The 64,762-nt window shown below is 36.2% G+C and overlaps 1 protein-coding gene across 1 annotated transcript; it reads right to left on the bottom strand.

The window, feature by feature from the left end:
* Positions 1-6,260: 6,260 nt before the first annotated feature.
* On the bottom strand, positions 6,261-9,535 carry LOC122280844 (transcription factor MYB63). Its single transcript, XM_043091907.1, has 3 exons — positions 9,196-9,535; positions 7,974-8,103; positions 6,261-7,486 (listed from the first exon to the last, which is right to left on the bottom strand). The coding sequence occupies exons 1-3, from the start codon at positions 9,332-9,334 to the stop codon at positions 6,559-6,561; spliced, it is 1,197 nt and encodes a 398-aa protein (XP_042947841.1). The 5' UTR covers positions 9,335-9,535; the 3' UTR covers positions 6,261-6,558.
* Positions 9,536-64,762: the final 55,227 nt, after the last annotated feature.

A 64,762-nucleotide genomic window follows, 5' to 3' on the forward strand; every position in this document is an offset into this window, starting at 1 on the left:
ACAAGATTCTTATGGAATTTGCCTGTATGGAATTCCACAAAGCCTAGTCTCAGATAATGGGTGGTAATTTGACTTAGAACATTACCGAGAATGGTGTGCTGAGCTAAATATAAAAGTTAATTATTCTTCTCTAGGACATCTGCAGGCAAATAGACAAGTAGAGGCCACAAACAAAGTATTACTAGAAATTTCAAGAAGAAGACCCACGGATAAGAAAGGGAAATGGTTAAAAGAACCGCTAGGAGTACTGTGGGCCTACAAGACCATGGTAAAGATCCCCACAGAGGAGACCCCATTCACTTTAGCATACAAGTGTGAAGCTGTGCCCCAAGTAAAGGTCGGGCTACCAAGCTATCGGACTCACCATTTCTCGATGGCCTAGAATAACGAAGCCATGGAAGAGTATCTTGACCTTTTGGAGGAAGAGAGAGAGGCAGTAGAAGCCAGAATGATGCATGACAAGAAAATGATAGAGTAGTACTTCAATAAGAGGGTTAGACCTAGGGCATTTAAGCTAGGAACCTAGTTTTGAAAGAAAGCGTAGTCACCACCAAAAAGAGGGCAAGCTGGGACCCCGTTGGGAAGGACCATACGTGATGGTTGCCAACCACAGGCCAGGATCCTATCATTTGAAGGATAGCCAGGGCAAAGAGTTACAACATCCCTATAATGCAAAGCACTTGAAGAAGTTATTGATTTTCCTTTTATGATGAATAAAGTGCCCATTCCAGGTAAATCTTACGCTACCCTTAAACACCCATGACGAGTCTAAGGGCTTGCGGTGCTAAGGAAAAATGGCGTGGAGGTCACCAGACCATGCTGCCCTTAAACATCAGTAATGAATCTAAAGGCTCGCAGTGCCAAGGAAAAAGGGCGCGGAAGTCATTAGAACATGCCACCCTTAAACACCAATGGCAAGTCCAAGGACTAGTAGTGCCAAGAAAAAAAGGGTGTAAAGGTCACCAGACCATGCCACCCTTAAACACCAATGATGAGTCTAAGGACTCATGGTGCCAAGAATATTGCCTCTCATTGGGATCTCTTTTTTGTGCTCCGTATATTCACATTTAATGCGGTATGGTGTCCTTACAGGTCATCCAGACATGATTGCGTTAGAACAACGCTTCTCCAATGCTGATCCTTTTCCCACTTTACCCTGGGCCCTCTTTCTCCTTCATTGCTTGGTGGGCTAGTTACATCCTGGCCATTGGGCTTCGTAGACTTGGTCCAGGCCCTGTCTAGTGTGGACTGAAAATATCCCTTCCACCTATTGTTAGTAGTTGCTATGATCAAGTTTGATGGAGATAAGCTGGGTGCATGGTATTAGGAATAAGGAAGGAGGTGGTTTGAGAGGAAGTTGTTTCAACCGTAGAAGAATTTGGCATTAACCAGAGGGCGCTGATAGCATGTAGAAAAACAGCTCTAGATTGAAAGGTTTCTATATTCACATTTATCTATACAGACACGACTTAAACAGTGATATACATCAATATATATATGTTGGTGAAATTACACAATAATGTAATAAAAATTACAATAAAGTTAAAATAGAAACGAAGCCAGTTTGGATTGGGGCACAGAAATCTCACTTTCTTTATGGAGATTCAAGCCCCCTGCGGTGTACAAAGTCTCAAATTTACTGGTGCAGCAAAATTTTTCTTGACTTGACTCCTCCAAGATACAACAGCCCAACTGATCGTCGTATAGCCCGAACCAACTTTGTAGAAGTGGTTGAGCTCAAAGCTCCACTCAAAGAACACCTTTCTATTATCTAGAAAATCTCTCTAAAAAAATATATATACGCACGTATATTTCTTTTCTCTTTATGTATCCATCAAACTCTTTTTCTTTTTTTATATCCCCAAAAAAAATCGTTAGACCCTTTTTTAAAAGCACCATACGTGCTAACCCCTCTAGAAGATATTATATCAAATCAAGAAATAAAAGCCAAATAAATAGCTCCTCAATAAAGCTGAAAATAATTATGAAAGAAATGTACAAAGCCATAAACTCAGTTTTACCTGCAGTTATCCCTAAGGGTACTAAAAAATCCAGCTATGAGGTATTAACACCAACTTTTGGATAAGAAGATAACGACAACAAAGAAATTTACTTTCATAGATAACGGTTTGTTTTTATTCAAAAAAAAAAAAAAAACTGGGCTATTGAATGAAAGGATAAACAATCAGTAATGTTTTTTTTTCTTTTAACAACTGATCGGTTAAAGAAAATAACTGCAGCCAACGTTAATTAAACTGTAAACGTTACCCACTCACATCATAGGAATGAGAAATAAAATAAATAGTGCATTTTTTTATGACCATCATATGATTCATTTTTCCCATTGAACCCGGTTCTCAGGATTTCTGGTCCCCAGATTGGGTATCCTCATACATGGCTCTTGAATTATGGGTTTTAATCTCATTCCCCTCGATGTATTCCAGATCATTTTTCCTTGTCAAAGATTTTTATAGTGGATCCACTTTAATAACACCATCAATAAAAAAAAATCTCACAATACTGTGTTTTTACTCTAAGGATCTGGATTTACCGTTATAATAACGGTTTTGTACTCTACCAACTGTAGTAGTACTATCGCAACAAATTGATATGGTTGAATCTAATTTTTCCCATAAAAGAATAAATCTCTCAGCTAATTTGCTTCTTTTTTGAAGTCAAAATAGTTAAACTCCATAGTTGACATGGAGAAAAAAATACGGCAGCCAAAGCATGCAATAAATCTCTTAAATTTTAAAACAACTTAAACAATAACAATATAGCCAAAACAGTTCAACCATAAACACCATATACGTTTTAAACAAATCCAATAAAGATAATAGATGTACCCACACAAATATTAAACCGTTTGGATAAGTTGAATCTAAATGCACAAAAATGTATAACACCAAAATATTAATAACAATCGGCTTTATTCAAAAAAGCTTAAAATAAACTGAAGAACGACGTACAAGCCAAAATCCTTTAAAAAAATTCTAAAAACTTGACAGGCCCCCACTAATTTTTGGATTTAAAAACAAATTTTCTTTTCATATAAAAATAATACATATAAAGAGAAACGTTCTATACTTTATTCTCAATACTCAATTTAAACATTCCATCACAAGCATAGCCTTCGCCCACAAAAACTCCATTTTTTGTAATCACATATTGATCAGATTCCATAGTTTGTTTGAAACCTGCTTTGTTGAGTAAAAAACTCGACATCAAATTCTTCCTCATGGACGGTGTATAGAGTACATCTTTGAGCATCAATATACATCCCGAGGTGAATTTCAGCTCGACCTCACCACTCCCAATGACCTTGGTTTTACTTGAATCACCAAGCATAATAGTCTTCTTTTCTTCAAAGGGAGTAAAATTTTTGAACCAATCTTTATCATAGCAGACATGCCTATTGGCACTAGAATCTGCCCACCACCCTTCAACAAATTCAACCACGTTAATGTCTGTAATTATTGCTACAAACGGCTCCTCAGTTACGTTAACTTGAGGATTATTTTCTCGTTTCCAAAACTTGCAAATTCGAGCAAAATGCCCACTTTTGCCACAGACAAAACAAGCTTGATTTTGTGAATGGAGTCCTTGGTTCTTATCATATTGGCTTTGAAAGCCCTTTTTGTGAGGTCTACCAAATTTTTTGAAATCTTTTCTTTGCGGTTTCAAATAACTATTTCTCATATTTTGACTCTTGGGCAAGCTATCATTTTCAGAAATTAAATTTACCTTTGTCATGAAATCCTCATTACCATTTTGAAATACCAATGCATCTTGGCCTCTAGCTTCCTCTTCTACGCGAATACGCATGATATTTAATGTCTCCAAGGAAGTCTCCTTTTGTTTATGGCGCATCGACTTTTGAAACTCTCTCCACAAAGGTGGTAGCTTGTCGATGATGCCACAAAAAATTAGATTGTCTCCAATCTTGATGCCTTCAGATCCAAGCTCAGGAGCAAGCTCAGATCTAACTCCTGAGCTTGCTCTGCGACGGACTTTCCATCAACTATTTGATATCGAAAGAAGCGACTTGCCGCATATTTCTTCGCTCCGGCTCCTTCCGTATCATATTTACTCTGTAAAGCTTTCCAAATTTTCTTTGCAGAAATGTAAGTAGTATTGTAGTAATCATAAAATTGATCAGCAAGACAATTTAATAGATAGCATCGACAGTTATACTCATCTTTGGTATATTTTTCAATCTTTTCTTCGTGAGCTTTCACTTGTACATCAGTCATGTTCTCGGTGGTGATCTTTCTAGGATTCTTTGTAGTGAGAACATAAGAGACATTCAGAAGGCTTAGATAGAAGAGTACTTTGCACTTCCATCTCTTGAAATTGGCTCATTTGAAGCGGAAGGGCTTGTTAAGATCTCCAATACTTTCTGTGGATTTTTTAGTTGTAGGCTCCATGTTTGAATCTCTTTAAAATTTTTGGTAAAACTACACAATAATGTAATAAAAATTACAATAAAGTTAAAATAGAAATAAAATTTAACAACCGATCTGCTAAAGAAAATAACTGCAGCCAACGTTAATTATAAACTGTAAACGTTACCCACTTGAATGTCAAAGTAAATGGTTACCAGACAGTAATGACTCTTAAGAAAACGTTATTATAAATAAATATTATTTAAAAAAAAATACCAACAATATATATAATATGTAAATAACAATTATACTATAAATCTCCGCATTTATTTACAATGAGCATGACTCTTTGCAAAGCATGATATATATGCTCTTTAGATGATCATCTGTAGCATAGTATCGGTTGTTCCATGATTGTTGCTCATGACTCAAGCCCTAATCTGCTTCTCCGAAGTCTGTGTAGATGTGAGTTGGGGTATCTTGAGCATGTATCTATTAATGTACGTAGTACCTAATTATTGGCAACCAGTTTGAACCCCCCGCCAATATGTAGTGCGAGATGTTATCCAGTATGTACGTAGGCCGCCAGTGTGATCTCATGATCTTAGAATTGAGTCCCCAATAAGTAGTACAGGGAGCTGATTTTTTGCCAAGTCCACGTCATGACTTTGTTTATTCTCACCTGATGACTGCATTCAATAAGAATTTTACGGTCAATGACTTGGTTTAATTTTACTTGATGGCTTCTGTCTCACTTTCATACATAAAGATTGAAATGGCGCCAGCTACCTGAAAAAGAATATTGCCCCTTAATTAAGAAAACCATCTACATGTGAGTTTGGTAAGATTTCCTTCAAATGATTAACTTGGCAGTTGGCACAGTTCATATGTATATTTTGTTGACCATACTAACGTCACGTCAAGTTTAAGTTAGGGTTATTGATTGGCTTGAATTTTTCGGGGGCATCAGTAAGTCAAACTGGAGGTTGTACTTTCCAGTTATATTGTCTTCATTCTTTTAAGGTGCAAGAATATCAAAGGATTGAAAATGTCTCGCCAAATGGTTGAAGTTGAGTATGTCACCTAACCCTCTTTGAAAAGAGTTTGGTAGTCATCAATTGGGATTATGTACAACATCATTCTTGCCGCATGTGAAAAAGAACAACATTTTTTTTAATGAGCTAAAATGGTAGGCCAAAGGGGACAATAAAAGGTAGAGGTGGTAATATGTGATACGACTCATTAATCCAATACGAACACAACACAAAATTAACGGGTTTAGATTTAATGTTAATGAGTTTGGATCAAAATGGGTTGTTATATTAAAATACTATTCATTAACGGGTCATTAATGAGTCAACATGCTTAAACTGTTAGTGACCTGTTAAATTTTTTACTCAAAATTAAAATTATATCCTTTTTAACCTAAAAACAAAAATACCTACGGTCATGACTGCCTCCAACACTTCATTTGAATTGTAATTTTGGACTTATGTAGTTAGTTTTATATTTTTTAGAGATATTATGATTTTAACTTTTATATGAAATTATGTTAATCAAGTCTAATGAATTATTTGGACCAATTTAACCCATTTACAAAAACGGGTAAACGGGTCATGTCGTATCGATATATTTTTATTTAATTCATAATGAATCAAAATGGATAGTGTTGTGTCAACTCGGCCTGCTATTTTAATGGGTCATGTTAAGGTTTGGAAATCTGACTTGTTAAGCTTAATCAGTTGTATTTGGACCCATATCGTATAATACACATAACCTGATACGACATATATGAACACGACCCATTAACATGATTTGTCACCCCTAATTAGGTGTGGCTATCACTTTATCTATTTGGAATCACACAGGAAAGGCTAAGACAATAAGAAGCTGCAGGCATTCATTCAAGTCGAATTAAATGATAATTAACATCATGTTTCTGGTTCGGTCCACAATTGATTGGAAAAAAAAAAAAAAAAAAACAAGAACAATTTTTGGAAGTATACGTTCATCATACATCATGACCAAGCAAAGTCATAAAGTTAGGAATACTATTATTTATATACATACATATATACATATATATATATATATATACATATATATATATATATGTATGTATGTAAGTAAGTCAATTTTGATGTTCTCTTAGAAACACGGAATTTGATTCCAATTAGATAGCAGAACTCTGTGGCAAAGTGGGCCAAGTTTGAAAATAAGCCATGTCTGGATTGATTTCTGCCTTCGAATATATCTGACACTGAAAATTCTGATCTGGGGCTTGTGCTTCGACTTCTGCTTCTGCTGCATACTGATCTATTAAAATGCTCTTGTTGTCTTCCTCGGTAGCATCTACTAATCCGAGTTCATTTTCTAAGTAACGAAACCACTTCTTGTTCTCAACTTCTTTGCCGTGATATTCATCACCAACATTCGAGCTTTCGCAAGCCTTCACCTCACGACATGATTGGATTTCATTCGACAAGGTTGATTCTATATTCTCTAACATGTTCCAAAAGTCTACATCGGCCTCAAATGGGATTTCTGGGCGCAGGTTGTCCTCGACAATATGATCTGGTTTGTTCACCTCCTGTAATATGTTATTAACATCATAAGGCCCTCCATAATCGATCAGATGATCAGGGTTATCGATTTGCACTTCTTCCCTTGACGCATCAAATAATAGTGGACTTGAGTTTGAGATATTTGAATCATGAGAAGAAACGGAAGTATAACTAGTTTGTTCTCTCGGGTAATTGGCTGGGCTAAGTTGATTTGAAATAACTTCTTTTTGTGAGTCTTGAACTTTCTCATGAATATGTGTCAAGCTGTGTGCTTCATGATCTTTCTCGTTCATAATTGGGTCTTGATCATTCGATTGATACTCATGAAGTACTTCCATTCCCATACTTTGTTTCCCAGAGGACGTAAGTGAGCTAGACGTTGAAGATGAGGATGAGGAGGTTATGGAGGATTGTTCATGATCTCCATCGTGAGAGTTAGCATCTTTGCAAGCCATTTTTTTCTTCAAATGAGTATTCCACACATTCTTAATCTCATTATCCGTTCTTCCAGGCAAATATGATGCGATTTTGGACCACCTACGAAATAATTTGATATTATAAGCATCTCGAGAGTAATATATGCCAAAATACAAAAACATGGCATCCACATTAATAAGGTAGTTAACAATAATTCTATATTAAGGTTTCTACGCCATACATTATCTATATGATATAATTTGATTTAGAATATAAATTTTAAAATTAAATTCTTTTGCAAATGAAGTCGCCTACCAGGTTGATAGCATCATTACAAGATAAACGGATTTTTGTGATTAAAATTTTGTAACTAAAAGAATTATTTTTAACAAAAACGAATATGTTTTAATAAAAAATAATCATTTTGATTATAAAATTTTAATCGCAAAAATCTGTTTTTCTTATATTGCATAGAGGTGGTGGTGGTACGAGTATCATTTTATATTTACAAACATCAATTTAGAGTACCCATGCACACGCAAGATCTTTCTACAAGAAATGAAAGAAAAATAACATAATTAAATAGAGAAATGTCAAAAGTTCTTACTTGTTCCCCCAAGCCTTGTGTAACTTTATGACGGTATTCTCTTCCTCTTTGGTAAAGTTCCCTCGCTTTACGTCAGGCCGGAGGTAATTAATCCATCTCAAACGACAACTTTTTCCACATCGCAACAACCCTATATATATATTATATATAAGATGCATGAAAAATTAAGGTATTAACTTTCTTACTTTGGCAGCCAAGTAGAAGAGTGAAATTTGAACAAGTATGTTCGGGTAGCTGTTGTTGTCAATTCCTAACTGGGCCTTTTTTTAGGTGGAATTTCCTAACTTGTCATGTTTTGGACTTTTTCATTTGTAATTAATGGTTACTATATATATATATATATAAATATTCTAAAATGGAAAGCAAGCTAGGCTTTCATGGTAACATTATTTGTATTTGAATATCTAATCCTGGTCACTAAAATAAGGTTAAATTTCCATCGAGAGCTGCTGCACATATTTCAAAAGTCACACTTTTGGTAGAAACAGATCGACCCAAAAAAACTAGGAAGGAAGACGTTTCAAAGTTGTCTTGCTAGCTAGAGCAGTAACTAGCAAATACGTACTAATTACTAGGTCAACGCGCATGCAATATCCTACAGTGGAGCCCAGATTTGGTGAACTCGGTCGTATGCGGTTGATATTCAAAGCCATCAACACATGCAAACAAAACCAGTACTGTCATTGAAAATCAAACCGTGTTCACTTTTGCGCACTCGGATGATCATCAAAATAAGAGTCATTTTAAAAAGTACTTACGTACGCAGTAACTATATATTTTCCAGGATTATTCTGCATTATTGATCTCGATCTCTGTAAGTGCAGCTTGTTAATTATCAGTAACTAAGAAACGAACAAGGAGCTAGCTGTAGGAATATATCGGCAATGGAAATTTATCATGCATATAGAATTCAAAACACCACTGTTGCAAAGGGATATATATATATATATATGTTTTGAACTATATATTAATCCAACTTCACTTATGGGAAAATATGACATAAATATATATCCATGGAGTTGATCAGTATTTTTATCCAGAAAATTCAAGAGCATGAATGTGGTACTAATTTCCAGTGTCAAAGAAAAACGGATTAATCCTGCAAGTATTCTCAAGCAAAAACCATTGTCTCGAGCGTGTTAAATATGAGCACGTGTACTCACAGAGAGACAGAGAGAGAGAGAGAGAGAGAGAGAGAGAGAGATGAATATTGTATATATACCAGCTTGTTTGGGAAGTGCTCTCCAGTTATCATGGCCATGCTTCTGAATGAAAGTAATGAGCCTCAAGTCCTCTGCTGGACTCCAAGGACCCCTCTTCACTTTACTCTTATCACAACAAGGTGCTCTTCCTTTCCCCATGATACATGTACCACTTTCTCAAAGACAAGCCCGACTGTTAGAATAATATTGGCTCTCTGATACCAAAACCTCACTGAACTGCATCAAAGTCTCTCTGTATATATGTACTGATCAGGCGCAGACACACATACGGAGAGAGAGAGAGAGAGAGAGAGAGAGAGAGAGAGAGAGAGAGAGAGAGAGAGAGAGCTTAATTTCAGAAATGGGGCCACAAGGGTCATGCCATGAAATAGGATACGGATGGATGCAATAAATAGGAGGAAATCCTCCAAGATTATTCAAAATCTATAATTATTTATTTATCCTTTAATGGTATATATAACAGTCTCCCCCAGAGTTCAGTCAGCTCGAGCTCTCCTGTAGTTATCGATTAATCTAGAATGTGAATTTATATTGTAATCAGCCTCTCTGGTCCCCTACGCGTAGTCCTATGATAATCAACATGATACCGAAACGATCTCAGCCACCCAATTAATTAATTAGACTAATTAATTATTTGCAAAACTGCTTTAATTGCTTATTTAATTTCAAAGTTTCCTAGCTTCTTCCATTAATATCATTAATTAACGTGACATTTCAATTCTTTTCAAGTTTCACACACACACATATATTTTACGTCGAGGTTATCACCAAAACATTCTTATAATTTTTTATAACCATGATTCTGAAACTTAATATCGGTCCACATTTTGTTACTAATTTTCTATTTACCACCGTTAGGATGATCAGTTCCAAATACATATAAAATTCAATGCTCGATCGCTCTATCCGATCGACGTAGTACGTAGTTCATATAGCATGTTTATATATTAATTTCTGAACTAATATTAATGAGGTTTGAGAATCCAAAACGTGAATTCCAGTACCGCCCGCGGATGAATTATCCTTGGAAATAGAGAGGATTAATATATATGATCGATCCTAATTATATTCAAGCTAGCTAAGCAATTAATATTAATTAATGCGCGGATCGATGTGAATTCTCTCATTCTTTCATGTCCATGATTCTGCAATAACGTCACTGATCTAGTAATAATTACATGCAACCATCTCATGTATTAATTCACCCTGCACCAATTCCACTTTTTTATGGTAATTATAGATATATTAATTAGCAAGCAGGACAATTGCTACTCTTCTAGATGGAGGATCCCGACGAAAATCCCGACTGGTGTTTATTTTTTATTTTATTATTATTTTTAACTTAATGCTTAAGGAGATATTTTTTTTTTTTTGGTAATATTCTGATTTTTTTTAAAAATATTTAAAAGCATAAAAAATACATGAAAAAAGCCAAAAAAATTTGCTATGTCGGGATTCCAGTCAGGATTCTCCACATGTGACTGTAGAGTCACTCTTATGCAAGTACCGTATACTTTTTTTAAAAAAAATGTGAAGTTTATTAGTAAAATTAATTTTTTTATATGACTTTTATAATATTTACTCTTTTTTTTTTTAAAACAAATACCCGATCCGTATTTTATAAATATCATTTTTCTTTCTTATTTTTTACTCATTTTATTAATTCATCAACAACAAATTATTTTAGTGTAAGTATTTGGCCCCTCCAAACTTATAAATTGATGTACGTAGTTTAATGTAATATATCAGATTTATTTTATAATAAAAAAATTACAATATAGCGTATCATATTAAATCAAGTTAATTTGTAAACTGATTTTCTGTCTGGACCAATTATTCTAGAGCTTTGTTATTCATCAACCACACACAATATTTTTTTATTTTATTATTCTTAAACATGTTGAATTTTTCTACTCGTTATCTATATACCATATATTTGGTAAGAAAAAAACATATGGTGTATAAAGATAATGGATAGAATTTTTCATTATTCTATCGTTTATTTATTTATTTCCAATCTTATAATGTCATGAGATTATTTGATTAGAGGTGTAAAAATAAATCGAAAAACCACCCTGACCCGGATTGGACCAGTTCATATATTTTATATATATTTTATGAATTTTTAATATTATATATAATAGATTTTATATTATATATAATTTTTTATATATAATATATATGATTATGTATGAAATAATATATTATAATTTATAACATAACATTTTAATCTTAAACATAAATATTTATTTGATCATATATTTTAAATATAAAAATATGTATTAAATATATTTTATTACTTAATAAATTTTCAATATATTTCTTTTAATAAATATATTAGTAATACTAATATATTTAATATATTAAGACAGGAAAACCGAACCGAACCGGTAAAACTAAACGTACCAGTTTAGGGAGATAACCAGTATGTAATCAGTTTTTTAAATGTAAAACCAATATATACCAGTTTGATCCTAAATTTTATATAAAACCGGATCGGACCGGACTAGTTACACCACTAGATTCGATGAATCCAAGGAGGCCAAGTCCTTGGGCTGGCCCCATTTAGGATTTTGAAGAATTATTTTAATACATTTCTATATTTTAGATTGTTTTATAAATTGAAAAAAATAATGGCTAAAGAAGGAAAAATTATAACCTTGACAAGTTTTATGTGAATACAAATACTACATTTTATGTACTGTACCCTCTTCCACTCTTATATATTGATCTACTGTGTTAATATGACGTTATTCATTAACTCTTGAATTTGTTAATTAAAAATAAGAGTTAATCTAAGATCAGTTGATTGATACTGCAACATAATTCGAGCTCTTTAATTATGAGATTAATAGGTTTTTTCTTTATTATTGAATATATAATATATAAATATTGTCCAACTAATACACACACACATGATATATATATATATATATATATATAATTGATTTTCTTTTCAAATTTTTACATATGAACTAATTAAAATCTAAATTCTACAATAATCTTTATATATATATTTGCATGCTTTTGTAAGTAATGAACTTGAACATTAATCATAGACAACATGCATATTTATAATATAATCCGGCCCTGTTAAATAAAAAAAAAAAATTGTCTAAACAGTCCTAGATATTCTGCCTTTATCCAATGAAAATACACTAAACAGTACACACACAGAGATCAGGAAGCTGGCTGCGAAAGCAAGAAATGCATGATGATTTGCAGTTCCTTTTCTATTTTTTTTTTTCAAAGTTACGTACGTTGCTCTAATCAGTGACAATGAAGATCATGAAAAACAAAAGGTACAAAAACAGATATTTCAACCCCACTAGAGGATGTTCTTATAAAGTACAAACCACCAAAAGCGACATAAGGTTGAAAAAGTATGAAGGATTGAATATGAACGCACTAGTTAGGAACTAGTTTCATTACTTTTCTTTCATGCTTGTTTTTTCAACGATTTTTTGTGCGGAAATGGTACTTCGAACCTAATCCGATCATATCATAATGCCATGCATGAGATGTGTTTGAATAAAACACCAACTAGAATATATCTATTAGGGTGTGATTAAAACATTCCACCCTATGCTATCTAGGCTACTACCTAACCAATATTAATGGGCGGTCAAAATTACTATATATGCATTGCATGCGTACGGGGCCTTGATACTGTATTGGGCGGCATCACATGAGTTATTATAAAAACATATATTATAAAAATAAATTTATAAATTGATATGATTTCATATGATATGTTTGATCTATTTTATAAGAAAAATAAATTCACAATTTAATATATCACATCAAAATATATATATATCAATTTTTAGTTTTATTTTTATAAAATCTTTTTATAACTGAAATATTTTTCCCCATTTAGAAGTAAGGTTACTTGGAAATTAAATTCTGTATTGGCTGAGAAAAAAAGAAAATGCAGGCACATATTTGGGGGTCATTTGAATTGACAAACACTCTCAATCCATGTTATCTCATCTCATCATTATAATTTTTTTTAAATTTTTATATAAAATATAATAAATAATTTAATATTTTTAAATTTTAAAATAATAATATTTAAAAAATATTCTAATAGTATTTTATTTAACTTTCATTTAAAATTATTTCATCTCATCTCATCATCAAAACAATTCCTTAGACGTCCATAACTCCTACTTAATTAATGGCTCTAAGATCAATGTGATCATTTAATTAATTATGAAGTACTAATTCGTAATAAAACTAACAGGTATGGTGTCCCTAAAAAAACAAAAAAAACACTTGAAATTTGACTGTACTCATGACTTGTCGATCATGTTAAGGTTAATTACTTTAATAGAGGACAAATTAAATATCCCTCAAAATTATAGGCCAATAATATTGAAACAGGCGCCTATATGTACGACAACCACAGGAGATCTTGTTCCTTAATTGATTAATTACTGATACACCAAACGAACGTTATTTTATAATGACAAGTGGAATAATATATTTTAAGGTGACCAGAAACATGCATGGTAGCATGCCATGCATGTCTGTGACTGTCAACACAAGTCGTTATTGTTGGTATATAAAGCACAAGTCTTTTGATTTAGGTCACCGGCCCCGGCCCTCCCATATTAGTGCCTTTTGAATTAAATGACATGTACACATATATATATAATTGACACTTTTAAAAAAATAAATTATAATCGTTTAATTAATTTAAATATATATATATATATATATATATATATATATATATATATATATATAGAAAGAGAAAATGCTAGAGAGTGGTAGCTCTAGTTGGATTTTTTTTAAAGATTTTTTTTTTTTTTTGCTTTTTTTAACTTAATGATTAAGTAAGTATTTTTTAATAATTTTGTGATTTAAAAAGAAGATTTAAATATGTTAAAAAAAATATGTAAAAAAAAACACAAAATTAACTAACTAGCGCGCAATAGCAAAAATTAGCAACGGTGGCTGTAGAGCCACCTATATATATATATATTTATGCCAAACCCTGGCCTCATGCAATAATCTTGTCTGTGTCTCATAAGTCTAACCCATTTTGAAAATGACCAAAATAAACATAAAAACATTAATTAGATTCCCACCTCCAAGTCTTCTGTTAGGAAAACTAACATTACAAGGCTTTTACCATTTGGGCACCTAACCTCTTGACAATCGATCCTTGTCCTGATTTCACTAACCATATCATTGACTTTTTATGACCACCAAACTGGACAAGTCCAAGGACACGGACTTATATATATAAATATTAATTATAAAACATTATATTTATAGCATCTGCATGACGAGAAGCTTATGTGTGTGGAGCGTGTGGTGTCACGTGGATGGCATTTAGCCAGGAAATTAAGCCTATCTATGTGTGTGTCTGTCACTGTACACGTGTACGTACACGTGTGTCTGCTTTGACTTTCTTAATGTCTACTTTTTAGGAGTTTCAGTTTTACAAGTCGGTACCTACTACGCTATTATCACCAGCTTTGAGCTCGACTTCTTTAAGAATAATTTTAAATAATAATTAAAAATAAAATAAAATATTAATTTTTAATAGTTTTATTATTTTAAAATTTTAAAAAATTAAATTATTTGTTATATTTTATGTAAAAATTATAATAATAAAATAAAATAAAATATAATGAATTGAGAGGATTTTTCAATTCAAACTGTGCTAATCAATTCCATGCCTCCTTTTCTTTGTGTGATGGTTGGTTCTTGACATATTTTTCAACATCTTGGAGGATTCTCTCTTAGGATCATTTGTTTTAAAAAGGTTTTTCTTTTGCTTTTAATTCTGATAGATAATCTACAGTACCTTTGTAAGCATCGAAACTCGAAAGCCTTTCAGAACCGAAAACATGCATGCCTAAAAATATCTCAATATATATATATATATATATATATTAAATAAAAAATAAATACTGTATATATATGTAAGTGGATGACATATATAAATTCATATACAGAACCAAAATTGTATATTTTTAGTGACCTAATTCTACCTTTGAGCATCTAACAATTTGAGTTAAAAAACTAGAAGACACTACAAGAGATATGATTTTTTGAGACAAAATATTTTGTCTCAAAAAATAGAAATTTTGTCTCTAAAAGTTTTGGGAGATGAAAAAATTTCGTCTCTATTTTGTCTCAAAAAGGCTGTCTCAAAAAGGTTTTGGAGACGTCTCTGAAAAGTGTTTTTAGGGACGAAATTGGGCAGAATCGGTCGAAACTGTTCAAACGGAAAATTTTTTCTAAGACAAAAAAATGTCGTCTCAGAATCAAGTTCGAACGAAAATATTTTGTTCGAACAACATGAAATGTTAATTCGAACCAATAACCATATCTGACCAAGTCCGTCCGAACAAACAACTTCGTAAGGGACTTTAGTTCGAAGAAAAATATTAACTGTTCGAACAAATAATCTATTTACAGAAATCTTTTGTTCGAACGGACTTTTAGAAATGAATTTATTCGAATGAGTATTTAGTTGTTCGAATGAACGCATGGATTGTATTTTCTGGTAAGTTCGAATGGGTATATTTTTGTTCGAATGGAAATTCTTTTGTTCGAATAGATATGTTTTTGTTCAAATGTATGCATAAATGGTAATTTACCATTTGAACAGCATTGATCAAACAAAATGAAATTGATACTAATACAAATTGTAATCTATATACATCAAATTGTAATCTATATACATCAATTTTTCAAATGTTTACAAACATCATAAATATTAAAGGCAATTAAAAAAAACCAAATGAATTATGATTGTGGTGGTAGTGGTGGTATAGGGTTTTGGGACATCATTAATTGAAATTGTTCAAACATTTTTTGGTTATTTAATTGTAGCCTCTCTTCTAATCTTACTTCTAAATCTGCTACTTGATCTAATCGGGTCAGCAACTCTTTTTCCTTCGATCTCAATCGTTCTATCTCAAGTGCAGCTTCCTCTAATTTTTTAGTCTTGTCGTCATTCGATCTGGCTTTAGAAGATGATGAAGATGTTGAGGATGGCTTCACACAATGTCCTAAGCCCCTCAAATATCCAGAACGTGATCCAAGAACTTGAGAAAAGATTTGAGCATTGTTGACAGATGATTCATCAGATGGATCCGCAACAGTGTCTTTAAGGGATATCATCTTGTCCTGGAAAAAGAAAAACATTAAAATTAGTATATGTAACAAAAATATATTTAGACAATGAAATTAAATAAACTTAAACTTACATAATTTGCCTCTGTCTCAGAATTGCTCCAAACACCATCACGATTTTTATGTGCTTTAGCATACAATTAGGTTAGATCATAATCAGTATGATTTTCTTCTTGCTACAAAATGAAAATTAATATCATAATTTATACGAAAAAAGTGTATATATTAAGATTTAATGGAGACAATAAGAACTAACCATTTTTTTTGACAAGCGATAAAAAGGTCGAGAACCCGCTTGATGTTGTATCGTTAAATTTGATCTATTTGCTTTGTTCACTGTACTCCGTTTCTAAAAAAAAGTATTATAATTTTTATTTAATACATCCATTATATATTATTAAAAAAAAGATAGTAGTGAAATTACCTGATAAGCAGGATCTTCAAACAAATAACAAACTTTCTCCCATTCGTTTGGTGGCATTGCTTGGAATGGATTTTGACACGCTTCTATCGTAGTACTGAACTTTTGATAGTGTGCATGGCATCGACTTTTGTACCTTCAGAATGCATTCGACATGAGTTCTTCAATCGTTAGTCGATCCCCCCGCCGACCAAAATTTAGTTCAAACTTGTCCTTCAAAGAATTATAAAAAATTAGTATAATTTCAAACATTCGCATTTAAATAAAAATGTTATACAAAGTAATTTATTACCAGACAACGATTTTTGATGTGGTCTTTCACATCTTGGGGAACTTTAACTCAGGAGGATGTAGCCATCGGTGCATACGTGCGAGTAAGTGTACCAACATAAGAAGCAAGCCAAGCTGCCGAACGTCTAACTCATTTTGGAATGTAATTAATGCAGTATAGTTTTTATTTTTAATGTTTGCTAGCCTCTTTATTGTTAATTATATTTTCTTCTCATTATACTTAGTGTTCACGATAATTGAAAAAATGACACCATCTTTAAATTAATATTTAGTTAACTAAAATATTTTAAATTAATTACATAAAATTAATTTATGAATTTGTAAATATTTTAATTCATTGTAAATCATAATATATAATATATAGAACTTTTTATTTACTTTGGAAATGATAAAAAATTAATAGAAAAATATGTATTCTTACAATTTTAACAATATATCTTTTCAATTAAATAATACCGTTCGAACACGTTAATACTCATTCGAACAAATAATATTGCATTCGAATTAATTAATTTTTTGTTCGAATTAAATTTAATTAGTTCGAACGGTATAAATTTTTGAAGACGACCTAATTCGTCTCAGAATTTCCAGTTCGAACTACTATGTTTTAGTTCAAACGGATTTATAAGGTTTTCCATGTTTTGAGACGAAATTTCAAAATTTCGTCTCAGAAAAGTACTTTTAGGAACAAATTAATTTCGTCCCTAAAAATTAAATTTCTAAAATGATTGATTGAGTTCATGACCTCTAATCAAAAAATATAAATTTTTAGAGTAAATTTTATTTTTCAAATCAAATTACACCATATAAGTAATGTGTGGTGTAGAAGCCTTAAAATAACAATACTCTTATTAAATATTCATTAATGATAAAAATAAAGATATTAGAGATAAAAAAAACTATCTTAATCTTCATCTTTTTGAAAGAAAGTAATTGCTCTGTATTGATATAATCTCCTTAAATGAGGGAAAGAATACAAGGAGGACTCAACCATATCCTCTTAATCTCCTAAAGCATTTTTAGCTAAAGCATCCTGAGTAAAACGTACTCGTTTTCGTAAGAAATAATAATTTTGGTTGTAAAATATTAATTACAAATATCCGTTTTTCTTGTAGTGGTAGCAGCATTAGCCCCTCTTCTAATATAATTAGATGCTTCCCAATGATCAAACTGTGAAAGAGCATGTTTTATGTCGTTCCGTATGAACACTCTCGAACTGTGACATGAAATCTCTTGCTGTACAATGCTCCTAATGACATTCAGAGCATCACATTCAATAATGATCTTCCTAACAATCTCCAATGCAAAACGTACAGTCTGGAATACTCCAGACGATTCAGCATAAGTAGGGCGTCCTGAGTAAAAACTCTCTGCATTCTCTTGGTTGCAATAACTTGCTTACATGGTCTCTAACTGTCTTAATCTTCATCTGAATAGGAAAGGTTGTTCCTGTATCCCTTAGATCATCAAGAAGCAGAAAAGAAAATAATAAAATTCAGCATTTGCACCGTACCAGGTATACCTTGTGGATCATGCATGTATTTTTAACCAAATTATTTATTTTTTGGTACGTAATACCTACATGATGATCCATTGATCGATGAATAAAAAAGTAATTCACAAAAAAAAAAAGAAAAAAAAAATGGAGAAAGATCCCTTCAAGTTCATATTTGCCTCAAATATAAAAGAAATAGACATATTAAATGGGTTCTACAACATTTATTGTTCACTTAATATTGCTTAAATATTTATACGGAAAACAATAAGAATAATTCTACTAGTTATCATCCCACACAACACATACCATATATTTTTTAATTGTTTTTCCTTGTTCCTATATGGTATGTGGACTAGTATGGAAGATGAGTATAATAATTCAATTAATTTAATAAGAATAAAATAAAATTAAAAATTAAAAATATGTAAAGTATACGTATGGTATGCGATAATGAGTAGTATGGTATGCGATAATGAGTAGTATCCCTTAAACAATAAATGTTGCATCGCTTAATATTTAATGTGTGATCTATCTTTCTTCTATTTGAGATCCTAAAGTTTGGGAGATTAAATTTTCTGCAATCTTCTAAATACATGACAAATCAAATACCTTGAGCCCCTCTCCAAGCTCGATTTTATCTTATTTCATCTCATCTAATTATTACAACTTTATTAAATTTTCAAGAAAAATACAAAAAATAATTCAATTTTTTAAATCTCAAAATAAAAATAATATTTAAATAATAAATTTTAATAATATTTTATTTAACTTTCATAATTTTATCTTATCTGCCAACTCTATGTATTTGACAACGACCATACCAACATTCTCTACCTTAATTGCGCGCTTGAATTCATCAAAACCTAAACACCTTCATGTTTTATCACTCAAATTCATGTATGTTTTACCTCCCAACGACTTGGAAAGCAATGTTCATGCATGCTTAAACGAAAGGATATATTTTACATAACGAGGCACGAGTATCTTAGATGCCGCCAATAAGAGAAAATTATAACATGTGAGCACATGCATGTTTAGGAGAGAGAAAAAGAATTACCAAGCATATATATAATAGGTCGGATTAATGGACCTGATATAGCAATATTTATTGTGACAATATTTTTTAGATGTGGGAAATCATTATTGACAATTGGCGTGCATGGCATGACACATGCCATCACTTTTTGTTGGATTTTTTTTTTTTTTAATTTATTATGGGAAATTAATTTGATAGTGGACTATATAATTTGACAAAGAATTAAAACCAAGTTCTGATTTCATGAAAAAACGTCACGATATAATATTTTGGCAAATTAACAACCAAAACACATGGTTACATGCATGAGTTTGTTTTCTTATTACTTTTAACTTTGTTATGAGAATTGGTTTGAGTACGTACGTATAGATATAGTTAGATCAAAATTGAGAGGGCATCGACTTCGTATTGAATCCCGGCCTTTGTCATATGATATATATATATATATATATATATATATATAAGTCTTGATGAAAATATATATACATAAATACATGCGCGTGCACACACACATACTCGATATAAATGTATATATAAAAGTATATACATAAAAGTATATAAAAGTATATACACACTATATATACATAAATACATGCGCATGCGCACACACACACTCGATATAAATGTATATATAAAAGTACTATATTTCAATCGTAATAAAAAGTCATAAAGGTTGTGTTTAGGCAAATTAAGTGTTACGATTTGGATTTAGATTTTAAAACAAGATATTTAAAATGACTAAATTTTAATAAAAAATTGAATTATTTGGTGAGTTTTATAAATGAATGGATTTGAGATTTAGGAGTTTAAATCTATTGATTGGATGGCTTTATAGCTTTCAAATGTGGCCTGGATCAGAGGTAAACTCTATATATCATACTATCATCCCATTAAGTAAGATGTAACACATTGATCAATATCATTGAATGATCATTTATTGGATGCTTCTTTATTATCTAATGATGATGAATGTGTCACATGTTACTTAGTATGATAAAATATGATTAAAGTGTGGTGTATAGTATTACTCTGGATCAAAATAAGAGTTTAATTCCAAGTCTATATAGCAATATAAGTATAACAAAAAACCACACAATTAAAGAAAAGAGAAATATGAAATGAATGTCCATTTAGTAAAATACAAAAACAAGCAAAGATAATGCCAATACACTTGTCTCGTAAGATGTTTTATACATTAAGTAATAAGTTGATTCATATGCATGTGAGAATCGACCACTACAATATTAATCATTTTCTTTATTATTAGAATAAAAGCAAGGTTTGCGTATGTAATAACATTTACTGGTGGTGGATGATTTACTAGCTTGGAGTATGCATTTAGTGAAGGCATAACTTATCATGAATGAATATGGCTTCTTGCTAACACTCCATCGCCAATATTTTAGCATATCGATCTACGGGTTATATTTTAATTTTTATCAAATAAAAAATATTTCTTTTAATTAATTAAAAACAAAGGGCCAAGATGATTAACGGCTTGTTGAGAAATCTGATATTGGAAGTGTTAAGGACGTGTTTCACACCACCAACTACACGAACACCTGCAAGAAGTAAGATAATGGCACTGGGTGCCTGGTGGAACTCCGATGCCTAAGTTAGAGAAGTAATCTCAGTATAATTATACGAATAATTGAATTGAATTATAGAGTTACCTCTCAATGTTATTTATAGGGGCGTAGAGTTGTGAAAATAATCATCCTGTTTAGATACGGCTTCGATGACTCTCCTTACTAATTGGAGTGATCTTTCCCTAATAACCCGGAGGTGACATCTTGCTATTATTCCATGTGTTAGTAAGACTCATGGGTCTTGTCATGGGCTATTAGGCCTTCAACATACTGGGCTTATATGTACCAATTACCCTTCTAGTTACCCCGCTAAATTTCTTTGTAGGAATACGTATGAACTTAATTCATAGCCCCTTCCTTTTCTACCCCGCTAGCCTTAGATAGGTGGCCACTTTAAAGTTCACTTGGAAATTCTCATGAAATACACCTTTACGTAGGAAATCAATGCCCTATACTCGCAGTGCCCTGACACATGTCCATGACAGCTCCCTCTCTTCATTTTTATTTCCAAGAATGATAACTGCTGGTACATAAGTAACCTCTCAACTTCCCAAGGCTCTTTTAGAACCTCATCATTGCTTTCTTCCCACATCGCCTTTTCCCTTTCCTTAGTACGTCGTTATTGAAAAGTTCTTGGAAATTTTGCTTTCAAATTCTTTGCCCTCCATTCTCCCTCAAGACGTTCTGCATTTCCTAGTGTTTCAAGACCCTCTAGTTCTTCATCTTTCGTGATTCTTTGCATTTCTTCGTCCAATGGCTCATCAAAATGTTTCTCTTCTTCTTTCCACAGTGGAGACCCCTTCTAGGGTTTCCATTCCTTCTGAAGTTGAATCCTCTGAGAGCCAAACATCCCATTTCTTTGAGGGATTTACCTGGCATTGGACCATCTCTACTAAAGAGCTGATAAAACTACAAATGAATTGTCGTGTTCCTAGGTAAGTGGAGTTCGCAATCCCGGATGAGAGTGCTAGTGTTGTTGATGAAGATGGTTTTTCTGGACGAGTGGCTCTTACTGCTTGTGCCTTGACAAGTCGGTTACGACTCTTCTGTAGTCCTGTGCGTGACATTCTGCATCTCCTTTAGAGTTCTCCTGCCCAACACTTCCCACATGGTTGGTGTGTGCTCTTGTGCTCATGCATAGTGTTTCGTATGGTGTTGGAGCCTTTGGGGTAAATATATCTAGATTAATAGCTCATGAGTGCTTTTTCTTCTATGTCATGAGTCAACTACCAGGTAATATATGTAGTTTCTGTGTTCGAACAAATGGTCAATGGTTGGCGGCTTTTGAACCCCGCCACTTTAATGCTATATCTTGGAACAAGAAATTTAGAAATTTTTCTTTCTTGCTGGAAGTGGTTGGGAGTTTCTTGCCTTTGAGAAAGAGATTCTCGACTTTCCTATTCAAGCTAATTGGGAGAAAGTCCTTGATGACAAGAAAATTTTAATTGGCCTTATTGGTCACAAACAAGAGTGTATTGACGCCATTCTGAATTGGGCCATAGAACATGATAGTAAGGGCAAGGAAGGTGCCTTGTGGACGAACAAGTTATTGTCTCCCGGCAACATTGACAGGTTTCTAGTTGTGCCCGATCGTTCCCATGTAAAGGGACAAAAATTAAAGGATGTGAAGAGGGCTTCTTCTAAGAAGAGGCCCATCCCGCAGCTTTTTTCTAAAATCCCTGCAAAACATACTCACCAAGAGGAGGGTGAAACGCCTACCAGCTGTCACAGTGAGGTTGTGAAAGGGGTGGCCGTCAACACCGGTCTAGATGAGACCATTGGTTCTAGCGCTGAGCCAAATCTTGTGAGCTAGGTACCTACCATGCCTTCATTGCTACATGACTCTTCCCAAGTGAATGATCTTGATTGGCTTATGGGCCAGACCCTTATTGATTTGGCCACAACCTTGGATTATGAATCCCCTACTCATGGGTCTAGGGTTGTAGATGCCTTTGAATTTCCATCCCTCCTTGCTTCTATACCTTATGGCGATGAATCCAATTTTGATATATTCAGCACCTTTTCATGGGTGTGGTTGGGATCATGACTCCTAAGGTGACATTTTTTAAAATTGGCTTCGACCAAATTTCAAGTCCTAGCACTTTGCTTGCCATTGCTTCCGGCTTCTAGGGGTGTGACCTCGTCAATGAATAACAAACGGGTCTCTATTCCCTCACCCAACCCTTATTCCTTCGGCCACGAAGAGGCAGCTTCAAGGGGTGGATTGTTGGGGGGTGATCAAGTATTAGGGGGTGATGAGGTAGGGGAAGGAGAAGGGGAAGAAAGAGAAGGAGGAGGAAGAGAAGGAGAAGAAGAAAAAGATAGCAGCGAGGGTGAGGAAAATCCTAATGCCACTTTAGCCGATGTTGCCTCTAATCTAGAGGTAGAGATTTCTATTATGGCAGTGGCGCATGAGGTAGACTTTGTGACTTCATCCATTGTACTAGATCTGCATCCCCTCGGAAGGCTTCATTCTTGGGGTAATTTCGCCAGGAAGAGAGGAGCAGAAGGTCCTTCATCCATGAGCGCTCCTCCCTTGAGGGACTCCTGGAGCTGGTATCATTTTGTTTATTGGACTATTTTCCTTCTCTGTCCTTATCTTGCTATTATTCTTCTTCCTAACTTTGGTTGCACTTTGCAGGGCGTGGAAAGCCTGCGGCTTGGGTCATTAAAGATCGTCGCGACCTGGAGTTCAAAGTTAAGAAGAGGCTCCAGTTTGATTTCTATGCCAAGCAGGAGATTTCCCATCCGTTGGTTGAGAAAACCGAGCTAACCTACCACCTCTAGAATTTGTTTGCTGAGAAGGCTGTGCTAGACTACTACCTCGAGCAAGCTGATGGACACATTCAGTCCCTAGAAGGTGAGCTTGGTCTCCTTTGCGAGGAGGCGTTTGAGCTCAAGGGTGAGTTGCTTTGTATTGGGCCTTAATGTTAATCAAGACCTTTCCTTACAGTTGGCAGACTCTAAGCGAGACTTGGCTCACACCTAACTAGGCCATGCTAAGAAGGAACTAGAGTCCTCTCAAGAATGGCTAGCCGTGGCTAAGCAACGTTGTTTAAAACATGCTCAGGTGCTGGCTGCCTCAAAAGAGTGTCGTATGCAACTCTCTCGTGATCTTTCTCAAGCCAAAGTGTCACATGAGGCTGCCCAGAGGGAGCTGAAGATCCAACTGTTTGACAGTAAAGGATCTTATGAGGATTTGTGCCAAAGGTTTGATACTTGTAAACAAAATTGTGAGGCTCTCGACACCAAGCAGGATAGGCAAAACCAAGCCTTGATCAACCTAGACAAGAAGGTTAAGGAGCAAAAGGTGCAAGTTGATGAGTTGGAGGCTGAGCTAACTACTTCGAGGGGTGAGATAATCTGCTTGCAACCTCAATTGGTCTCCACAGTTGGTGTCAGGGATTGAGTTTTTGGGTATGGGTATGGCATTGGTGTAGCTCATCTAAAGGCTTATTTGTTGGCTCGTCCTCGCGCTGATTGGAAGCACCTAAAGTTGGATGAGCTCGAACCCCCCGCTGCAGCTATACAAGTTGTTGATTTCTTGGGTTGTAGGAGTGTGTCTGAGGCCTTCATGCTATTGCCGCCCTCGTCATCTTCTAAGCCCTTGTCGGCTCCTCCTTCTTAGGCTTTTAGGTTTCACTTTTTGTTTAAGACATGTAAATGTTTCATAGCTACATTTTTTGTGAGGCTCTAGACAGCCAAATTTTGTTGATACCATGAAATTTTTTCGAGACTTAACATTTTACTCGCACTTTGACATTTTGCTGACACTTTGGCTTCAAAGAATGCTGCTTATTTGCATTTGGGCCGTCAGATCTTACTTCTGACAGTTAAGCGTGCAGGTCGTGTGGCCTTTTGACCTCCACGCCCATTTTATTGCATTGCGAGTCTTTGACTTGTCACTGGTGGCTAACTGTGTGGGTCATAGGTTCTTTTGACTTCCACACCCAATTTATTGCACTGCGAGTCATCAACTCATCATTGGTGGCTAAGTATGGGGTCATGGGATCTTTGGACCTCCATGCCCATTGTATTGCCCCACAAGTCTTCAACGCGTCACTGGTGGATAAGTGTGTGGGTCGGGAGGCCTTTTGACCTCCACGCCCATTGTATTGCCCCACGAGTCTTCAACTTGTCACTGGTGGCTAAGTGTGTAGGTCGTGGGGTTTTTTGACCTTCGTGTCCATTTTATTGCACTGTTTGACTCATTAGTGGTGGCTAAGCGTGTGGGTCATGGAGCCTTTCGACCTCCACACCCATTTTATTGCACCGAGAGTCTTTGACTCATCACTAGGGGTTAAGTGTGTGGGTCGTGGGGTCTTTCAACCTCCACACACATTCTATTGCACCGCAAGTCCTCGACTCATCATTGGTGTCTAAGTATGGGGTTATGGGGTCTTTCTACCTCCACGTCCATTGTACTACCCTACAAGTCTTCGACTCGTCACTAGTAGCTAAGTGTGCAGGTCATGGGGCCTTTTGACCTTCACGCCCATTTTATTGCATCGGGAGTCTTTGACTCATCACTAGTGACTAAGTATGTGGGTCGTGGGGTCTTTCGACCTCTACACCCATTGTATTGCCCTACAAGTTTTTGACTTGTCACTGGTGGCTAAGTATGTGGGTCGTGGGGTCTTTCAACCTCCACACCCATTCTATTGCACCGCGGGTTTTCGACTCATCACTAGTGGCTAAGTATGGAGTTGGGGGTCTTTCGACCTCCACGTCCATTCTATTGACCCGTGAGTCTTCGACTCGTCATTAGTGGTTAAGCATGCGGGTCGTGGGGCCTTTCAGCCTCTATGCCCATTCTAATGCATCACGAGTCTTGGACTCGTCACTGGTGGCTAAGTGTGGGGGTCGTGGAGTCTTTCAACCTCCACGCCCATTGTATTACCCTACCAATTTTTTACTCTTCCCTGGTGGCTAAGCGTGTGGGTCATGGGGCCTTTCGACCTCTACACCCATTTTATTGCACTGCGAGTTTTTGACTCGTCACTGGTGACTAAGCATGCGGGTCCTGGGGCCTTTCGACCTTCACACCTTTTATTGCATCGTGAGTCTTTGATTCATCATTGGTGGCTAAGCATGTGGGTTGCGGGGCCTTTCATCCTCCACACCCTTCTATTGCATCACAAGTCTTTGACTTGTCACTGGTGGCTAAGTATGGGGGTCGTGGGGAACATAAACTAGACAACCAACCACTTTTATTGATTTGTCTTTATTGGTTACATAATAAGAATGAAAACTTGAAAATAGAAAGCGATAGTATTATAAAATTTGAAGGCATAAAGTATGAACTTAAGGGTAAAATTCTTTAGATGCTTGGCATTCCAAGAGTGCTACAGTTCCTTCCCGTTACTGCCTTTGAGGCGATACGACCCTGACTTGGGGTTGGTTGTCACTATGTATGCCCTTCTCAGCGTGGCCCAAGCTTTCCCTCATCCTAGGTTGTCACTCCTGTTTCTTTGAGGACGATGTCACCTATTTTGAAAGATTTGGGCTTGACCTGTTTGTTGAAGTAGCACTCTAGTCTTCTTTTGTGCATAATGTTTTGGACCTCAGTTTCTTCCCTCTTCTCCTCCAAGAGATAGAGGTGTTCTTCCAATGCTTCGTCATTCTCCCTAGGATTAAAATGGCATACTCGATGTGTGGCCATACTTATTTCCACTGGCATGACTACTAAGTTACCAAAGGCCAGGGTGAATGGCATTTCCCTCGTCGGGGTCTTTATTGTTGTCCTTAATGCCCACAGTACTCCTGGGAGTTCTACTTCTCATTCTACCTTACTCTCTATCAGTTTCTTCTTTAGGATGTCGAGCAAGGACTTATTACTTGAATCTGCCTGCCTGTTAGCTTGTGGGTGACTGGGTGATGAGTACTTGGTTTGAATTCCCATCTCTTTACACCATCCCTTGTAATAATCTGAATCAAACTGTTTCCTATTGTTTGATTTTATACTATGAGGGATCTCGAACCTGCAGATAATGTTTTTCCACAAAAATTTGATGATGGCCTTTTTGATATGGTTGCTAGTGGCTCCACCTCTGCCCACTTTATGAAATATTCCACAGCCACTATAATATGCTTCGCGCTTTCCTTCCCTAAGGGAAAAGTGATGACCAAGTAGATTCCCCATTGTGTGAATGGGCAAGGGGTCATGATAGAGAATAGATTTTCTGGGTGGCAATGTGGGACTGAGGTGTAGACTTGGCAGTTGACACATGGTTTTGCAAATTGCATAGCATCTTGAGGGTGTTGGGCCAGTAGTAGCCCACCCATAGTACTTTTCTCCCTAACGACTTCCTACCTGAATGATTCTCACAGATGCCTTCATGTATTTCTGCTGAGACATATTGTGCCTCTTCTGGTGAAATGCACCTTAGTAAAGGGATGGTGAATCCCCTTCTGTCAAGAATACCATCCACTATGACAAACCGTGTTGCATTCCTTTTGATCTTCCTTGCCGCCTCTTTTTGGTAAGGAAGTTTGCCTGAGTTTAGATATTCGGAGATTTCCTTTGCCCATTTTGGCCCTATCAGCCCTAGGTGAAAAATTGGAGTTCCACTCGCTGGAATTTCATCACTCTCTTGTGCACCTCCCAAGGGAGGCTAACTTCTTCTTTTGAGGAGGAGGCTTTGGCCAACCTATCTGCCAATGTGTTGCTCTCTCTGGGTATTTGTTCAAAGTTGAAGTAGGTTAGTTGGTCACAAATCTGCCATACTCATTTCAGGTAAAGTTTCAATTTTTCCCCTTTTGTGGTGTAGGCTCCGGTGACTTGATTTACCATTATTTGAGTATCTGCTTTCGCATAGATTTCTCTTTCGCCTAGTGCTTTAGCCATAGAGAGCCCTGCAATTAGTGCTTCGTATTCTGCTTCATTATTGGTGGTTTTGAATGGAGTGTCACCATATAATAGTGTTCCTTGCCACTCTCTTCAACAATATAAATTCCTATCCCTCTTCCTTCTTGACAAGTGGATCCATCGACAAAAACTTGCCATGGTTGGTGGTGTGGAGTAGCTTGAATCTCTTCCAAGAATCCTATAAATTCAGCAACCAAGTCTGCCAAGGCTTGCCCCTTGACCCCACACTCCTTGGCACATACTCAATGTCGTACTTGCTAAGCTCGATAGGCCATGTGACCATCCTACTTGTAGAGTCTGGTTTTTGTAATATCCTCCCAAGTGGGTGCTCTGTCATTACCCTTACAGGATGGGCTTGGAAATATGGGCGTAACCTTTTTGTAGCTATCACTAAAGTGAAAACTAGCATCTCCATTCTTGGATATCTAACTTTAGCACCTCTGAGTGCACGACTTGCATAGTATACCGGTGCCTGGGCAGTGCCCTCATCTTTTACTAGTATTGCTAAGACGGGGTATGGAGATACTGCTAAGTATACATACATGAATTCCCCATTACTAGGTTATTTTAGTAACGGTGGTCTGGAAAGGTACTGTTTTAACTCTTGGAAAGCCATGTTGCACTCTTCATTCCATTCATGAACCTTCCTCAAAACTCTGATGAAAGGAAGGCATTTGTTCATGGACATTGAAACAAATTTATTTAAGGCCGCTACCCTACCTACCAATCGTTGGGCATCGTTGATGTTTTGTGGTGACTTCATGTTTAATATGGTGTCGATTATTTTAGGATTTTCCTTGATCCCCCTTTCTGAGACTATGAAGCCTAAGAACTTTCCCGAGTCTACTCCAAAGGCACACTTTGCCATATTCAATTTCATTTTACATTTTCAAAAAACTCCTAAAGACTCTCACAAGTCAGCTAGGTGCTAGGCGGGCTCTTTGCTTTTCACCTGCAGGTCGTTGATATATACCTCCATCATTTTCCCAATCTGCTGCTTAAACATCTGATTAACCAATCTTTGGTAGGTAGCTCTAGCTTTCTTTAAACCAAATGGCATTACGCGATAACAATAGAGGCCTCTATCAGTGATGAAGGCTGTCTTTTCTTTCTTTAATTTGCTCATACAGATTTGATTATAGCCTGAATAGGTATCCATGAAACTCAGTACCTAGTGTCCTATTGTGGCATCCACAATAACGTCTATTCTTGGTAGTGGAAAGCTGTCCTTTGGACAAGCTTTATTTAAGTCTGTGAAGTCGACACACATTCTCTATTTGCCATTTGCTTTCTTTACCAACATGACATTAGATAGCCATTTTGGGTAATAGGTTTCTCTAATGAATCCTGCCGTTAAGAGGCAGTCAATTTCCTCCACTATAGCTATACACTTCTTTGTGCTAAGGTCCTTCTCTTTTGACACACATTCTTCATTGTTGGGTCGACACACAATCTGTGCTCTATGATTTCATTATCAGTGCCTGGCATCTCCTAGTGGCTCTATGCGAACACATCCTTGTGTTCAATTAATAATTGCTTCAGTGCCTCTTAGTATTCAAGTGTGAGTCTTGTTCCCATGAAGGTTGTGGCGTTCGAACAGTCCAAGTGAAGCGTCACCAACTCTAAAGGTTCATTTGCCTCTTCTTGCATTAGATTGGTTTCATCCCTGGCTTCAATATCCTGGTTAGCAAGACCGGGGGCGGAGATGACGACCTCTTGCTTGAGTCTTCAATAACTAGAATTGAAGGCATCGCCACCTTGAGCTCTTGTACATAACACTCTCTTCTTAGAATCTGCTCTCCTCTTACTTCCCCGACATCCACTTTTGTAGGAAACTTCATCTTCAGGTGGTATGTGGAAGTGACGACCTTTAGATTATTCAGGCTTGGACGCCCTAGTATGGCGTTGTATGATGATTGGGCTTTTGTGATAAAAAAATCTGTCATTGTCCTTACCATGTTGTCTCCTTGACCCATCGTGACTAGTAGTGTAATGGAGCCTGCAGGTTTTATAGCCTCGCTAGAGAATCCCTTCAGACGGGTGGGTGATGGTCGTAGTCTATTTAGTCTGATACCCATCTTGATGAAGGCCTCCCAAAATAAAATGTTGGTAGAGCTTCCATTGTCAACTAAAATTCATTGGTCGTGTAATTGGTGATCAACAACATTACTACCAAGGCGTCATTGTGGGGGTATAGTACCCTCTCACAGTCTTTGTCTCTAAAGAAAATAACGGAAGAGGCTCCAAGTCTGGGATACTTGGAGGGTCTGTCTGCTGAGTATACTTCATGGTACCTCTCCTGCGTGAGCCTTCCTACTTGATATTGTTGTGCCTCCACCAGCAAATCCTCCCAGTATAGTTTGGATCTCCCCCAAAGTAGCCTTTTCTTGATTTCGTGTTGGGCGAGGGGTGTCTTGCCTTAGTTCTCTATCCTGGCGTTGCCTTTTTGGGCTTTTTACTCCTTTTGGACTGGCACCCATGACCTTCCTCCCTTCTTGTCTTCACATGATTTACCAACATTCACTCGAGCTCCCATCTTCCCGCTAGTTCAGCTATCCTCTTCTTCATGATTGAACAATCTTCTATCCAATGAGTATGGAACTGGTGGTATTTGCAATAACGGTGACATCTAGAAGTTGAGCACACATCTTTCTTTTTGGCTCTTGACTTTCCTACACGTTTAAGTTATTGTGAACAAAGAGGGGCCCTTAGTCCTGTTGGGTGGAGTGTCTCTCATGCTCACTACCCTAGTGGCTTGAGCTTGTCTTTCTATCCCTGTTCTAATTTTTGTAGTTAGGCTTTATTTCTTGTTTCCTTGGTTCTAGCAGAGCCTACAATGTGTCTTATGCATTGACATAGTCTTTAGCTCTATCCATAAACTCCCTCAAGGTAGAAGGGGTCTTTCTGGCTAGCTCGGTCATGAACGGGGTTTTGGGCCATATGCCTCCTAATAAGGTAACAAGTGTGATCTTCTCATCTTGATCATCAGTGGTTAGTCTTTCTTTGTTAAATATTGTCAAATACACTTTTAGGCTCTCCCCTACTTTTTGCTTAATGGTTAGAAGATAGATTTCTATTTCTCTTCGTGAATCTGTCCCTTTGTGAGCATTCTCATATCTTTCCCTTTATTTTATGAATTATATATATTATATATAATTGTTTATATATTATAAATTGTTTGGTGTGTGCTGTGACATAACAATGTGTATTAAAAAAAACTCTGTTACCTATATGTATAACTTAGATGTTGATAATTTATATATTTTGTTTTATAAATTAGATGGATTCTTCGTCGTCTCCGATTGATGTTAATTCAAATGAACCTCAAGCAACCATTAACTTGGGAGATGATTTGAGGGAGACCCAAACATCAAAATCCCATAGTGCCCCTACTAATAGTACTTGTCCATTACCCAAGAAATGGAAAGGGAAGGATGTATCAATTGCATTGGATCATTTTACAAAGGTGGAGGGTTGTCCTGTAGGTGATTCGAAGGCTAAATGTAATTATTGTGGCAAGATGCACGCTTGCCACTCAAAGAGGAACGAAACTTCAACAATGCAAAATCATTTGCCTTCATATCCTAAAAATCTTCATAAACGTAAGTCTTTGGATAGGTACCAAAAAATATTGATAGGTGAGGTATCACCTGAGGAAGGGGTTGGAGAGAGTGATGGTATACATTAAGGACTCTAGTAACTCACAAATATAGTGAAGAGATTGCGAGGTTGGCTATTGTAGAAATGGTAATTATTGATGAGATTCCATTTAGGGTTGTTGAAGGATAGGGATTTAGAAAACTTTGTTGGTCTCTTGAACCTCGGTTAAAAGTTCCATCTCGTGTTATAGTTGCAAGAGATTGTATGAAGTTGTTTGGAGTAGAAAAGGAGAAATTTAAAAAAGTGTTTAAAGATGATGGCATGAGGGTTTCAATGACGACCGATACATGGACATCAATACAGAATTTGAATTATGTGTGTAACTGTACACTTCATTGATAAGGATTGGAAAGTGCAGAAAAAAAAGTCATTAATGTTTGTTTAGTCCCTAATCATCGAGGGGACACTATTGGAAAATATGTTGAGTTGTGCTTGCTTGATTGGGACATTGATAGAATATTTACTGTAATTGATGATAATACAAGTTCAAATGATACTGCAATTTCCTATTTGAAATAGTTTTTGATAGGGAATGTGTTGGGGGTAAGTATATGCACATGACATGTTGTACTCATATATTGAATCTCATTGTGAATGAGGCTTTGAAGGAGTGCAATGACGCCATTACAATGGTTAGAAATGCAGTTAAATATGTGTGTTCGTCCCTCACAAGATTAGACAAGTTTAAGAGATGTACAGAAAAAGAAAAAAATTGATTGTAAGAAAATGTGGTGTATTGATGTGCAGACACAATGGAACTCAACCTATATGATGTTGGAGGCAGCTAGGAAGTTTGAGAAGGCTTTCGGGCAGATGGAGAGTGAGGATTATAATTTTCTTTCTTACTTTGATGATGGGCACATGGGACCTCTTAAAGCTAGGGAGTGGGAGGCAGTGCAGGTGTTTGTCCAGTTTTTGGAGATGTTTTATAATGCTACTAATAGATTTTTTGGGTCTTTGTATGTGATAGCCAACACCAATTTTTTGGAGATTTGTGAACTCCAAAATGATTTGATTATGCTGAGCGAGAGTACTAATACCTGTTTGAGGAGCATGGCCATAAACATGAGAATAAAATATGATAAGTATTGGGGGTCATTAGATAGGATTAACTTGTCCATGTTAATTGCTGTTGTGCTTGATCCACGAAGCAAGTTAGGGCTTCTTACTTTTCACTTGAAGGAAATTCTTGATGAGTTTCATGCTAAGGAGTTGGTCTCAAGTGTGAAACAGGTATTAGGGGATCTATATGCGGAGTATAATTCTAAATTTGGTTCCACCATGAGTACCCAAGTTCCTTAACCCCCTCCAACATCTAAATCCATGATTGATGGTGATGGCAAACATAAGACCAAATGGTTCCAAGAGTGGTATAGGGTATCTTCCATCATGGGATCTAGTATTACCAAAATAGAAGTGGATCGATATTTATCAAATGGTTGTGATGCACTCAACCCATCATTTGACTTGTTGACTTGGGGGAAAATTAATGAGCCTAATTATCCTATACTTACAAGGATTGCACGAGACTTATTAGCCATGTCTATTTCTACAGTTTTGTTCGAGTCAGCATTTAGTACGGGAGGTCATGTGCTTGATCCTTTTCGGAGTTTGTTGGCTCTGAGAACCTTTGAGGCACTTATTTGCACTCAAATTGATTAAGGCATCCATCAACACCCATTGATATCCAAGAGGCTATGAATAATGTGGAGAGCTTCGTAGTAGAATCAGGTAATGTTTTATTTGTTTTCATTGTAATTTAATTTAAATATTTTTCATAATCTGCATTCACTAACATTTGATCTGTTATTTTTATTTTTATTTATTCTTATAGAGTTGGGCGCATAATCAAACTTGACAACTAATGAAGATTGAAGGCTTGAAGTAGCAATGAGCAAACATGAAGATTGATATTTTGTTTATATTTGCATTGTTGTTATGTTTAAGTTTTTACGACAATTTGTTTTTATTTATTTATGTTATTATTTTACTTGCGTTTTGGTATGTTTAAGGCAACTTGGCTTGTTTTGTAATATGTAATACTAAACATCTAGGATTCTAGTGAAGTTATTTTTATTTATTTTTTAATTATGTAGTAAGTAATACAGTTATTAGTTACTAGTTAGTAACTTAGTAGTTACTAGTTGAGAATTGGATAATTAGTTGAGAACAAAAGCTTAAAAAAATCTTGGATGATGAATTGAGAAAAAGAAAGCCCAATAATATTATGACTTGGGTAAAAAAAAAAAAAAAAAAAGGCCCAAACAGCTGTAAAAGGGCCCAAACCAGCCAAACTGATCATGAATCGGCCAGCAACCGATCCGGCCGGTTTTCCCCCCTTACACAGACGGTTTTGGCCGATTTTCAAGCCCAAAATTTAGATTTTAGTCGGTTTTGATTTTCCCATAAAACCGAACTGTATAAGTCTGTTTTCAGTCCTAATCCATTTGTCCAATTCACCTGAGGAATTAGGATGGAGTCTCAACACAATCTTAGCTACCTTTGGATTGAAGAGAGATCTAACCTGAGAATCATTTCACCAGTTAAGGCTGCAATCTATTAAAGAAACAACATATCCATCTAAACCAGTAAAGTCCAACCCCTACTGAACACTGCCAATACACAACTCTTTGCTCAAATCTCTAAAGCCAGTTATCCAAACATCCCTCACAATATGTATAGACCTCCCATTTCCAACACTCCACCTTGCACCTTTGATAAGAAGGTTCTTTGCCTCCCAAATCCCTCTCCAAGCATAAGAGGGATTACCACCAAGAGAGGTATCAAACATGTTGCCACTAGTGAAGTATCTAGCACTATAAACCTTATGAAATAGGTTCTCTTTATTCTACAAAAGCTTCCAACTCTACTTAGCCAACATAGCCATATTAAAAGTCCCTAATTCCTTGAAACCTAACCCTCCAACAAATTTGGACTGACACATCTTTGGCCAACTAACCTAATGAACCTTCCTTTCCTCATTCTTTTGCCACCACCAAACTTTGGCCATCATACCCTCAATTTCCAAACGTGGCTTATTAGGAAGTTTGAAACAACTCATTGCATATGAGGGAATAGCCAGAGCCATTGCCTTAAGAAGCACCTCCCTTCCACCTTGAGAAAACATATTGCCCTTCCAACCTTGCAATTTCAACCAAACTTTGTGCATTATCAACCAAAATTTGTGCTTTATCTCAGCAAAAGCACTTGTTTTTGACTTACCAACCATTGGCAGTAATCCTAAGTACTTCTCATACTATTGTACTTGAGACATACCCCACAGATCCATAATGTCCCTCTTCTTAGCTCCATCAACATTATTACTAAAAACCATGGTAGTTTTGTCTTGGTTAATAAGCTGACTTGATGCCTCTTCATACTGCTCTAACAACTCTAATAATCTAAGATTAGTCTCTACATTAGCTGCACAAAATAAGACTATCATCTACAAAGAGCAGATGATTAAGTCTTAGGGCCCTCGATAGATTTGGAAACTAGAATTTGAATTAGACTCAGCATCACTTCTCAGCAAGCCAATTAAACCCTTAGTGCACAAAAGGAATAAATAAGGAGAAATAGGATTTTCTTGTCTCAACCCTCTTGAGGGAACTATATGACCTGTTGGGGATCCATTAATAAGAACTAAAAAAGAAGCACTTTGCACACTCCTCATTACAAGCTAGACCAACTTGTTGTGAAATCCTAGTTTTCTCATAACATCTTCAAGAAAATTCCATTCTACCCTATCTTAAGCTTTACTCATGTCAAGCTTTAGGGACATAAAACCTTTCTTTCCCCCTTTTTTTTTTTTTTTTTTTTTTTTTAGGTAGTGGAGAACTTCATAGGAAATTAAAACATTATCAGTGATCAACCTTGCAGGTAAGAAAGTAGATTGTGTTTCAAATATCACAGTAGGTAACACTTTCTTGATTCTATTTACAATAGCCTTATATATTAGCTTATAAATCACATTACAGAGGCTAATGGGTCTAAAGTCATTAACTTTCACAGGATGCTTCTTCTTTGGGACCATAGTAATAAATGTATGATTCACAGCCTGAGGAAAAACACTAGAGTTTAGAGCAAGTAAAACTGCAGATGTGATAGATTTACCAAATTCAAGCCAAAACTGTTGGGAGAACAAATGTGGCATACCATTAGGCCCTAGTGTCTTCAAATGATGCGTTTCTTTCAAAGCTCTAACCACTTCTTCATCATTGAATTCCTTAATGAGTTCTTCATTCATGGCATCAGAAAATTTCATTTCAATGTTATCTAGAACAACAATTTCATTTCGAGTTCCTATAGAAGTAAACAAAGAAGAAAAGTGGTTAATAATAAGACTATCACATTGCTCCCCTTCCTGCCAACAACCTCCATCATCCATAGCTTTCACAATGCCATTCTTCTTCTTTCTTTGGGAAGCTTTAGCATGAAAACATTTGGTGTTTTGGTCCCCCCCAATTAACCAAAGGGCTCTTGATCTCAGCTTCCACATTATCTCCTCCCTCTCTAACCATTTTTGAACTTCCTTAGAGGCTGAACAAACCTATCTTGAACTCAAATCAAGGGGATCCCTTTGCTGCACTATCTTAAGCTTTTACCTTGCTTCTTGCAGATTAACTTGGACCTTCCCAAACATGGCCTTATTCCAAAATTGCAACTTTGAACTACAACTAGAAATACCTGACATCACCCCTTGTAAGCAATTATGAGAAACAGACTATCTCCAAGAATCTTTTACTAGTTGTGCACAATCCTCCTCACCCAACCACATAGCCTCGAATCTAAATGGTTTAGACCTTCTCCTCCTATTGATAACACCCACTACATCCAACCAACTTGATAGATGATCAGCGTAAGATGAAGATCCATGCAAAATTGAGGCACTCTCATACAGGTTAGACAGATTCCCCAAAAACCTATCAAGTCTCTTAGAAATAATTGCTGAATCACCCCTCTCATTACACCATGTATATCAAGGCCCACTAAAGCCTAGGTCCTTCAACTAACAATCAACCAACAGATCATGAAAATCAAGCATTTGTTGTTTAGGCCTATCCCTTCCCCCCTATTTCTCCTCATGAGTAATTATCTCATTAAAATCCCCAAATACAAGCCAAGCTTCAAAAATGCTCTTAATCAGATTCCAAGTTTACTTCCTACGAGCAGCCTCAGGTTGCCCATAAATCCCAGTTAAGAACTAGTGTTTAGAGTCATCCTCAACATAGGCATCAATATGAGAGGAAGAGTATCTAAGAACAGTTAAATTCACCTCTTTCTTCCATAAGAGAGCCAAGCCCCCACTACGACCCATTGCATCAAGAGTCAAACAATTCGCAAACCTTAATTCAACTCTACAAAATTCCATTCTAGCAGCTTTAAGTTTTGTCACTTGCAAGAACAAAACTTTAGGATCTTCCTTATTAATTAGATCAGATAGAGTTTGAATACCACGAGGGTTCCCAAGCCCTCGAGTATTCCAGCTTAGTATCTTTATTGATCTCGACGAGGCTGTGACACAGCCACCACCGATACATTTTGGTTAATGCCATCGAATTCCTCATGCAACTTGGCCTTATTCTTTAATCTATTTGAAGATCTAGAGGCTCTTTTAAGGCCAAATTCAAAATCAATACACAGAGACTTATTGAACTGAGATCTCTAAACTTTCTTCTGCTTTCAAGACACACTAGCATGTTGATGAGCAGCATGCACATGTTCAGTTTCTCCATTCCTACCACTTTGCATATCAAAACATCCTCCCCTGTCAATGACTTGAATACGCCCCCCCCCCCCAACCACCCAGAACCAATATTCTCATAGTCCACTATCGAACACTTTCCATTTAAAACTCCACCTTTCTCGCCAGCATCCTCTTCTTTATCAAATCCCAAGATTTGCTCCTCAGAATTATCTAATTTCAACGACAAATGAGAGGCAGATTCCTTTCATTAATCTCATGCATTATCTTCTCTAAAAATTCCTCTGACTTTGAATGATCATAACTAACTTCTTTATGGGTGTTAACTAGAGAATCTCCGGCAGCCAGGATAGTTATATGCTCTGGTGACCCCTTTTTGTCATTCTGTTGGATGAAACAACTATGCATAGAACCCCCAAATCCTCTGAGACCACCCACATGAAGCCAAGGACCATAAGGAAAATTAGAAACATTCAACTTATTCATGGCCTCGGTCCAATGATCACAATCTCGATGACTGTGTCCAAGCAAGCCACGTATGTAGTAGAGATTAGGGAGATGCTCATACGTGAAGCATACCCATATAGGTTGAGAGGAACCCACACAGATCTTCTTCCCACGTAATAGAGGTTTTGAAACATCCAAGCAGACCTGAATCCTCATAAACTCTCCCCGTGCCATTTCATCTTTCTCCAAATCCTCTACCACCCTTACTATAGCCTTACCAATAATGTTCCCCATGGTAGAATTGCAGGCCATGAATTGGAGATCATGAACATGAACCCAAAACAGTGCCTCAAAAAGTGTAACTTGATGAACCTGCTTGAGACCCTCAACATCACTAGTCAGAACTAGCTGCTTATCAAACGATCATGGCCCATCATGTTTGACTCGCTCTTTATCTCGTAAATCTTCAAATTTAGCAATAAACATGGTGGACTTTAAATCTCGGATGGTGATCGATTTAGCAGGACACCAGATCTTCTTCATAGTCAGTTTAAACACTTCCTTATTGAAATGTTTTATCATGAGTAGTTTGAACAGTAAACAACGTTCTCCCCCCACCAGAGCATCATCCAACGAATTTTGTTCCACTACTAGGACCTCCTTTTCTTGTTCCGTCAATGACAAACGTTCACACAACTTTTCAAGATTAAGATCCATTTTGGAATCACCATGCACAACATAGGACATCTACGTACTAAGAAAAAGACCATCGACAAACTACACTTGGTAGGAGGAGAAACCTCTATGGAAGGGAGACCCTCGAGAGGACAGAATAATTGTTTGTCTTGTGTTGTGAAATTTTAAATATACTTGCAAGTGCATAAATTATACAAAAATATAGTTTAGTAAAAATAAGATCGAACCCAACAGAACTTGCATAAACATAACAAAACCAACCAAATATAAATTAAATAAATACTAATCAAGTTAAAAAAAAATGAATTTTCTAGAACAAAATTAAAATTAGAAATTAATTATTCAAAGTAATAAAAAATTAAATCTATCAATCAATTGCAATAAATAACCTAAATAAATCTTAAACATAAACGTTAATCCAAACAATATGAATAAACTATTAACATAAAAGAAATAAGGTTTTGGAATTCACCTCGTTAATTCATAGTAACATATATTTATGATGAATGGTTCTTCCGAAACACCTACATGATAATCTAAAAATCAATTATTTTTTTATCATGAAATACATCATGGTTAAAACATTTTTTTAAAAGAGATTATCTAAAGCATGTATTTCTTTGCTTAAAAATTTAAAATTAATAACCAATTGTATCTTTTGAAGCAAATCACAAAAGATATTTAATTTTTTAACTCAAATATGAATCAAGTATTCAGCTAATTAAGATTTTTCTAAATCATAAAAAGCATGATAGAACTTATATCTTTTTTAGCCGGTGAAAATGCATTTTGTTGATGATATAAATTGCCATAGCCTAAGGACATGGAACATATGCAAGAGCAATACCTATACATAATTATCTAAAAATACAAGAAAGTCGTGGATGTTTAAGTCATTAAAATCTACGTGAATATCATCTACAAATAAGATATGAGAAGTACTCTGAGTGTGCCGATTTTGAGATGAGTCCATTTTTCAAAAAACTGAAATGATTTGACTGAAAGCTTTTGTTACGGAGAAAAAAGAAAGTGTGATGGAGATAGGGCATCACTTTATCTTTAAGCCCCGAGAGCTTTTACAAAATCAAAGATAGGGAATTTTCAGTCAATTCGATTGTAGGGCTCCATATCTAATCTGCAAAGTAGTTTTGGCTCGCGTTTATCTCTCCCTATTGGTCTGTCTAGCTGCTGGATTCCATTTACATTCTTTCCTCGGCCTCTCACGTTGCCTTCAAAAGTCTATAGGCCAAAACATAATGCTTTTTCACTTCACATGTTATTTGAACTGTCAAACTCGCGTGGGCCCCAAAGGTTGATTTGGATCTTATTGCCTTCTTACAACAGCCGAATATCTCTTCGCTATGTAAATAAGCTTTTACATTTACAATTCTATTTATTATCTTCACACCACATATTATATATAATTTTTTTATTTTTTTATTTTTTTATTTTTTTTATTAATAAAAAATTTGTGGTGTATAAATGATGAGTAGAGGAATTGATCAATAAATTTAAGAAAAATAAAAATAAATACAACGTGTGGGATGATAAGTAGTAAAGCTCTTAAAAAAGAGTAGATTAGATCCTTTGCAAATTGTTGTAGCCATGGTCCTACCACCAGGGCGCTCCAATATAAACAGAGGCTTGAGGCAAAAACTCAATACGAGGCCTTTCATTTTTAATAAAAATAATGAAATAAAGTATTATATTATATATTATTGGGTATAAAATCACCAACCAATAATCAAATTTAGGGATAAGGCAAGTTGGCTACGTAAAGAGAAAATGTTTCATAAGACAAGTGTGAGTCAATTACACAAAAAAAATGAAAGAGACCTCTATCAAAGGAGTGAATATCCTCAGATTTGGGGGACTTCACTAAAGACAAGACACCTCAAAGCTCCTCTCTCCAGAAGCAAACTATCTTCTTCAGCCACCATCAAACTCTAGTTTCTACCATAATATTAAGAGATATGTGAGACCGTGAGAGATTATAAAATTACCATCATAGTAGATTTTTCCCCCAGACGGCCCGTGGATGTAGATATTTATGCTGAACCACGTAAATCTAGGTATCTCACTTTCTATTTATATTTCATGTATTTATTTATTGTTTATTCTCATGGATGTACACACGGGCACTATATCAATGTCCAAACCACTATTGTGGGCTTTTTGACTGCTTCATTGTGGCTCAAATCACCTCTATGGGTTGGGGATGACTCTTTCCTCCCGTTCCAGCCTGTTGTGCAATTTTGCATATTAACCGTTGGTACTGTTTGTGGGATCGAATTATTCTCTACACTAGAAGTGGGAAAAGGATGACTCTTCGACTTATGAGATTGTGTCCGAAGAAGTAGATAAGTTTCCTCTCAACTTTTTGCTTATTATTTTTATTTTGTTAATAATTTTGTTTGCTACAAAAGAGAAGGAAAAGATGAGAGGAGCGTGTGTCGGGTACATGGTGTGCATTATGAACGTGGGGCATGCATGATGTGCATGAAATTATAGCAAAAAAAAAAAAAAAAAGAGTTAGACTGCATGGTCGAGGCACCATGCATGGCAACCCATTATGTGTACAATGCCCCTGCATGTGAATAGTTCTTGCCTATCCTCATGCAAGTGGCCGAGTGAAGGCAGCTTGCCTATGGTAGCGTGAGGACATAGTTGTTGGGGGGGCACTTGAAGTTGCTAACAATAGGCTCTGTCACCTATGATGGAGCGATAGAAGATGGTGGGACAACAACCCACCAGCCATGCACATGTCTACAACATTGCAAACTAGAGGCCAATGTGCATAGCATTTGGTATGCTAACGTTTTCTACCGCCACAGTAGTGACCTTTGGGTGAACTCAAAACGCACCCAACTATCATGCCTATGCCAAGTTTGGTTGTAAAGCCTCCTGCGCCACCAGCCCCTGTAAGCATACTAACCGCATCATAGCTAGGGGCAGAGCCCACTGGCAGGGAGCCAAGAAACCACAACGACAGTTTCTATCACTGGTGGTAGGCCTAATAAGTGTTAAAAGCTAGCTTTCCCCAAGATGTCAGAAGGAAATAAGTAAGAATAGTTCTTGGTCCGCTGACTTTTTTTTAGGCTATTGTGATTTCCTTTGCCTTAAAAAACCTTGGCAAATGGCGAGCACCATCTTGCTCGTGGGCATTGTCTGCCACCTCCCAATGAACAAGCACATAACACACATGTCAAGAAACAAGCATCTCATCACCCTTGTGGTGGGTAGCAAACAACGTGATAGCTACATGACGGTGGTTTCTATCACCAATAACAGAGCTATGGAGGAGGCAAGTAAGCATGAAGTTTGGCTCATCGGTGGTATCTGCTACCACTGTGGCCACTCTCACCCCATGATAAACTTGAAACCATTGCACCCACACTAATCGTGCTTGCCTACCATCATGGAGTTCAATAGGCAGTCCTTCCCTAGCCAGTCCCTTCACACAAATGGATGTGGCTATCACCACAGTCACATGAAGCTGTCAAAGATCACCATCTAGATTGTCAGTGTTTTCTAACACCACACCAAGAACTGCCCAGCTCCACCTGTTGATTTTCTGATGAGCACAAAGTATAGCTCGAGAATAGAAGCAAAAGAAGGAAGAATGAAAACCTTTCATGAATGAATTTGAAAAACTTTACAATGAGTGAACTAGAGTTTATATACACTTGAAGAAATAACAAAAAAAATAAATGAATTAACAGAATTACAGATTCTAATTTAGCTTCTCTACTTTTAGCTTTTCCTCTTTTGATTTTAATTCCATTTTGTCAATATGAGAGGCTATACTCCAACACCCCCCCTCAAGATGAACATGGATGTTTAGAATGTTCATCTTGCAAATAGTATGATGAAAAGGCAATGACCCAAGAGGCTTGGTGAAAATGTCTGCTAATTGTAATCTTGAGGGAATAAAAAAAAGCTTGATGATGTTTTGCTACAGCTTTTCCCTAACAAGATGACAATCGATTTGTATGTGCTTTGTTCTCTCGTGTTGAACTAGATTAGTGGCAATAGAGAGAGCTGATTTGCTATCAGTGTAGAGCATTGTTGGCTGAGGATGATGAACATTTAGGTCTTGTAGAGCATAGAGCAGCCACTGCACCTCATAAGTAGTTGCTGCAAGAGCCCTGTATTCTGCTTCTGCAGATGATCTGCTAATTGTAGCTTGTTTCTTAGATTTCCATGAGATTAATGAATCTCCTAGAAAAATAGCAAAGCCAATAACACTTCTTCGAGTTTCTATACAACCTGCCCAATCACTATCTGAAAAAGCTTTAAGCTGCAGAAGATGAACGGAAGAACAACCCTTGGCCTGGTGTTGCTTTTAAGTACCTAAGCACTCGAACAGTAGCTTGATAATGAGAGACAGCTGGTTTGGCAAGAAATTGGCTAAGAACTTGAACAGCATAGGCAAGGTCAGCCCTTCTGATTGTCAAGTATATTAGTCTACCAACTAGCCTTCTATAGGCTCAAGCATCCTCATAAAGGTTGGGATCATTTACAGTGAGCTTGAGGTTGGATTCCATTGGAAATGCAACTAGCTTGGAACCAATGAGACCTGTATCTTTAAGTATCTAAAGCATACTTTCTTTGATAGAGCGAAATTCCTGACTTTGATCCAACTACTTCCAATCCAAGGAAGTACTTAAGTTGTCCCAAGTCCTTAATAGTGAACTTGTCATGCAAACAAATCTTGAGTTGCGGAATTTCAAACAAATTATCACTAGCTAGTAGAACATCATCTACATAAACTAGTAAGGTTATAAAGGAAGTAGTAGTTTTCTTGATGAACAATGAGCAATTAGGATTGCCTTGAGTGAAGCCATAATTGAGAAGGGCATGCGAAAGCTTTGCAAACCATTGTCGAGAGGCCTGCTTTAGACCATAAAAACTCTCTAATAGTTTGCAAACTATGTTGGACTGTGTAATACTCAATCCAATGGGCACTTCCATATAAACTTCTTCATGTAATTCACCATGCAGAAATGCATTGTTTACATCTAATTGGTGAATGTGCCAACCTCTAATTGTAGCAACAACCAATAATAGTCTAATGGAAGTGATTTTTGCCACTGGAGAGAAAGTATCAAAGAAGTCTAAACCTTCTTGTTGGGTGTAGCCTTTAGCTACCAATCTTGCTTTGTGCCTTTCTATAGTTCCATTAGCCTTGTATTTAATTTAAAAAACTCATTTACAACCTATGGTCTATTTATTTTTAGGGAGAGTAACAAGTTCCCAGGTTTTTTTAACTCTAAAGCATCAAGTTAATTTTTCATAGCAACTTGCCATTTAGGGCATTTTGCAGCTTGTTTGTATGTTTTGGGTTCTTGAGAAGTAGAAATAGAAGCTAAAAAGGCTTTGTGTGGTGTTGAAAGTCTACTAGCAAAAAGAAAGGAAGATATAGAATAGGAATTACCTGTATTAGAGGAGTAACCAGTAGAAGTAGATGGATTATTTGCATATGGAAACAATGAAGCAGTACCACAATAATAATCCTGCAAACATTTTGGTGTTTGTTTAATTCTGGTTGATTTTCTGATATGTGAATTAGGTGAAGTAGTTTGATGATGCTCAATGTTTATGTGAGTTGAAACTGGTTCATTGGAGGTTACTAAAGGTATGTTCAAATCAGAAGAGATAGGAATATTTGTAGGAGATGAAATTGGTTCATTGGAGGTTGCTAAAGGTATATTCAGATCAGAATGGGTTACTGAAGGTATATTTACATCAGAATGGATAGGATCATGTTGAAACTCTGAATGAGGAAACAAAAAAGCAGGTGTTTCAGAGTTGAGTGGGATAGCTTTGAATGGAAAATTGGCTTCATGAAACACACATTTCTGGAGATGAAAATTATGTTTGTGTTTAAGTCCATGAGTTTGTAACCTTTGACATCAGACGGATATCCTAAAATAGACATTTAGTAGCCCTTGGATCAAACTTTTCTCTATGATTAGTAAGTGTAGATGCAAAGCATAAGCAGCCAAAAACTTTTAAATGAGAAAGATTAGGTGGTTTATGAAATAACATTTCAAAAGGTGTTTTGTTTTGAAGAAGAGGGGTTGGAATTCGATTTATAATATGTGCTGCAGTCAACACATAGTCACTCCAAAAGGTTGTTAAGTTTGCTTGTAACATTAAAGTTCTAGCTGTGTTTAATAAGTGTTGATGTTTTCTTTCAACAATTCCACTTTGTTGTGCAACTCCTTTGATGCAAAATGCCATTTTCATTAAAGAATTTTGTAAGGATAAATTCTAAACCATTGTCTATTCTTATGGTTTTGATAGAAGTGTTAAATTGTGTTGTAACCATTTTACAAAAGTTTGGCAGTAAAAATGAAACTTCAGATTTTGTTCTAAGCATGAAAACCCAATTGCATCTTGTAAAATTATCAACTATAGTTAAGAAAAACTTAAAACTAGAATATGAAACAGTAGCAAAAGGACCCCATATATCACAATGAATCAATTCAAACTCTTTATTAAAAATATGTTGTGATACAGGGAAAGAACGCTTTTTCTGCTTTGCTAGTGGACCGATTTCACAAACATTTGTACAATCAAATGTTATTGAATTGTCTATTTGTCTAAGAATATGTATTCTAGAATTTGAGACATGACCTAATGTGTAGTGCCAAAGGTTTAACTAGTTTTGAGTAGTGGTTGAAGCAAAACATGGTGGAAAATTAAACTGATATTGATGGCATGAATGAGCTTTTAAGCCAGCTTGAGATAGATGGTAAAGTCCTTGTTTCTCAAATGCAATCTCAATCATTTTCTTCATTGATTCGTCCTGTAAAAGGCAATAAGACCCAAAAAAGGATAGACAAATATTAGAGTCTTTGGTTAGTTTAGAAACAGATAAAAGATTGAATGAGAAACTAGGGACACACAAAACATTGTTTAACTGTAATGTGCTAGAGATACTTACCATCCCAATGTATGATGCTGGAACAATTTGACCATTGGGAAGATTAAAAGAACTTGTAATTGGTTTAGGGGTAGAGGATTATAGAAGAGGTGAACAGATCATATGATCTATTGCACCATTATCTAGAATCCAAGAAAAATTAGAATTTAACTTGGTAGAGACAGAATTACATTAAGTAAAAATGTTACCAGAAAATTGAGGGACAGTGACTAAGTTCATAGCTGCTATAGATGAATTAGTATTCTGGGTTGATGAATTTGAGTTGGCCAGTGCTAGAAGGTTATTAAACTCTTCAGTAGTTAAAGAAAACCTTGGTTCTCTTTACTATTTTGAATGTAGACCACTTCAGTTGAAATGGCTGTATTTGTAGAGGGAATATTTCTTTTGCCCTTAGGTCCAGTCCCTCCAAGGGGACAACCATGCAATTGGAAACACTTGTCAATTGTATGGCCATTGTGCCACAATGAGTACAATGCAATGAGGATTTCTTTGACTTCTCTTTGGAGAACTTGGACTGAGTGTGCTGATGAGACTGATTAAATTGCTTTGCTAACAAAGCATGTGTTTCAGTGCTTACTGAAATAGAGTTGGTAAGTAACCTCTGACTTTCCTTTTGAAGCAATAAAGAGAACACTTTAGCCATGCTAGGCAAAGGAATAGCAAGCAATAATTGACTCCTTACTGAAGCATAGGACTCATTTAATCCAACAAGAAACTTCAAGACATAATCTAACTGTTGTTGAAGTAGTAGGAAATTGAAAAACTCACAAGTGCAAGAAGCCATCTTTCCACAGGTACATGTTGGGAATGGTCTCTAACTGATATATTCATTCCAAAGAGTCTTAAAGGCACTAAAATACTCTATAATTAATGATGAACCCTGATTTATACAACTGAGAGATTTTTCAAGATGAAAAACACTTGGGCCATCACTTCTCAAATATCTAGTTTTTAACTCATTCCAGAGATCTATAGCAGATGCAACATAAAGTAAGTTATTCCTTATGTCTTTAGAAATGGAATTCATAAGCCAAGAAAGTACCAAGTTGTTGGCACGTAACCAAGCAATGTGAATAGCACGCTAATTAGTAGAAGGAGCAAGGATTGAACCATCAATAAAGGCTACCTTGTTCTTGACAGTCAAGGCTATGGTGATTGATCGACTCCAAGCAATGCAGTTGTCTCCCACAAAAATTTCTGAGATGAGAAGAGCACTAGGATTGTCACTTGAATGTAGATAAAAAGGACTAGAAGAATCATATGAGGGATTTATGATAGAAGGAGGAGAAGTGGTAGAATCCATTTCTAAAATCTACCCAAGAAAGTGCAAGAAGAAGAAGAAGAATTTTGCAAGAGATAAGAAGATGAAGATGAATTTGTGAAAGGAAGAGTGCAGATTGCAAGAATTCTGCAAGAGATTTCAATCTGATACCATGTTGATTTTCTAATGAGCACAAAGTATAGCTCGAGAATAGAAGCAAAAGAAGGAAGAATGAAAACCTTTCATGAATGAATTGATAAATTTACAATGAGTGAACTAGTGTTATATACACTTGAAGAAATAACAGAAAAAATAACTGAATTAACAGAATTACAGATTTTGATTTAGCTTCTCTACTTTTAGCTTTTCCTCTTTTGATTTTAATTCCATTTTGTCAATATGAGAGGCTATACTCCAACACCACCCAAGTGCCACCGTGAAGAATTCTCACACACCCATCATTGTCATCTAGTTGAACACCACATAAGGCTACTTGCACCACATCAACCAAACATTGTAATCACTTTTCTCACCCACAACCAGTTGTTCACCACAGTTGCTCACCCATGAAGTGTTCCTTGGCTTGTGAGATCACCTTTGAAGAAACATAAAAGATCTCTCAATTTTAACCTAGTATTTTTCTTTTTATTTTGTTAACATTGTTAAAAAAAGGAATAAACCAGTGGAGTGCATGGCATGCATTGTACACAGATGCACTGTGCATGCCATGCACAACGAGTGTAAGGAGTGCATGACATCTCCACTACTGCCTCATGCCACAATAGGGCGATCAAGCCTTACCTCTAGTGACAACAAAGAGGTCAAGCCATGCCTACCAGGACAGCAATGTTGTAGAGTTGTGTCTTCCACGACAGAAGCACGGTCAAGCTCTACCTCCCAAGATAACAGTGCAGTTGAGCCATGCCTCCCTCGATAGCAGTGTGGTTAAGCCTTCCCTTCCGTGATAGTAAATCTAAGTGCCCTTGCACTTGCACTTGGCGATCAATGGGTGATGACTCTCCCTTGGGCACATCACTCCTCACCCACAAAGCCAGGTGCCCTCGCACTCACATTTGGTGATCAACAGGGGATAACACTCCCTTGATTGTATTACTCCACACCATTAAATTCATATGCTCTCGCACTCACACTTGGCGATCAAAAAATGCTGATGGTCCCTTAAGTGCTTTACTCCTTACCCTTAAAGCTATGTGCTCTTGCACTCACACTTGGCGATCAAAGGATGATGACACTCCCTTGAGCGCTTCACTCCTCGCCCTTAAAGCTACATGCCCTTGCATTCGCACTTGGAAATCAAAGGATGATGATGCTCCCTTGAGCACTTTACTCACCCTTAAAGCTGCATGCCTTGGCATTCGCACTTGATGATCAATGGATGATGATGCTCCATTGAGCGCTTCACTTCTCGCCCTGAATGCCGCATGCCCTTGCACTTGCATATGGCGATCAAAAGATGACGCTCTCTTGAGTGCATCACTCCTCACCTTTAAAGCTGTGTGCCCTTGCAAATGCACTTTGGAATCAACCCCAGCATGGGGAAGCACCTCTCTCAATTAACGCCGAGTGAGGAACCTTCTCCAGGACCTAGCTTTCGACCTCCACAACCGCATCGCTTGAGTTACTTTGGAAACGAGTCGACGAGCACAAACAATTGCCTAGAATGAACCCAGAGAGTCGACGGGCTCCCTGACCACTTAAGTGTAGGTTACGACAAGTCTACAGACTATCTCTATCATGGCTAATTTGTTAATTCTCAAGCCCTTCTTGTTAAATAAATTGACCTTAAGAATCACAGGCATTTGTTGGGTATAAAGTCACTAACCAAGAATCAAGGCCACAGATAAGAACAAGAATCAAGCCTCGAGCTAAGGCAAGTTTACAATGTAAAAGGAAAGAGTTTCATAAGATAAGTGTAACTCAATTACTCTAAAGAAGGAAAGCGATCTTTATCAAGGGAGGGACTCCCCTGATATTTGGAGGATCTCTAGAGACAAGACACCTCAAAGCTCCTTCCTCATAAGCAAGCCATCTTCTTCAACCTCCATCAAATTCTACTTTCATCTATTGTATTGAGAGATATATGAGGCTACGAGAGATTTTAAAATCACCATCATAGTGGGTTTCACTCCCAAACAACCCGTGGACGTAAGCTTTTATGCCAAACTACATAAATCTGGGTGTCTCATGCTTTATTTATATTTCTTGTATTTATTTACTATTTATTTTAATGGATGTACACACGAGTATCGTATCGATGCCCAAACTGCTATCGTGAGATTTTTGATTACATCATTGTGGCCTAAATCAACTCCATGAGTCGAGGATGACTCTTTCCTCTCGTTCAGGTATGTTGTGCAATTTTGTGCATTAACATATATAATAATGAATTTTTATTGAAAATTATTTTTTAACTTTTTCATTCAAAAAGTTATTTATCAAAATTTGGCATTCAATATTTGCTCCTATTCTATTTTCAATTGATACAATAACTAATTTGTCTTTTGCAATGTGATATAGCGATCCTAAACATGATTTATTAATTTGATTACAGGTATAGTGAATAACATTTTATACACAAATATGTGTGCTTGTAATATAATCCATTTTCGATGTAATTTTCCACCTTCCAGTTGAGTCTTTGATCCCTTTGATGCAATTCTTCTTCCTCCTTTGAGATGCTTTATGATGGAAGAATCGTGAATTCTTATCCCCCTTAGCTAACCACAGAACCTTTGATCTTTGTTTCCACATAGTCTCACTTCTTTGCAGCCACTGTTGGACCCCCTTTCGTGCCATTTGAATTTGCTGCCTATTAAGAGAAAGAGGATCAGTTTGATGAGCTAATTTGAGCTTTTCTTGGGCCATATGTAAATTCCTCTATACATTACCAAATCTTGATCTATTCCACACTGACAATTTTTCACTACAGTGCTCACTCTTCTTCATTACTATATTTAGTTCCCTTCTTCCTTCAACAGCCTTCCAAGCTCCATCCACAACTTGTTTACAGCTAGAATCTTCTACCCACATTGCCTCAAAATGAAACAATTCCTTCTTGGTCCCTTTTGCACCTCTTCAGATAGTTTTAAAATAATAGGCCTATGATCAGAATAAGCAACTACCCCATGGATAACCATAGCCATTGGATAACAAGAATGCCACTTCAAATTCGAAAAGCACCTATCCTTTCACTATTTGTATGGCCCTTTTCCCTTCCATTACACCAAGTAAATGGACTACCTCTAAACCCTAAATCATGCACTTGACATTCTTCAATGACATCTCTAAAGGCCTTCAGTTGCCTGTCTGGTTTAGCTCTTCCACCACTCTTTTCATCATTACTCATAATCTCATTGAAATCACCAAAAAGAATCCATCCTATATAAGGAGGAACCTTCAGAGACCTCAACGAAGACCACGATTCATTTCTTCCACTCACTTATGGTTGACCATAAAACCCAATCAGCCACCAAGAGTCACCATTTACATCTTCCTCAGTCACTTGAGCATGAACATGATACTTAGAAAAACTTTGAACTTCTACTCTATATTTCTTCTGCCAATACAGTATTATTCTCCCACTCCTCCCTTCACTACTAACAACTAAACAACCAAAAAAACCCAGCTTAAGCTTCAATCTTTCCATAGCTTGAGAATGTAATCTTGTTTCTTGTAAAAAGAAAATCTCAGGGGCTTATTTTCTGACCAAGTTAGATAGGATATAAATTCCCAGTGGGTTCCCAAGCCCACAGGAATTCCAGCTTATAAAACTCATTGACCTCGGCAGGGCTGTTGCACAGCCACTACCGATCCCAATTGCTTGTTTCTCCTTCTATTGTGAACTTCTTTTTCAACACGCACACCAGCATCATTAGATAATATTGTGAACTTACATTTTTTATGCTCACCACCAAGTACAGCATCACCAGCACTCTCCTCCACTGATCTCTTCCTTTTAGCATCCTCATCAACTTGTACAGAAGACTGTACAGGTATATCATAGGAGGATGCTTTAGCTCTTTTCTTCCAAATACTTCTAGTGCACCTTTTCTGCAAAGATGTAGTTTGAACACTTACAACAACATCCAAATGAGCTTCATCTCCATGGACAGGCTTAGCAAAAGCCCCTTCAATAACCTTAGACAACCCAGCAGCAGGCCCAATATTAGGCCCAATATGAGATGGTTTTATAGGCCCAAGATCACCTCCTTTTTACACATGTGCTTCTACTACTGCTTCAGCATCAATATTATCAAGTATAGCTATTATAGTCTCAGAAACTCCCTACTAGCCATAATAGTCAGTAGCTGATGCTTTCTGAAAACTGTTGTGAGTTATAGCTATAGATGTGCCTGAAGGTATGCTAACCTCATAATGGAGCATTGAAGTTGGACATACGTTACCATTGTTGGCCTCAGCGAGCGTAACACCATCACCTGCCGCCTTGTTCTGCTCCTGCACCACCCTAGTGTTCTTAGCACCAACTTTGGAGTTTTGATCCTGCGGTAGTTTCCATCTCCTTTTAAAACTTGACTCTGCTCGTAGCCAAGCACCAAATTGGGGAGATGATTGAGGTTCCATTTGGCAACTAACACTTTCGTGTATAATTCTACCACAAGTAAAACAGAACTGAGGGAGCTTCTCAAACTGTATAGGACACCAAACTTTAGTACCCTGCACCGTGCATGTCCTTCCTCAAGCAAGTGGTTTCTTCAAATCTATCATAATTTTCACTCTGAGACAGCTACCCCAACCAACCTCATCAGTATCAACATCCATATCCAGTACTTCACCAATGGATCCACCCAACTTAATACTATAATCCTTATTCATACCAAACAAAAGAAGGTTATGGAATTGCACCCAGAAAGGTGCCACATCAAACTTCAATGCATAAACTGGGGCAATGCCATCAAACGAAATAATCACAAATAATTGACCATCAAAAAACCATGGCCTTCCCACTTCTATTCTTTCCTTATTGGCAAGAGTTGCAAAACTCATCACAAACACATTCCTTCCAACCTCCTTCAACACAACAGGCTTACTAAGACACCAAATTCTTGCCATAGTCGATTCAACAACCTGCTTTCCCAGTTGTCGATCACACCAAATTTTGCCAATCAAACTCAAATCACCCTTACTCTTCACCACAGAGACATCCACCTCCTCTAGCACAATAGATGCATCTTCCTCTTCACTTAGCCGCAGTTTACTCCACAAATGTTGCAACCCTTCCATTCTAGATGAAAGCCATTGAGACTAAAAACAGAAACACCCCTCAGCGACTACACACCACCTCTAAACTGAGTACTTTTAAACTCTTTTATTGCTGCTAAGGAATTGGGTAATATGGACTTTCTGCAAGATCTAAATGGTAGAGTAGATGCTCAAATGTTAGACTAGCTTGATGCAACTTTTACAGCTGAGGAAGTGAAGAGAGCACTAGATGAAATGCATCCTACATTTTCGATGTAATTTAATATTTTCGATTGGATTTTGAAATAGAATGAAAGTTACTAAATATTAATTTACAAGGAGAGACAGAAAATTAACAATGAGAGAGAGACACGATAAAAGGAGAGGACCATTTAATTTGCATTTTATTCTACAATATTATTTTAAATTAACAATATGTAACATGTTTCGACAACTTTCATTCATTCATTGTACAACTTTAGTTAATTAATTTTACTGCTAACGTCGTCTCAGACAGCAAGGTGTCATGCCTCTTTCTTTTTTGGCAAGTCTTTTGTAACATTGTTGTCATTTGTTGGACACTTATCTATTCCACTGTAACGCCTCTTGCTTTTGTTTTAAGAATTATATTTATCATTTTTACATATTACATACTATATTTTTTTTTCTCTTATTAAATGTATGGTATATAGATAATAAGTAGAAATTTTTAATTAATTTAAAAAAAAAAATTAAAAATTAAAAAAAATTAAAAATAAATATTATATGTAATATTTAAAAATGACGAGCAGCTAATGACTTTTCATTTAAGCGATAGTAATGTGAAACACATTGCACCACATTAATTAGTATGATCAAGAATGTCAAATATAGGATGGAGTAAAATTACTATAAAAACATATCTCAAAAACTTTTTTAATCCAAATTCATGAACTAGAAATTTCCCTTAGGCTATTATTACTATCATTGTACTGTTTTGAACCAATGCTATTTTAAATCACTGCAACAAACAATCCTCAAATAGGAATATTTAACAACAAATATAGAATGTCCAGACCATAAACCTTGAGTCACTCCTTATCATCGTAAATAAAACTTGATTTGGGATCAAACGCTAAAAAACAATTATTAAATTATATAAAAATAAACATTATGAAAAAGTTTAACAAATATGTAAGAAATATGTTCATTACTCCATTTTGCCTCAAAACTTTCAACATTGTCTAAGGAGGCATGAAGATCAATGGGTGTTAGATCTTTTAGCCAATGGGAGATAATGAACAACAAAATGGGTCAAGCACACAACCCTCTACACTAAAGGCTGACTCAGAAGAAATAGTACAAATGGGAATGGCATCACATCCCATGCAACTCTCGCCAAAATATGATGCTTGATTTCATTGATCTTCCACCAATCTAAAATATCAAAATTTAGAACTCGTACCTCACAACCATGGTCCAAGTATTAACCAATCTCCAATTTGTTTCTCAAATTACATTCAATAATTTCTTGCTCACACTCAACCCAAAAACTTTGCTGAGAATCAGAATCAATCATATTAGGATCAACTGAGGAAGGAGGTTCATAGTATAAAACTCCACTTAAACTCCCATACATAACACTATACTCCCTTACATGTCATGTGACGCTCCCAAATTCTATTTGGGATTGGACGAACATTTGAAGTGTCGAGACATGCAACACAAGGTTACCTGCCCCCGTTTATGACATATAAGATGCAATATTCCTAACATGCATATAACATTATGCAATATTCGCAGCGAATAAATTTTTTTTTTTAGCAATACTATGCACCAAACTAAAAATATCTCAATTGCTTAAAACATACTTCATACATAAAGACCCATTGAACAACTAAAATCATAACACTAGTCCAAAATGGTTATTATCCAAAAGAGTACTGGAGATGCAACTCCATAGTACAAGTAGTAATTTAAGTTAACTACTATATTAACGTTAACGTCGCGTCATTGCTTAGTCGACTACGTCTAGTTGGTCAACTCTCAATTCTCCTTCCAGTCCTGTAACAAGGTCTACCATTCGGAAGAAATGGTAGTTGGGACTACCACAGTGAGATTTGATTACAAATCTCAGCAAGTTAACAAAAAACCTCCATACAATCTAATGATGCATGCATGACAGTAAAAGTATGAATGCATAATCAACTCATAAGCAATCATAGCATAACTTGACATGTAACATAGCATAACTTACATAACTTAAATTGAAAGGTGTACTGAACTTGACTTGACATGAACTTGACATAATATGAACTTGCTCTGAAACTTGACTTAACATGAACTTGCTCTGCAACTTGACTTAACATGAACGTGATCTGAAACTTTTTCTTTAACTGCTTAAATACATACTCTACAGTTGTTGTAGCCCCATGTATTCTACGTGTCACAATTGTTGTGTCTCACGTAGTGTATGCATCATAATTGTTGTGACCCCATACTTCGTGTGCCACAGTTATTATGGACCCCACGAAAGTGAATGTAACTCAACTTCTTGGGTACTACATGGGTCCCCTAGAGCCATGTGTCCATGCCGATTACCGCATCACAATATAGGTATCTGAATCAACTGTGAGTATGTTAATACATACTCCACAGTTATTGTGGCTCCATGTATTTTACCTGTCAAAATTGTTGTGTCTCATGCAGTGTATGCGTCACAATTGCTGTGACCCCATACTTCATGTGACACAGTTGTTGTGGACCCCACGAAATTGAATGTGGCTCCATCGGCGTTAGTGCTTGGTGCGCTCCGGTGACCAGCTAGTTAGGTCCCTGCCCGCTACCTATTGACAGTATTTCGTCAACTAAGGAGATTTCACACCTATTTAAACACTCCAGCGTAAATAAAGGAGTTTCACTAGGATATTACCCCATCCTAGCACTTAGGGTCGTGATTGACATGAATAACTTGACTTGACTGTTCTTGAAATACAAACACTGTACTCAAGACAAGACGTGACTAGAATACGAAAGGACATAAGCCCTGACGTAATATAACATGACTTGAACATAACTTGAAAGACATGACTAACTTGATATAGAACATTTCGTAATATGACATAAACATGTAACACACAATATTCCATAACATGGTATCACATAAAACGGAAAACATATTTAACATGACATACTTGTAACAGTGAACATGACATGATATACATGTAATAGATAACATATTTAACATGATGTACTTGCAATGTATAGTAATAAGTGACAGAATATCTTGTGTAACAGATAAAAATTCATGATATAATAAATTCTGTATAACAGACAATTATCACTACAAGGAATATGGTCATTTGCATCGCTTGTTTTGGTTGCAAAAATAAGGAAAAATCGATGTAAATATTTTTTTGCATCGATTTTTTATCGTTGACAGTTGGATGCAATTATTTGGTTATTTTTGAGTTTCAGCATCCATCTGATGAAATGGTTACTAATACCTTACCTTTTGCATCGATTTTTATCTGTTGCAAAAAGCCCAAAATTGGTTGGAATTAGTCATCCCAACCACTAATGTGTTTGGATGTGAATGGACATTTACATCCATAATAACTTGATGTAAAATAACTTTATTTAGATGCAATTGGTGCAAGAAGTCTATCATATTTGTCCATTCGCATCCATAATAACTCGATGCAAAAAAAAAGTTTGGATGCGAATGTCCATTTGCATCCACAATAACTCGATGCAAAATAACATTTTTTGGATGCAATTGGTGCAAATAGTTTATCATGTTTGTATATTTGCATCCATAATAACTCGATGCAAAAACAAAATTTGGTTGCGAATAGACATTTGCATACACAATAACTCCATGTCCAGCCAAAAAAACCAAAGCACCATAGAAATAACAACTAAATTTAATGTGAAAATTTTTTGATTAACCCCATTCTGCAGCCAAATGATCACCATGTACACTGCATTCCTTGTATTTTCTAAGTATAGTCATGAAAAAAATATAAACTGCAAGCATTCCATTGAATCATGAGAACATAAAAATCATCAAGACAAATCCAATTATTATTAACAAGTATCTACAAATTGTTGACACATGTTTAGATGTTTTGCTCTTTCATTCAGCCAAGTCAAACTCCACATCTACATTAATTTATATATATATATATATATTATAACATGTTACATGTGATGGGCAACAACTACCCAGATACTTAGCCAATTGCCCATTTCCAGTCAAGTGTTATTACATAAATAACTAAATTTCATCCCATCAAATTCTAACCAAAACATCTAAACACTTGCCATGTACTGAATTAGTGGAGGGTAAGCTTTTACTTCCAAGGGAATGTTGGGGAAGCAGGTGTGGGTCACATTTCTTCAAGAAATTGAAACCACTTTCAACATCTCTGTATTATCCTTAGTTCCACCAAACTAAGTTGAGCATTTCAGAAATCTTTACCATCATCTTTTCCCCATGCTTCTTTCAGGGCACCAACCAATATGCACATATAAGCAACCACATCTTCAGCATCTCTTCATAGAAGGTAAAATCAGTATCATTTTCACCATTAAAAATCTAGATTTGGAATAAATCTAGATGGCAGCCACCAAATAAAGGACTAGAGAACAGAAAAATTACTTGTAAAAATAGTAAGGTACATTTTCTTTACTTCCAGCACTTCCAACAGCATAACAGCCCAAGAATTTGGAATTCAAAATACCAAAACAAATTAAGCTATTAACAGCATATTCTAAACATTACCAAGATAATAGATGGACATTCGCTCTATTGTCATTTCTGAAATGGACGTTTTGAACGACTATAGAAAGCCAATGAATGAAAGGTTCCAGTTAGAACTGTTTGGATGAATTTCCCCTTCAACATTTGCAAAATAATGAAGAGCAGCAAAGAATGAATAAGGTGCATTGCAGAAATGAGTGATGAAGGGCTTATAGGACCGATCGAAGCAACTACATTGAACTTCATGGTTAACAAACCTTCATCTGCCCAATATGTCTGACATGCATTCAAGGATTGAAAGACAAAAAGTAGCATTCAAAAAGACTCAAACAATGCTTTCTTTTTTAGTTTAAAGTAGAGAGAGCTTATAGGTTCTTTTTTGGCACAACCATATTTGCTCTGCATATGCAAGAATGTGAAAATTAAAATATAAGAATTAAAGTATCACAACATGAAGATGAGGAAGACTATGGCTGTAAATGTTACCTTCAAAGAAAAGTCACTGACATCAAGCAATAGCAACTTTGACTCAAAGTAATGTGCTAAAGCCTTGGCTAGCATCTGTTGGTAAAGTTCTTTAGCAATTTTAAAATGCAACCCAGGTTAGTTTAATGTTGAACTTCAAAAGATAAATGTTATATAAGATATCAGGAGTTTGGGAAACCCCATTAATCAAAAACCTCTATAACAAGTCAAGATTTTCATAAAAATCAACTAGAAAGACTAGCAAGAATAAGAGCAGCAAATTTAACAAATCAGATTTTCTATTTCCAACCTAAATTTGACAAATCAGTAAACCACCATCAATTTCTCTGTATCCATCAATTTACACTAGATAATACCTGTTATGGGTTTGGCATGCATGTATTTCATATCATCTAACTACTTCAATCATATGGCATAAAAAATGACAGCTACTACTAATGATAGCCTAAATTCAATAGCATGCATACACATGGTATAGGCTAGCATGTACACATCCAGAACAATTATAGAAATTAATGAGCTTAGCACAAAAACAGTCAATAATGGTGTCAGCATATCAGAAGCAACAACATCATCAACACACCTCTTCCATGGATTCATTTCTTGCTTCTTAAGACATATATAAAGATCAAAATGACCAGGGCATAAAAGACGCAATAAATCTAAGAACTAACATATTGTAAATCTTAGTTTGATTTATAACTTGGCTTTTAAAGTAGCTCAACCCAGAGAGGTATAATGCTATTAACAAGTAGTGATTTTCCTATGAGCATTACCAAGTAGTGATTGTTGTCCTATAAAATTCATATAGCATGCTAATATGCAGGAGAGAATCTTGAAAAGATCATATTTCTAAGCCTTCCAGCCTCCTTATCCATAGGCTGATCAAGCTTCTGATCCAACACCCACATACTGCCAATAAAGTTATCACTGTCTTCATCAACCTCCACCCTTGAAGCCATTTGAAACTCAATTCAAACAGTTCTGCAGCTCTCAGCACCTACCCTCTTTGAGACCCCTTTTCTCGGTCTCTAACTCCAAAACAAGAAAACAAACTCAGAACCTACAAACTAAACCAATTTGAAATAACACAAAGTGAACGAAACCCAAAATCTCAACTTTGATCTTCACTTGAAGTCTAGTACAATCCAAATATAACTTTTCCCACCAATAAAAATCTAAAAGAGAACACAAACTGAAATTAGAGTAATAACCCAATCTGAAACTGTGTCATTCTAAACCAACAAAAGGGAATTCAAATTCAATTATTAGGAATTAAAATCATTTCTAACTACCCAGATTGATCGATGGAAACTGACACCAAACTGAAGGTGAAAGAACTGAACCAAATATTCAAGTTGTATATAAGACTACCAAGTTAATCTAAAAAATGAATCAAAAGAGAAATCTTGATGTTAAAAGAATATTTTTTGTGGCAAGTCAATTACGGAAAACCCAATAAAAATCAGGAATCCTTGAACAGGCTATTCTTTTTCTTCCTATTCTTGTCTGGGTCTTTGGGTGTCGTTGGCTTCAGCTAAGGGAACAAATTCGGGGGAACTTCTTTCTACTTCTTGCGAGCTAGCCTTTGTCTTTGTGCTCAAAATTTTTGGACAGACAGTGTGAAGGCTCTAGCAAGAGTAGAAGAGAGATTTTTTGGAAGGAATTGAGGAGGGAGGCTTCTCTATGTGACGAAATGAGAGGGTTTATGTCAAATTGAATAGAGATTGAGAGAGAGAGACGAATGGAGAGAGAGAGAGAGAGAGAGAGAGAGAGAGAGAGAGAGAGAGAGAGAGAGAGAGAGAGAGTCACCTGCTAGGCGAGGCGACGAGGAGGAGGTAGGGCACAGTTAGGAAGGGGCGACAATGCAGAGAGAGAGAGAGAGAGAGATGTGAATGCACGGATACAAAACATAGTATCAGGATGGGGGGAGAAGAAATATGAGGGGGAATTTTGAACTTATTATATCGAGTTTCATTTCATTAATGAATATTAAAAACAGGCATGAACACTTTCAACAGCACTTTAATTAAGCTGCAATAGTTAAAATTCGATGCAAATGACCTATTTTTTATTGCGACAAAAAATTTTGACGTAGTAGAGTAATATATCGCTGCAAATAACTTATAAACACAGAACTGTTGGAAGTTGTTGTTCTATTTATAGTTCCAATCAAATGAGGCACTTCAAAATCCTAAATTTTAAGTGATCTGGAAGTTCGGCTCGAGCGAAGTGTCGAGCAAGGGTCGAGGGGGACATTCTACCTAAGTTCGCTCGAGCTCAGTGTCAAGCGAACATCGAACGTTCCAATCTACCTGAGTTAGCTCGAGCTCAGTGTCGAGCGAGGGTCGAGTGTTCAACTCTGTCTGAGTTTGCTCGAGCTCTCTGTAGAGCGAGGGTCGAGCGTTCAACTCTGTCTGAGTTAGCTCGAACACCCTATCGAGCGAGGGTCGAGCGTTCAACTCTGTTTGAGTTTGCTCGAGCGCCCTGTTGAATGAGGGTCGAGAAAAAACATCTGCGCAGTTTTAGAAATCTCATGCTGTTAATGTGCATCCATCCATAATTTGGAAGCAATTACTCTTTATTTGCATCCAATTCTTTTGCCACGTATAAAAAATCGATGCAAAAAGCCATATTCTTTGTAGTGTATGTGATAACTTGGCATGGCATGACATATATGATAACAATACATACACTATAGTTCATTTACATAGCACACATACAGAGTAAACTGCTAGTAAGTTAAAAGCTAACTTATCTCGATCTCCGCGTTTCTTATGAAAGTTCAAGCAATCACGAAGAACTGTAATTAATGATTCTAAAAGTTAGACCTAAATCAATAATAATTTGAAATATGGGAAGATACTAACTTAACAGTAAAATTTCCATTTTACCCTATACATGTGAGAAAATGACCATTTTACCCCTAACTTAAGGGTTTTGCAGGCTAACTCCAAAAGTCACCAAAATTTACATGCTTCATGTAATTTTTATCCTAAACTCAAATACCAATTTAGAAAAATTTAAAACTAATCACAACTATTAAACCTCCATGGGGCCGAAATTCTTATATGCTATTTCTATTGATTTTTGTTTCTAACTTGTTTTGATTAACCTTTTGATCTATGACTGACCGGTGCAAAACTGCAAGTGCACAGTATCGTAGTTTTATAGTAAAGTAATAAGAAGAGCATCATCCTCAGGGATTAGTACCTTACGTTTGCCAAATACCAAAATTATACTAAACTTGATTTTATCTAGAGGAATCACTAAGATTTTTGTAGTTGCAATCTAAACTAGATCAACTCAAAGAAAAATGTGCAAAGGAAATAACACTGACGTTCGAAGATCAAATTAATGGGAAGAAAACTTCTAGGAAATCGATTTCACCTACTTCTTCACTATGTTTTTCTCATCCAGCTAATTTAATTTAAATCTCTTTTGTCTATTAGCAAATCTCTAATTCATCCAAAAGCCTCTTTCGATAGTCAATTGAAATTGACTCTTGATTATCAATTCACACAAGAATATGCAAATTCAATAATCAAGAACGCAATAAGACCAATGATTTAATTACTACATAGGTTCATACAAGTCTTTCGATCTCTATACTTACCTATGCTGAAATATCCAAGATCTACCCTATGATTCCCTCTTTCGATAGCAAATCACAAGATTACTTATCATCTAATCAATGGCCAGTTAATTAGAAGCAATAAATTCAGAATAAATCAGATAAACAAAGAGAGAATTGCATTAAATTAGCATAGACAATCAAGCATAGTTCGGAAATAGGTTACATCGTTTTCCTAGAATGAAGAAAATTTAGCTCATGCTAGAAATGGAATTCAACATAAACGAATTCACCATAATTGTTCTGAGAAGATGGGAAGAAAATAAACACTGAAAAATCCTCCTTGCAGCCTCAACTCGTCGTCAAAAGCTCAAGGGAACAATTCAACGCTTTTCTCTCGTACGTGCTCGTGTACGATTCCAACGTACGTGCAATAATTGGAATTCCCTCTCCAAAAATAAATGATTTGAATCCCTCTAGCTATGTTTTTCTCTCCCAAGAAGTGTTCTCCAGTCAAAACTTGCGGCCCTAGAGTGAAAAATTGCTTTTATATGGTGTCACGGCGGAAAACCTAAAATCTGTCAAAATACGATGTTCGCTCAAGCGGGGTGTCGAGCGCACATTGAGCGTTCGACTCTGCCTGATTTCGCTTGAGCGTCCTATCGAGCGCACATCGAGCGTTCGACTCTGCCTGATTTCGCTCAAGCGGCCAATGTCTCCGCTCGAGCAATCTTTGTTTTTCAGCAACCCGCTCGAGCTCCCTGTCGAGCAGCAGTCGAGCGGCCAAAAACCTTCGCTCGAGCGGCCAAAAACCTTCGCTCGAGCGGCCAAAAACCCCGCTCGAGCGAACTTGTAAAATCTGCAATATGAAATTTTTGCAAGTCATCAAATACCCCCAAACTTAAAACTTTGTTTGTCCTCAAACAAAAAGAAAAACAAATGATAGTTTAGGCAATATCGACTCGACCCGAAAGAGAAGTATCATCACTCACCAAGCTTTTATGAATTTAGATTTCATCTCTAGTATCTTACTCTTTTATGAATTTGTCAAGCAAGAGTTAGGCGTTTACTTCAACCTAAAGCTAAGAACTTGTGTGTGTGTGATATAGTCAATTTAACCTCAAACCACCTGCAAACTCAGATAAAAGTAGAACAACCAAAATCAAAAGAATTCTCTTAAAACTTAACCCCATAAGTCCAATTTTCAGAAATCCTCTCCACTAATGTAGTCAACCAAAATCAGAGATCAAAATGTCTTTAATAAGGTTGTAATGATAGGCCACAGGGTGAGGGTTAAGAAAGAACTGGATATGGGAAATTAAATCAAACTGAAAAAATACTTAGTGAAAAGAACATTAAAAGAGAAACTCACATGATTCAAATCATAGCTCTTTCTTGGCAATATGCTCATACTTGTGGCATTATTATTGCTGTAATCACTGATGTAATACCAACACTTCTCTTAACAAAATCTGAGGTAATTCACACTCTGCTTGGCGACTTCTTTTTCTTTTTCTTTCTCTTTTCTTCTTCTTCTTCTACTTTTTTTTTTTTTTTTTTTTTTTTTTTTTTTTTTTTTCAGTCACTTCCTTTCTTCTTCTTTTTCTTCTTCTTTTTTTTTTCAATCAAAGCAAAGATAATACGGTTCATTATGAAACCAATTTTTCTCTTTTAAATGTAACTCTCCACCAAAGTATTTTCTCAAACTATCAAAGGTAGATTCATTGTTTTTCAGGCTTAGAGCTGGCATGGTTTATGTAGTTCAAAGAATAAATAAAGGTTCATGAAGGCTCAAGGGGGTTGACTATGGAAACACACCATGTAATGATGGCATGACATTTAGGACGGCTGGGAAAGCTTTTTGGTTATGCCAAAGAAATGCCTAGATCATTTCTCTGATATTTGGTCTCAACTAGGATTTCGCCTCAAGGACCCATCAACGGATTCTAGAGCAAAGCAAAATCGAACCTCCCTCTTTCAATTAATTCAACTTCTTCTCTTTATAAGCAAAATGGAATAAGAGAAAAACGACTATGTGCTCAATTGTGTTCAAGGTCAAAGATTTAAACCAAAGTACCCACAAAACTTCACTTGACATAAAAGAAATTTTTGAAAATTTTAGTCAAAACCATCTTCAATCACAAATTTCAGAGTCATAGAAAATTCAATCTTACTCCAATGCATGCTTGGTAAGAGAATCAAACAACCCATCAACAACCCAAGACTTAGAAAACAAGAGGATCAAATGATTATAGGAGTTTACACCCCCAAACTTAAACTAAACAATGTCCTCATTGTGATGCAAAAGTAAAAAGGATTGAAGAAATAAAGGAACTTCCCTGGTTTCATGGTGAACCTTCCGAGGTTTTAAAATTTTCCAGCTCTTTATTCATGCTAAATAACCCTGCATCAAAAACCAATTTATTAAAACTAAATAAATAAAGATAGGAAAATAAATGGAAGAAAGAAAGAAAGATCTATGGGTTGCCTCCCATAAGCGCTTGTTTTAAAGTCTACAGCCAGACTTTTCAATGATCATCAATTAGGATCTCCAAGAGGAATAAATGCAAAGTTCCTCTCCATTTGCTCTCCATAGTAGTGCTTCAATCTCTGACCATTAACTCTGAAAATATTCCCTGTCCTGTCCTTCAAATCTACTGCTCCAAAAGAGAAAACTTCATGAATTGTATAAGGACCCGTCCATCTTGATTTCAACTTTCCTGGAAAGAGTTTGAGTCGTGAATTGAAGAGTAAAACTTGTTGTCCTGGAGCAAACTCTCGCCTGAGAATTTGTTTGTCATGCCACTTCTTCGTCTTTTCTTTATAGATCTTTGCATTTTCATATGCATCATTCCGGAACTCTTCCATCTCATTCAATTGAAGAATTCGCTTTTCACCTGCTGCCTTCAAATCAAAATTAAACTTTTTTACAGCCCAATAAGCTCTATGCTCCAACTCTACAGGAAGATGACATGCCTTTCCAAACACTAATCGGTATGGAGACATCTCGATAGGTGTTTTAAAGGCTGTACGGTATACCCACAAAGCATCATCAAGCTTCTTCGTCCAATCCTTTCTATTGATTTTGACCGTCTTCTCAAGGATGTTCTTGATCTCTCTATTTGAAATTTCAGCTTGACCATTAGTTTGAGGATGGTAAGCAAGTGCTATCTTGTGCTTCACACCATATTTAGAAAGAAGATTCTCAAACAACTTGTTGCAAAAGTGAGTCCCTTCATCACTAATAATAGCTCGCGGAGTGCCAAATCTTATAAATATGTTCTTGTGCAGAAATTTGAGCACTACCTTTGCATCATTTGTTGTTGTAGCAATTGCTTCCACCCATTTTGACACATATTCAACTGCTAATAAGATATAAGCAAAACCAAAAGAAGGAGGAAAAGGCCCCATAAAATGTATTCCCCAAACATCAAACAACTCAACTTCTAAGATACCTTTCAATGGTAACTCATGACGTCTTGAAATATTTCCCATACGTTGGTACCGGTCACAAGTTTTCACCAAAGTGTAAGTATCACAAAAAATAAAAGGCCAATAGAACCCACTTTGAAGTACCTTAGCTGCTGTACGGGTGGCTCCAAAGTGTCCTCCATATGATGATGAATGGCAATGATGGAGGATGTCTTGCATCTCTTCTTCCAGCACACATCTTCTAATGATTTGATCAGGGCATCTTTTGAACAACAAAGGCTCATCCCAAAGATAATGATTCACATCATGCAAAAATTTCTTACGTTGATGGTAAGTAAGATTAGGTGGTAGAACTTTACAAGCTAGATAATTAACAATATCAGCATACCACGAAAGCTTGATCTCACATGCAAACAACTGCTCATCAGGGAATGCCTCTTGGACCACTAAATCTGGTCTTTCTTCCTCTTGCTCTAACCGAGAGAGATGGTCAGCCACTAAATTTTCACTTCCCTTCTTGTCTCGAATC

The sequence above is a fragment of the Carya illinoinensis genome, chromosome 11, assembly GCF_018687715.1.
Source record: "Carya illinoinensis cultivar Pawnee chromosome 11, C.illinoinensisPawnee_v1, whole genome shotgun sequence".
Lineage (NCBI taxonomy): Eukaryota > Viridiplantae > Streptophyta > Magnoliopsida > Fagales > Juglandaceae > Carya > Carya illinoinensis.

What these genes read in the sequence shown, in the direction of transcription:
- LOC122280844 (XM_043091907.1), bottom strand. Translation starts at nt 9,334, where the DNA reads ATGGGGAAAGGAAGAGCACCTTGTTGTGATAAGAGTAAAGTGAAGAGG. An exon ending in AGCACTTCCCAAACAAGCTG is followed by an intron (nt 8,104 to 9,195) that starts GTATATATACAA and finishes ATATATATATAG; the next exon opens with GGTTGTTGCGATGTGGAAAA. An exon ending in CACAAGGCTTGGGGGAACAA is followed by an intron (nt 7,487 to 7,973) that starts GTAAGAACTTTT and finishes ATTATTTCGTAG; the next exon opens with GTGGTCCAAAATCGCATCAT.